This window comes from Cuculus canorus, chromosome 4 (assembly GCF_017976375.1).
Source record: "Cuculus canorus isolate bCucCan1 chromosome 4, bCucCan1.pri, whole genome shotgun sequence".
NCBI classification, from domain to species: Eukaryota; Metazoa; Chordata; class Aves; order Cuculiformes; family Cuculidae; genus Cuculus; species Cuculus canorus.
The window spans coordinates 45,782,491-45,854,579 of record NC_071404.1 but is presented as its reverse complement, the minus strand read 5'-3'; the positions used below and the strand labels follow the sequence as shown (position 1 = coordinate 45,854,579).

General features: G+C 38.5%; 1 protein-coding gene across 2 annotated transcripts; it reads right to left on the bottom strand.

Moving 5' to 3' along the window:
• Positions 1 to 24,999: 24,999 nt before the first annotated feature.
• Positions 25,000 to 47,484, bottom strand: MAP9 (microtubule associated protein 9). Of its 2 annotated transcripts, XM_054066354.1 has the most exons (11): positions 47,365 to 47,484; positions 45,629 to 45,725; positions 43,941 to 44,369; positions 40,540 to 40,706; positions 39,567 to 39,622; positions 39,150 to 39,315; positions 37,923 to 38,012; positions 37,108 to 37,269; positions 36,524 to 36,669; positions 34,882 to 35,014; positions 25,000 to 28,969 (listed from the first exon to the last, which is right to left on the bottom strand). In XM_054066354.1, the coding sequence occupies exons 1-11, from the start codon at positions 47,389 to 47,391 to the stop codon at positions 28,859 to 28,861; spliced, it is 1,584 nt and encodes a 527-aa protein (XP_053922329.1). In that variant the 5' UTR covers positions 47,392 to 47,484; the 3' UTR covers positions 25,000 to 28,858. The 2 variants fall into 2 exon arrangements, with proteins under 2 accessions (XP_053922329.1, XP_053922330.1); XM_054066355.1 differs by lacking the exon at positions 37,108 to 37,269.
• Positions 47,485 to 72,089: the final 24,605 nt, after the last annotated feature.

Here is a 72,089-nt window from a genome sequence, read left to right as displayed (position 1 = left end):
AAGACTTAAAACCACACAAGGGAAAAATACAGTGTTAAAATCACTATTTTTAAAACCAAGGGGTTAGCAGAACCAGTTCTTGAGGTTTTAATTAAAATCTAACAAATACTATAAATATTTCTAGAATGTGACTTCATGAAGGATAAGATCCATAAGCATCTGCAGTTTGGAATCTCTCAGCCTTCAGCTTCTTTTTGTATTTTTAAGAAAAATGAAATTAAATTAGTTATATCTGATTTCTCTAATGTAACTATATTTTTTATCAAAATGTGCTCAATCAAAAGAGTTAAATCACTTTCGTACATCAATTTCAGAACATGTAACTTACTGCTCTGCCGTTGTTACATTCATGCACCTATTTATGTCCACACCTGCAAAATTAAGCATTACATTCTCCCAAAACAGAAAAAGCACAGTTGACTTTCCTGTGTCGTATTGCCTCTTTAATATCTTCAAAATTTTTGAATATGTGTTATTCCTAAGTCATTAATAGCTAATGACTTCTTCTGTAGTTCCAAACAGCAGCTGACCCTGGCTGCTCTTCTCAAATGTAAATCCTGACTGTAGGAGGAAGAATAAAAGTCATGAATCACTGCTTTTAAAGGAAGAAACTTCTCCAGATAAAATACTTTATCCCACATGACCTTAGAAATGAAGCATGGAAAAATAATATGATTATGATGGAACACTGACTCAGTTGCCTCATAATCACCAAGACATTTCCCAAAGCAGATTTAAGAAAAAACATAGCTGTTAAAAAAAACAACCTAGAAATCTTGATTACTCCACTAGAAAAAAAGCTTAGCTTTTGAAATTGCTCATTGCTGTTATTGAACGTGGCAGAATAGAGTGGGGAAAAGCTAGTAAGACTCCTTCCAAAAGTTTCAGGGATTGTAGTACTGGTTGTGATTGTGTGTTTTAGTAATACTGGCAATACTGAAAGGAGGCATAGGACAACTCATTAGTGCTATCACATATCTATGAGTTTTTTATAGATACTCCTCTACTGTTAATTTTCAAAGCACAGTCAATACACCTGCCAGGTCTGACTCAATCCATTAAGGCACTTACACATTAGTAGTGGCTCTAGGAGACAACACAGTCATCCCGCAATAATCTAAACAATGGCAGACCCGTGACATTGCCAGTAATTCAACTGCCTATGCATTTTGATTTTGTAATTAAATAATATTTCCTGAAAACAGCCTATGGTTGTTTTTTTCACCTCTGACATCTTTAAAAAATGTTTGAATCACTGCCAGATACTGAAATTATCTACATGTGAGCAAGAGCTAAATATTCGGCACTGGGTTTTTCTAGGAAGATACTCAGATTTTGAAACTGTACTCTTCAGCTGAAGTCCAGCATGACATTACACTTATTTACACCAGCTAGGAATCTAACCAGATCTAGTCAATACCTACACTTTTAGTCAGAATTGTTACGCCCTAACAATTTCGCGTGCATTATAACTCAAGATTTGGCATTTGCTATATTTAAAAAAGGAAAGGAGTCTGATGAGCTAGTGTTGTTTTTTCCAGTGAGTTCTGCTATCACTCATTGCTGATGCTTTCATCAAGAAAGCAAACTCCACCGAAATATTTTTTCCACTCTAACTAGCTTTTTGGTACACTGCTGAATGTGTTTTCATGAGTACTTTTTGTGAAATGTCTCATTTGTATCAGAATTTGCTCATGACAAAACAAAGGTTTCCTTTTTTTCCTTTACAGAGGGAATTCAGTACAAACACATGGGAAAGGATAACAAATGGCACTGGGTAGCCAAAACCAACATTCAAAGAGCAGGATCAGACAGACCATGGACTCTTAGTGTCCATACAAACACAGTAAGAACACAAGGAGAGTCAGCAACAACTCCAAAGGTTAAAGTAGATGCACATGATTTACAGTGTATACCCCTTAAACTCTTGGATTACCTGAGAGCAAGTATACTGTAGATTGCTGGAAAATGGATTGTTCCAAATTTTGTTCTGTTCACTCATATACAAAAATCTCATGCTAAGATGAGTTCTTTGATTTCTTATCTAGAGTTTTGCCTTGGCTTTTATGGCTATTGCTTTTTTTTAACCCAAATTCACATAAAACAGTTGTCTGTGTGGATAAATAAAAAAATCAACAGTACACTTAATGAATATATAGATCCAGAGGACTTCAACTTAATGTTAAATCAGATAAATCTGAGCAGGAATAGGTTTCTTTCTCTTCCTCACATTAAGTTAAGAGAAAGAACCATTTTAGTAGTTTGTGACGTTTATTGATGTAGTTCAGATTTAGAGATAATATTCCTAATACTCTATTTATCAAGTTACTTTATTAACAATTTTCTATACCAATCAGTTACTGAGTGAATATATACTATATCACTTGAATGTATGACTGTACCTCTATATTACTGGTGCCATTTTTCACTCAGTAGAAATCTTCCTACTTTTTGGACTGTTTAACTCAGGCCTTCCTTGCACTCCTTAAAAATTTTTTCAGTTCTCCCAATATTTAAGGCCTACATTTAAGGCCTACATCTAAGTATTAGATACAGATAATGATAACAACAATGACAATGTCAGTAAGTTACAAACTACTTGATACTCTTATCTCCAAAACAGCACTTTGTTATGTTTTTGAAAAACTACCTGTTTATTACTAAAAAAGTAAGTTATTGTTTCACTACAATAGACATTGGGCAAAGGAGAGGATGCAGAAATGTAGCAGTTTTGAGTGAGGAGGTATTTAGTAACCTAGAGGGATTTCTTCAGTTTTGCGGAATGACCTAGTTTTTCTACAAAAGTAGAGCATACAGATTTAGTATTAGTGAGAACTGAGCAACACAAATCACCTTAAGCAAAGTATTTGAATCTTGATACAAATGTGAATATTTTGGAAAAAAAATGTTTGCTTAACTATTCAAAGTCATTCCTGCATAACAGTTGGAATCCAAGCCTTCAAGCAGACGTTGCCTGCAGTAAGGTGCTGAACTCCTACGCATTTCTAGCACTGGCTTCCTTTTTGTACTCAGCTCTTACAACCTTTTAGCTACATTTAACTCCAGCTTTTCAATGTACTTCAAGTTTGTTTCCATTTTCCAAGGGAATAAATTAGTAGAACTAGCACACAAGATGTCCACATAATTAGATAACTTTCTTACACATTTTACCACAGAAAAAGTCCCATAGGAGAGGAAATTGTAAGAGCAGAAATGAACATCACAATATCAGCTAGTCTGTCTTCCTGCCCAGGGAGACAGAACTGTCAATCCTAATATTTCTTAGGTCTGTTTTTATACTAACCCCCTCGATGAAAATATCATAATCTCATCAGTGCCCAGCCCGTATCAGAGCTAATCTAACTTTTCTGACTTTTTCTAATGACTTATCTAAGTCTGCTTGCTATCGTTTAAATGCATTACTGTTTGTCCTGCCTGCAGCACAAGGGGAATTTTATTCTGTGTATCGCACCCTTTGATGTAATCGAAGACTTAGACTTAAATCTCCTCACTTTTCTCATCATTAGATTTGAAATAAGTGTTCCCCACCCCCAACTTGTCCCCTAACCTATTTCCTGATCCCTGACTGGCCTCACTACTCTGGACCCTGACATTTGATGTACATCCCTGCTGGTCTTTAGAATTCAGTGCTGAACAGAGTACGAGACTCCTATTTCAAGACTCTGATGATGCATCTGCTACTGATGTGTCTCACTTCAACAGCATGACACCGTTGAGCCATATTTAGCTTGCAATCCTCTATAGTGCTTAAATCCTTTCCTGCAATTCTGCTGTCCAAGCATTCTTGTCCTACTGTCCCTCTGAAGTTGGCATTCATCTCAAATGAATTATTAGATACTTTCTCAAGGGTCTGAGAACCTGATCTTGTCTTCCAATATGCTTAGAGCCTTTGGAATTATTGTCATCTGCAGAGTTAAAATGTTATTCCTTTATCCAAAACACTGATGAAAATACTGAATAATACTAGACTCTAGCAAGGGTCTTTGAAGAATAATTTTTAATATGTCCTTTTGATTTGATGTTAAAAGCAATGATTTTCTACTTTTAGAATAGAATTTTCTTACCAATACTGCATTTCCTATAAGTCTCACCTACTGCATGTTTTCCTAGTTGTTAGACATGGTGAGAGAGCATAAAGATCTGTAAAAGTCAAATTATTTGACTCCTACTGCTTCTCCCTTATTCACCCTGTCAGAGAAGAAAATTAGATCAGCTTGACATTACTTGTTACTAGTACATCCTTGCTGGTTGTTACTCAAGTCCTTATCATTTTCTGGATGCATGAAAATTGCTTGTTTGAGTATATTCTGGTATTTTTCCAGGATCTAAGTTGCAATGACAGCTGTATAATTCTTTGGCTGCTCTTTTCCTCTGTCTTTTCCAATATAAGCTCAAAGTTTAGGGGAAGATTTCTTAAAAACCAGGTTTCTAGACTCCAAGATCACTACCAGCAGTTATGATGGCTGAAGCAATTTGCCTATAAAACCAAGCTTGGTTTTCACTGTGTCCAATGCAAATGGGAATATCTGGTGTGAGTCATCTTTAACCTAACCTTTCCCTATAATAAGTTCAAGTTTTATGCTTTTGTAACTATTAATGCAATGCTTTGCTGTCTTTGGTTAATGAAACTTGCAACCTTTTCTTTTTTCTACATAGTGTACACATTATATTAGACATATTATTCATAACATAGAAACTGATCTAGTAGATATATTGAATCATAGAATCATAGAATTGCTTGGTTGGAAAAGACCTTTGAGATCATTGAATCCAACTGTACCTGTCCATTACTAAATCATATCCCGAAGCACTTCATCTACCCATCTTTTAAATATCTCCAAGGCCCAGCCACCTCACTGGACAGTCTGTACCACTGCTTGATAACCCTTTCAGTGAAGAAATTTTTCCTAATGTCTAATCTGAACCTCCTCTGGCACAACTTGAGTCCATTCTCTCTTGTCCTATCACCCATCACTTGGGAGAAGAGAACAACCACTTCACTACAACCTCCTGTCAGACAGCTGTAGATGGTGACAAGGTGTCCCCTCAACCTCTTCTTCTCTAGGCTAAACAACCCCAGTTCCCCCAGCTGTTCCTCGCAAGATTTGTTCTCCAGCTCCTTCACCAGTTTTGTTGCTCTTTTCTAGACATGGTCGAGGATCTCAGTGTCTTTCTTGTAGTGAGGGGCCCAAAACTGAGGGATACAATACTGTATGCGAGGTGTGGCCTCACCAGTGCTGAGTACAAGGGCAGGATCCCTTCCCTGGTGCTGCTGGTCAAGCTGTTTCTGATACAGGCCAAGATGCTGTTGGCCTTCTTGGCCACGTAGGCACATTGCTGATTCATTCAGTCAGTGGTTTAACAACACCCTCAGGTTCTTCTCTGCCAGGTGATAAGCAATAGTCCTTGCTCTTTTCTCATTGTTCTTCCTATGTGTGCTAGCCTCAGTATTCATTTATGTGGGCTAAAGAGACTAAATCTGTAAATGAAATTATTCTGCAAAAGTTGCGGTGCCTTCAGTACCTACAAGATTTGGTGGTTTTTGGTTTTTTTTGATTTGTGTTTTTGAAAAGCATTGTCAGCTCTGACTGTTAGAATCATTCAAAACTAAAGAGTTAAGTACTTGTTAGCAGCACATATTTCCCTTTGAGAAAGCTGTGAAGCATGGTCAAACTAAATATAGTTATTACACATAGGAATAAATGTACATGCACATTCATTAATATCTTAATCATAATTTGTTTAAAGCCAAGAATGAATGACTGCATTTCATTATAGTGTCCCTCTTAACGGTCTTATACATTTCCTGCATATAGCCCTGCCTGTTGCATGCAGTCTTTTCTTAACTTGACAAATTTATTCATTTGTTAATTTGACAGTATGGTTAGCAGAAGGTATAAATAAGGCAGCCATTACTTTGTAAATACTCATTCCAAAGGGAAGATTTCTGGTCTGCTTATACTAAAAGATAGAATCAATTGAAGCATGAGGCATCACAAGAGTCAAAACTGGGTGCAAAGAGGAAACCTCTAAGCTAGTGACATGGAAGCATTAACAAATGCTTTCACTGGCATGATTCTGCTAATATTGTTTTCCAAAAGCAGTTTGAAAGTCAGTAGGAGCACCTCCTATTTTATTTTTTTTTTTTTTGCCTTCATTATTTTCCCCTGGTGGCTGACTCACAAGGAGGAGGGGGATGGACAGGAAGGGAAGGGATGACAGAAATTTCTCCTAGTGCAGCCATTCATACTCACTGAACAGGACAAGAGACACAACACGGAACACAAGTAAATCCCACCACACCAGCGCTGGCCACTCAGTCAAGAGGACAGAATCTGGCTCCAGACCAAGCCAGCCAGGCCTTGTTAGCTTAGTCATCTCAGTCACACCCTGGAAGTGATAACAATCACGGGACAGGTGTTTGTGCTGGGGAGCTGTGGCCCCAAAATGGAGCTGAGGGGAGAAGCTCTTGGGACACATCAGGGAAAAGCACAAGCTACTAAACACTGTGAATCACAAGCAGTCTCAGGCAAAGCTCATCTGCAAAATAGACATTAGTCCTGGTCTTGAGGGCAGAACCTGTTACATTTAATTTCCTTTCACGGGAGCTAACAGCTTCTCTGACTTAAAGAACTAACCATTGTGACAATTAAGGTGTGATTAAGCAGATGAAGGAGTAGATCTGAAGAAAATAATCAATTCTGTATTTCACCTCTCTCTGAGGCAGATAAACTTCTGTGCTTAGAAAGTAATAAGTATGCAGGTAATTATGCTCTAAATGTCCCCCTAGGCGGACTTTACTCTTGTTTTCCTAGTGGTCACATTCACCATATTAATATTTATTAATGCTGTCAATGACTGATTTACCTGTATTTTGTTTGCAGAAGGCAGGCATAGGAGTTTAGCTGAGAGATGCTGCAGCAGAAGGTCTTATCACAGAGGAGTTTTACAGATAACAAATGTCAGCTCTCACTGACTCCAACTTTGATATTTCTATAGCAAGACTTTTGAAATACCAACTCCAAACTACAGAACGCACTGCAGTCTTCCTACGTCTGCAAAAAAGTTAAAAACTTCCCTTTAATATTTACTGCAAGCATCTTGTTGTTACTCTGTCTTGAAGCAATTGGTCTCAAAACCACCACGTCTTTGCACAAAGGTCAGCCTTACCAATGGATTGCACAGATCTTGTCATGCTATTTGCATTTTTATTATTACCTTGTGCAACAGAGGAATGAGGCAGAAACATACATCAAATCTGCCTTATTTTCCTGACGGTGGTTGAGCACTGGATGATGAATCTGGACTGTTCCAAACATCCGACAGTTATGCTGAAGCCCTATTTGATGGAGCAACAGTCACTGTATATCTCTAGCAATGAATGTAAAATTGGAATTTTAAATGCTATTTCATACATCAAAAAACAACATTATGTTATCTGCTCCATCCAAAGCTTTAAAAGCTCTGTTGGAGGAGTTAGAAAATACATTCTATTTAATTTCATTCCTCCTATGATTACACAGCTGTGCGATATGATACCATGAAAATAACTTTTCAAGAAATGGAAACACTCCACATGTTAAAACTCAGAAAGTGGTAATAAATCTTAAGGATCCAATTTGCTATAGATGTTGGATATTACAGCAACACAGAGCACAGCTCTGAGTATAGTAAGAGAAACAGGACACATGACAAAAATGCAATTTATGGTTTTCCCAACAGCTCTGATTAGCTTTTCTAAGATGTGAAAAATCTACATCCGTCAGCTTTAGACTTGTGTTTTAATTAGTTCTAAATATTCTCCCTAGTACCTGCAAACCTTTTTTCAGATCACACTGTAGTCTTCAGTAAGTCTTACTGCTATTATAAAGCAAATGAATAACTTGGAGGGTACATTACATTCCAGTTTATCTAGCATAATCTGTCCCCTTACATCTTTCTCTGATACATCACGTACTAGCCACTATTGCAAACAAATTATAGGACCTTGGACTCAATCTACCATGAAGATTCCTAGGTTTTGTTTAAATATTTTAGGATTATCCCTTAAAACTGATTTCAGCAACCAGACAGTCCAACTGCACTCCTGTCGCAGAACATATGCTTATATTCACAGACTGTTGTTACCAACAGATAGCGATGCCTTCCCTGCATTAGCCTTCTACATTCAGGAAGTGTGATGCTGAATTTGTGTTTAAATGAAATAAAGATGTCAGGCAAGTATAAAGAATTGGTGTAAACAAACAATGGCTTGGTGGGTGAGTACCAACTCAACAGGCTGAAGGAGAATGTTTTCCTTGCACTAAGGTAATTATTTATTTATAAGCAATTAAGTGTCAAGGCATGAGCAAGCTCAGTTTTCCATCTTGAAAGAAAAAGATTCTGATTATTTTTGCCAAATAGTGTAGCATTTCCTAAAGCCATTTTATTCAGTCAGTGCTTCAGGAAGGGAAGTTAAAATTAAGGCTAGTTAAATTATGAAAATCCTGGCCAGATGGTGGACAAAAAAAAAGGCAGCGAAAAAGAAGAATTCAAGAGGCCAGATACCTAGCTCAAGTCCTTCCTTAGATAAAGCTCTATCCAGGATGGGAGTTTTGCCTAAAATACCTGGTCTTCACCATAATCTGTGTATATATCTGGATAAATGGGAACAGGAATTTCCTGGAACTGATATGAAGTATAGACAGACAGACATGCCGACACGTGTATATCCTTCTGTAAACCTAGGAAATGTGTTGCTTTAGTAGGACTGCTGAAATATCACTGAAATATCTGAAAAAGGAAGCACTTAAAAGATGTAGTTGGAAGTTGTAGCAAGGAGGCTGCTAACAAGGCTAGAACGGAGGATTGTGTGGTACATATTGGCTATGAAAGAGGTGTTGAGTGCTTGAGCCCACCTTGCCTCGACAAATATTTGTTGTTTATTCACACATGCTCAAAAAGAAACATAGCAGCTGCTATCTGTAAAGACTCCAGAGCTGACATATGAGTGGGAGCTCTCCTCTGCTTTGCTTCTCTCTTCTCCTGTGCCATATTTTTGCCTCACCCAGTCTTACTCTGCATTCTGCTCTCTTTCTGCGAGAGGCAGAAACTAGAAGGCTGTGTGGCCACATATACATAACAGAAGATTCAGTTAAGTTTCTAAAAGTGTTTTCTATTAGATGAAAGAAGATGTATCTATAATCTGGACACGCAGTCATAATAGATTGTTTTAATATACACTATTGGTCTACATGTTTTACTTTGTTACTGAAGGCTGGATGTGGAACACTCACTTAATGGTTTACAGCCAACTAAGCAACAAGTTACTTAACGGTGGCTTTAAATGATGTACATATTTTCAGTCCTAATTTCCTGGGAATCAATGTGTTTTTTCCAAATTCCTATTTAAAACTTAAAATATTTTGAATGTTATCTTCTAAAGAATAGTTCAATCTTCTCAGACTTGCACCTGTGAAATATGCCAAACTTGGCATATGACAAAATACTTGTTTACTTTGTTACCGAAAAGGCACAGTAGTAGGTATTTGAAACTACTCCTCCTGTTCATTCCTGTCTATATCCCAGAAACAAACACAACGTTAAGTTTCCTGTGAACACAGAATTCAGTAACCCATGTCCAACAATGAGTACAGAAGATAATTCATCAGTATGGAAAAAGTTCAGTCTCAGTACACAGTGTTTGAACTCTATAAAAAAAAAAAGTGATAAAACAATCCAGCCATGGAAATAAATACCCAAATGAGAATCTTGAAACCTCTCTGCAAGATAAAAGAGTGAGGAAAACAACATTCACTTCTCATATACCACTGAATGTTGCCAAAATGATGAAATATAGCTGGGAAGGATCTAGGCACCTAGAAGTTAGTCACTGCAGTATCTAATGTTCAGATTCATGATCAATACAGTAGGATTTGAAACCTGTATTAGATGCCTAGGTCCACACACAATACCTGATGGTAAGCTGGTGTCTCATCCAGCAATTCTTAAATATATACATATATATATATTTAGGCGTGATGCTGAGCAAACTGTCATCTACAGACAGGAAAATCTACAGATCCTAGGAAACAGAGGTTTTGCACCCTCTCTAATGTATTCACAGAGTACTGAAAGATTGTGTTTGCTTGTGTAACAGTAAGAAAACACAGCAGCAGTATGAGCACCTGTTAGGGAAAGCCAGGCTAGTATTCAGCCTACTCCCATCATACTCCCCAAATCCAGCACTGTTGTACTGGTGATGCCAGAGATACATCCCTGCTTATGGTTTCAGAGAACCAGCTACTTCAGCATTGCCTTCTGGAGCTGCAACTGCTAGATTTGAGCTCAGCATCCCATATGCACAGATTATTTTTTTCTCTGGAGGCATTACTTTGCTTTAACAGAGTAATCCATATTGAAAACCATCTGCCTTTTTTTTGCTCATTCAGATCTTCAAGGTCCTTCTAGAGCTGCCTGCCATTAGCACGGCATTTAACTACCCAAAAAACCCAAAAGGCTTATTAACCAGAAAGAAAGTTTAAGACAGCATAACAGAAAATTGTTGAAGCTTAGCAGTTAGGACAAGTACTAGGGTAAGACCTGGTTTCTGCCTGGAATTCATTTAAAGCCTTTGAGTATCTGGTTGAATGCAGACTGTTTCAAAACTTCAACAGAATTTGTAATAAAAACTTAGTCTTATTATGAGTGCACTGGACCATCTATTTACTCCCACACACAGGTCAGATCCACTGCAAATCAGGTTGCAAAGATCATTTAATTACTCATGAATGCATCCTAATTCTCATAAATGACCAACAGTTTCAAGTGTTTATTCAGAAGAGAAGTATTTCAGAAGGTCAGAAGGAAACCTTAATTAAAGGCTTAGAAATTACTCCTCTGTCATTTTTACATACAGAAAAATACATAGTAATTTTCAGACTTGCATCAGATTTCATTATTTGTCTGATAAAAAGTTTTTTTTTCCACAGAAAGAATAAATTCCCATTTAAATGATTCCTTAGCTAGTATATTCTTTCATATCGAATCTTGTATTGAACATAATTTTATGCAAACATGGCAGGACAATGAATAAGATTTTTTTTTTAATTTATCCTCAGATTTTGATTGGTTTTGTATAAATGCATTTTATTGCAATGTACAAAAGTTCTCCTTTGTTCCAAAACATGAGAAAGAAGGCTAAGCTCCATTAAGTTTTGAACACTCACAAGTATCACACTTTTACCCTGAACACAAAGAAAATTTATTTTTCAGCATTTTACAGTAGGAAATTTAGACTCATTCTATCTACAAGACTAAAGATCTTTCCATGTGAACAAGAAAGATGAGGCAAACATCGATCCCTTTCCTCTTCCAAGTCCATCATACCTAATGGCAAGGCAGATTCTCACAGGGTACATTGAGGAGCCATCTAAATTCCAAACAACATCAGTCACATGACATGGGATGCAGCGGCATGGGACACCAAGTCACTCTAGCAAAGGCAGATGAGGGGCAGCACTGCAGCCATAGGAAAACCCTCAAGATCCTGCCTCTCCATGATCTCCTCCTCCCACTTCCCCATCACGACTCTGCAAAGTCCTGGGAAAAATCTAAAATTCTCAGCCTGTTACAGAGGGGCTGGAGGACTCCTGGTGGAGAAGGATCAGGGCAGGAAGGTAAGTGCCATGGCTGTCCCATGTTCCAGCCCTCCCTGCAGAAGAAAATTAGACTCTACTACAGCTTAACAGAGGTTAAGCTTTGCCCAAAGGCTTCCTTCATATAGCTGGTGGGCATTGATTTTAACTTCATGATTCATTTATTGTGGTTCTCTTTTGCAACTAGAAGATGCAATACAAATGACTACAGTCTGCTCAGCAGCCAATCTCCTAGATGTGGGTGTCCTAAAAAGCTGATGCAGAGAAAGACTCCTTGGCTTGGAACACATTTTAAATCTTCCCAACCTCCCCAGGAAACATGTGTGACCTGCTTAACACACACTAGTGCAAATACAAGTCTTTCTAGTGACAAAATTCCAGATATAGATCAGTTATAATTTTCCATACCTCTGCTTTCCTACTCATAGCTTAACAAATGACGGGGGGCTGAAATCTTCTTTGCTCAGTTGAAAAAATTATTCTGAAGCCCAATAAAAACATGAATGTAAGCATTAACTATTCAGATACTTGTCATTTCTGATATCTGTCATGGCTGATAACTGAAAAAAGAATACGAACTCCTTGCAGTAAAAAAGTATTGGAAAGAGAGACAATGAAGAGGAACAAAAATGAAACAAGAGTACTAAAACCGGGACAGAAGCCATTGGGGTTCTTTCTTGAATTTGCTGTCATTCTGCATGATATAAATAATGACTAAGTCTTGAAGAGTGGGCAGTGACACAAGGCAAGACTCTACCTCAGTCTCACCGGCAGATATATCACTGCTCAGATTGGTAAAAATCTGACTCTGAAGAGAGAACTGCATATACAGGTAACGTTTCTTGGCTATGAGCTGGGATATAAACTATCACACATCATCTCCACTGAAATATTTTGCGTGACTCATGGCTGGGGGAGCAGGACCTCCAAAAATGTATGCAGGGAGTTGATAGCAAACCACATCATTGGCAACTGTGAATGCAGTTTGCATAGTTCCCATAATTGTGTGCCTCGTGACCTATACGTAAAGTCTGTGAAATCTTTGCAATGCAGCCTGCTCTATGGATTGCTTGTCAGCGCTGATCAGTACTGCTGAGTGCACACCTGCAGGTGCCAGTATATCAAATAACCTGAACCGAAGAGCTATGAGCTCTAATTCACATATAAATTTAAAGAGCCCAATTCCCTGCTGATTTAAAACAATATTCAAGAGTCTCTCAGCTCCAGATATCGGTTATTAAGAAATGGCAGGGCACGAAAACTAGGAAATATTCCTTGCATTAAGCTCAAGATCACCATTACCCCCAATCAGTCTGACGATACTGAGTAGCTTTAAATGTCCTATAGAATGACAGCTTTGCAGTAAAATGGGCATTTCCATTTGAATGAAACATACTCAACCAGATAGACTCCAGCACCTCTGATTTTGATTTATTTCCCCCCCTTCAAACAACCCTAATAATGTAGATATGATTTTGAAGGGCAGAAAATTTAAAGTTGCCCAGTAGAAAGAGCTTTCTCATTTTTTTTACATATTCTCACTCCCTCCCCTAGATTCAGAGTCTTTACTATTTCTACTAGTGCAGTTTGAACGGTTAGTCAAAACAGCTTTCCGTAAAACTAACGGCTGTGATCCCTCCCTTTAATCTTCTTTTATTTGACTGATCAGAAACAAACAGAGCATGAGCTACAAGGAAAGAACTTTTGCTCTTCATTAGCTGACAGAAGGCAAGTTATTCTCAAACTCCCAAACACAGACCTGCTGGTTTATAAATAACTTCCAGACAGTCAGACTCCTAAAATCAGATTTGAGAAAAGAGGGCAAAATTCCTGTTCTGGATCATTTAATCATTAAATTGAACAAGGAACTCAATTATTTGATTATAATGCAAAGAAATACTTTGGCAGATCTCCTCTATCAGAAAACTGGGCACAGTTATCCCTCCTGCATTTTTGTAATGTGCATGTTCTGGTAGGATCTTCTGGTAGGAATGACCACACAAATAAGTAAGACACCTGTACACCTGGAGTAAGACCATGATTGTGGTCCAGATTACTAGATTCTTGGTGTCTTTTCCTATTCCAGACTCTTGGTTTTCTCCTATTCACCCTGGTGGAAACTACTGAGTATTTTAGTCAGAAATTGCTACAGACATATGTGTTTCGAATTTCATTTGACACTAAGAGGAATAAAGTACCACTGGTTACTTTAAAGACTACAACTAAGAATGAAAGTATGGCAGATAAACAACTTTGAATATCTCATATAATCTGATCCGACCAGTGAAGCTAACACAAGCATCCGTTTGCCAGCACTTTTACATGTGTCAGGATTGTGGTTCTGTGAATGCACATATTCCAGTATTTGATATCTGTTTTAAAAATTTTATTTGTATTTGTTTTCCTTTACTAGAGTGTCATAATCAAACACTCAGAATTGTGTTGTAATGATAATGTAATTGTTGTAATACGTTGTAATAATTTGTGTTTTATTTAAAAGAATAGAACATGTTGGAACCTAGCTGTTTGACACTTCCTTCTGATGACAATATTTCCCTGGAACAACTTTTAAAAAGTGGCTATTTCCATAGCTTTGGTGCTTTTTTTAGGCATCTTTCTGGAAGTTAACTGGAACAGAGGAACACAGACAAGCCAGGCACCCCAGACTCTTCTGTGCGCTTATATATTCACTGCCTCCAATATGCCCAGATTCAAAATTCCTTTAGTATTTAACACAATACTGATACCTTTAATTTCAACAGGAAAACAAACATAAGTAGGAATGTGTCAGAAGTGTACCTTTCTGCCCTTGGACAATAACATCACATATCCACCTGTGCTGCACTGAGAATTGATATTTGTATTAATTTGTTTTCTTGCTCCTTTAACATAGATAATGCAAGGATTAAGAAGTTCTTGTGAAGCCATATTTCAATAATTACGTGTTATTTTATGTTAAGCATGGGGAACAGTGGTCGGTATGTAACTGTGTTCAGCCGGAGGCAGTAAAGATTATGACAAAGTTGAGAATGACATGAATTTAGCTGACTTGAAGACTCTGACAGAGACTAGCAGATAATTTCTTTCAGCTGCTCTAAATGAAAAGCATTGCCTAAACAGGCACCTTTAATGCCAGAAAGGGATGTGCTAAGGTGCGCTGAGTCTTTCTGCTTTCCACCTGAAACCTGGCCTGCTCACTTTTTGCCACCGAGAGCTCCAATAATATGTGAGGCAAAAGGGACAGGGGCAGCTGGAAAAGCTTGAGTACTCAATTTGGATCCCAAACACTCCAAGGCATTTTGTCTACTGTTGCTCCTACACCAAAACATCTTTATGTGGCAACACCGTGTACGTGAACTGCAAAGAGAAATCTGCCCATGCAGTTATGACTGATGTGACTGAAGTTTAAAGAATAGTGTGCAACTTCCCACTTGCTTTGAAGAGCTAAAGGATAGAGGTGAGACTGCTATAGATGTTACTGTACAGGGCTCTGCTCAGTCCTTTTCACCAATGTGGCCTCTCAGCAGCAAGGTGCATGTTGGAACTGAGACCCAGGACACATCTGCAGCAAAGATCCTGAGAGTTCCCCTTTCCTCACAGGATAATCTTACTTTGTAAGTTACCCATCAGAGTAAAAGAATCACTTCAAAAGAGAACACTGTCTCTTGAGCCATGTTTTACCAAATACTTTACACAGATGCACAAAACTTCGCCTGGCTGTGAAGAATTTCTAACCTTTCTGCTTTTAAAGCTTTCTATGAAATAACACTTCAGAAGGCGTGAATCCTACTTTCAAGTGGCAGCGTCAGTTTCCAGGGTGCTGTGCTGTAATTTAATAGTGCCGAGTACTAGCCTGAATTTTAAAGCATGCTTTTAGCAGTTTGAAGTGCATTTTCCACAGGACTATTTCACTACAGTTGCTCTGAACTTGCTGTTACGGTCAAAGAACCACACTTTTGAGAACATTTAAACACCACAATTAAATCATGACTCCGATACCATCACAGCTGGTGTGCCATGTCTAGCAAAAATATAATAGATTATGGAACATCATATGATTAGCAGAAATAATCTTAAAATAACACTGTTTCTGGAGAGTACACATAAACATTCAGAGCCACTGCCTATATCCACATAAACATTCAGAGCCACTGCCTATATCTTCTTCACCAAGCACAGGTAAGCCAAGTTTTCCCCGAGGCTTTCTGTTGTTGAGTGGATAGCTCCAACTAATCCTTCCTTAGCAGTTTTTAATCCATTTTCTGCCACCCACCTTATTAATTATAACAGCATTTTTATCTTAATCTTTTCTTCATGCTTTTGTTTAGGTACCAGAATCCAGCTTTTCTCTTATTTTTTCTATACTTTCATTTAATTAAAGCTTACTTTGTTGCTACATTTCTTTTTCTTTTTAACTTACGCATTTATGTGGCTGCTACTCCCTCTGGCAAGGCCCAGTGTGAGACTTACTTCATCATATTCCCTTCCTAACACTTCCCAGCTTTTTACCATGGATTGTCTGTCCCCTTCCCATGCTTCCTTTTTGAAATATATAGGAATTACATGGGAAGTGCACTGACTGAATAACAACAACAACAACAGCGATGATGACGACGACAATAATAATAATAATAATAATAATAATAATAATAATAATAATAATGTGTGTTCAGGGATAACACCACAGAAATCCTAGACTCATTGTCTTCTTGCAATAATACACAAACATGCATTTCCTATCAGGGAAACCTGTGCAGTAATACAAGGCTGTTGCTAACTACATTGGCCAAATATACAGCCCTAAAGCTCACAAAAGTGTCTAGTAGAAAAGAATATAAATGGGAATTAAGAGAATGGACTTGCGGCTTCCACTCCGTCCTTTTCACTGATGCTGCCTATCCCACTACTCAATAGAACCTCAGCCTCCACTTCTTATTTGTTCTATGCAGCCCTGGCATCATCCATGTTCCCTAGATGGACATCACCTATCCAGATTTCTTCCTGTTCCTGGGACTCCCATACTACCCACACCACTTGAATCAGGCAATATGCCTGTGCCCTAGGTCAGCAAAGAAAATCCAGAGAAAGGTGGTCCAGGAAAAAGCAGGTCAGGAGTGATCAGGATCCACTCCGCAACACTCCCAGCATGAAAGAAATTCGAGGTAACACTATTCCTGGACATACAAATGAAAAGTTTCTGTTCTTCCTCAGCTCCCACAGCAGGGATACTGTTCAGGGAGCTGCCTCAGCTATATCCCATCATCTGAATAAGCTTTCTAGGAACATCCTACACCCCAGGCTCTTGTCCCTCGTTTACATGTGTGAATCCTCCAGGTACTGCTGAATGCAAATGACCCTACATAGCATATCTGGGTAACCTCACTTATCTTGTCTCAATTTGTGCTCTTGCCAGAATGTAAGGGGCCCACAGACACCAGGCAGCTGGCAGAGAAACTATAAGCTTGGCCAGAATGATTCCCCAGGGTGATGCTGAGCATCAGGATGCTGACTCTCACCAGGACTTCTCAGCCTTACTCTGAATTCAGATTTAGACTTTCCAAGTGCTGCATCGTAAATCACAAATAGGTTTGGACGATGCCTTTTGTAGTCACCTTCCTCCCCTCCACCTCTGTCTGCCTTAGAGAAGCAGTTTCAACCAGCTTTGTGTTTGCTAGCATTTTAGCAAATGTACTATATGGACTAAGTTAATCTAAGAGATGATGAAATATATCACAACTTTGTTAAATACAAAAGTCAAAATTTTGGACACATAACTAGAATATTTTCAGTGTAGTAACAAAAGACTGATCTCTGTTTTCCCTAATGTTTTCATCAAGTTTCTTTGCTATAAGAGTACAGCAACAACTATTTTTCCAATTAATCAAACATGAATGAAGAAAAACAAGCAGTTCCTGCTGCCCTACATAGACTCATTAACAAATACAAACGTGCAGCTCATAAACACGAGCGAGCAAGGGATCTGTGTGGGACCACACTGGCACAAGGAGAACTTCAGGCAAAAGGTGATTCTCTGCACCCCAGGTACAGGCGTGACTGAGTGGTATCCCTGGCTCCTCTCTGGTGGAGTGGTGGTAATGGAGCATCTGTGGCCCACCCTCGCTACTGCCATCTAATGCAACCTCCCTCAGTAGCTGGCAAAGTGAACCTTGGCTAAAAATCAGCTTCCCGTGGACAGTTAAGGGAGGGCAGCAGCATTTATTCCAGGTTGTTTGCAAAAAAGAAAAAAAAAAAAAAATCAGAAATACACATTTCCAAAGCTTCCCCTCTTAGACGAAGTAAACTAAGCTATTTTCAGCGTTTCAGTCAAAACAGACATTCTCCATCCATAATTGAATGCAGGATTTGGGTTTACTGAGCTGCCCAAAGTGCTTTGTTCCTTGTCGATTGAGCATCAGCTGCCAGTAGCACTTAGTCCTGTTCAAGCAGTCGCCTGGGAAAGCTGCCGACCCCATACGCCCCGTCAGCCTGGGTCTCTGGTCACACATGGTTTTGTGTAATGGACCACATGCAATACAAGTGAAATATTTACCATAATCGTATTTACAAGGGGTCTTGCTCCCAGGAGAAACTGAAGGCCTGAACACCACATCAGAAATGAAATGAAGTGTAGTTTGTTGGTTTTTGGTCTTTTTTTACAATTGCATTCAAAAAAGTTTGCAGCCAGACAAAAACCCCTGTTTTGTTGGGGTCAGTGGCCACAACAGATACTTGAACATTTTTGGTGAAAGTCAGGAGGAAAAGTAACTTCACAAAAGCAATGCTTATCAGCAGAAGGTCTTCCTGTTTAGAGCAGTCTCTGCCAGACTTTGAGCCGCCTCTCCCTGTTGCCACCTTGTTGGCTCCATCCTCGTCCCTGAGGTACGACTGCACTGGCAGCTGTGTGCTACGGACTCAGTGAGGTAGCAGGGGGTAGTTATAAATGTATAATGAATGCTTTTACAGCTCCCCGACAGGCAGAGCGTGTGCCATTTGTGAGCTGGTGCGGTGATTTTATGTCTGGGGCAAAATGCGAGTAGCCTAATGGAGAGAGGAAAGTGCTAGGGATGGATGGGAGCAAGGTGATGGAACAGGGGACAGGCAGGAATGAGGCTGGTGGCACGGCAACAGCAGGGGATCCAGCAGCCCAAATGGCAAAAGCAGGTGGCAGCTGCAAGTTTCTGCTTCATCTGGAACTTCAACTCCACAGAAAATCTGAAACGTAATGTAAAATGTAACTTTTTTTGCTAGAACTTTTGCTCATGATGGGTGTGCAGCTCTGGAGGCAGGTTGGATGCTGGTTATGGGTGGCATCCTAGTATCCACGGTACAATGAGTGCAGTAGGGGATCGTGCTTGTCAGTTTCATGAATCACCATCTTTAAAAGGTGGTATGTTCTCATATATTTAGATGCAGGGGAAATGCAGCCTGACTCCTGATCTGTAGCTGGTGGTGAGCTGCCCAAAAACGTTTTAATGCATACTTTACTCAAGCACATAGTCAGACTCTTCAACAGTTTCCTCTGGTTATGTTCGAGTACTTTCCACTTCTTGACTTTCCCCTCAAGTCTCAGTATCTCTCCACGTAGCCAGCCTCACTGGTAACAGTCCATTGAAATGAACAGCTTCAGGTTTTCTCTATTTGCCCCATTTAAGGTTTGTCTCCAGCATTCATTTTCCATGTAAATTCCCCTGAACAGATCTTGTGAGCCTTAGCAGAACATGATACTGTTAGTGACACCTTGGCTGGCCTGATGAATTTGCCTCATACTAAGCACTAATATTCAGGCACTGAATTTTCTCCTGGAGACGGGCCGTATCGGCTACTGACGACACTTCCAGAATTTGGGTCTTGAAGCATCTTTCAGATCACACTGGAGTGGCTGCTGAGCTTTGTTCAACGCCTCTATGTAGCTCTTCCAGACCTCACAGTATAAATAGCTGAACGACAAGTTCCCATTCTTCTCAACAACCAAAGACTATGTGTGATGGGTACGGGGAATGACACAGTAAAGGTCAAACTTGAAGGCTTTATGATGATCTTTGCGCAGTTAAAACTTTGTAAGAAAACCAGCAACACCTGCAGGAGATAATGCAGCTCTGGGAATTAGAAGTCGTGTTTTCTGACCTCTGATTAGATTGCGACTTGGAGTTGAGAAACTACATTTGTCTAACGTGGGAGATAACATGTTCCCATGGGATATTGGGAGAATCTCTTCAATTATTACCTTGTGCATCGAATGTTTCACACCATCTGTGAACAGTTAGTGCTCTAATTTATTCCAGGAGTCACTGGACATGAACACAAGTGAAATCTATGGGAAGCTCAGATGTTTAACAGCTAAATATTTTGCTTTGTTTTACAGAGCTGGATTTCAAGATGTGTAAGGCAGGATGGATCTGCCCCTTGAGCTGCTGAGATTTTAAGTGTGGCTGTAACAACAATCCCTACTCCTCCCTTAATAGCATTCAAAGGCAATCTAAGCCTCATACAAGAGCAATGAAGATGTGTGTGCTAATTCTTCGCTGCCTGTTTTGCTAAACGCGAATAAGATTTATTTCCCATGGAGTATTTTACAGTGGCAACAGATTATCCATTTTTTAAGGAATAAAAGTTTAAATTGATGAAAACAGGGCCTTGCAGCCATGGCTAGAATACATCCTGCCTACAGTAAATCCTCTTCTGGCACATGTGGGCAGAAGCTTATTCAGAAGCATTTTCCCAAACTTCGGCAGGTCAGAAAGGAGACATTCAGCCTAAAATGAACAATGGAATCTGTACAAAACCCCACTGGCCAGTCTCTTTCTTACTCTGTTTTACCCCACCAGTGGAGAGACAGTGCGTGAGCTCATGATATCATTGCAGCTCTGTGTCATGGCCACTTCGGACACCTTTGTACAAACCTGATGCCAAAGGTGTGCAGAAAATGGTAGCTGGAAATTGAGTCTAGTGGCATCTGACGCAGAGGCTCTGAGTTCGAGCTGCAGGCTGGCAGACTTAATCTCTATCCCTTGCGGCAGTAATTTTAAGTAGTACAGTCTTGCCAGTTTATTTTTTTTTTGGCAATTTAGCTTTTGCATCCATGCTCATTTTGTAATTTTACTTCTGCATGTAGCACATAGACTGACAGCAAGGATTTCATATACAGGTAAAAATCTTCCTGCTTTTTCTCTCATGAATGCTTTAACCAGTGCACGTGATTATTTAAAAGAAATACCTGTGTGAGAAAAGGTAAAAGTGAATCATAAAGAAAATAGTGTAAAGGATATTCAACTTCTAACTCAGTTGATAGGCTTTGTGAAAAACTTAATGTGCACTTGCCACATTGATCCTTGAGTTATTAGTACTGTTGTTTCCACCTGTAATTGCTCTGATATTATTTTTACATAACCTCTCTTTCTAGTGATGCTTGGTAAGCCAAAAAAACGCTTGCCTTTGAAGATTAGGGGTCGTTATCTTGTGCCCTTGCTTTGGATAGGTTACAAATGCATAGCTGTTTGCAAAGAGCATTTCTCTAATGCAATGTTCCTACATTTTATTGATTCACATGAGGAATAACAACTTTAAGCTGAATGTCATTTTTGCTGCAGTGAAATATAACAGCTTGATGCACTACCATCTGTTTAAGCGAAAATAAGTATCAAACTGATGCTGGTTTAATGCTATAATAATACAAACTGTACAGCAACACTGATGGCAGATTCATTCCTTGAGTAGACTGATCTCTTTTGGAGGTGCCGTATAACAGCAAAAATGGACAGAATTATATAGTACCCTAAGCAGTACAGGATATTTGGTACATTAGAAGAAAGGAAACCAAAGGCTGCTTGACAACATAGGAAAGTCAAGGGGAAAATGAGAACATTGGTTTTGTCTGCTGAAGGCAAGACAGCAAGCAAGGACAGTAGCTGGTGTACGGTGAAATCAAACATCCAGGACCTGTTGATAGAATTGTACCACAGCTGCTGTTCTGAAACTGCCTTCCCAAGATCATCCTTATCCTCTTTGTTCTTTTGACTAAATCTCTATTACACGTTTTCAGGGATGAGGAGCCTTCTGTGGCAAGTCATCTTTCCATTTTGCCTGTGCAGTATCCAGCACTATGTTCATAACCTCTAACGTTCCTACACACGATAAATTAATAATGACAGTACTGATTGCTTTTATTCTCTAACTGATATCCTCTCTTTCACTGTGACAGTCAAAAAATGTTTAAATAAAAGTCTCAATGTCTTCATTTTGCTTCCTGAGCTTTTGTACTTTAAGTCTTTCCTGCTCCCATTTCAATCAAGGATAACATTCTCCTTCAGTGGTAGACAATCTAAGCAATAAACAGCGGTCAACAAGGGTCTACTTAGGCAAAAAGTCAAATCTGAGGAGTTTAGAAAGTTACCTGCAGCTGCTAGTTATTGGCTGAGTTAATGCTGCTTGTATTTTGCCTACAGCTGTCAGTGAAAAGATATTTCTGGTTTGGTGAGGGGAGAAAGGATAGCTTCCTGCCTGTGACAGGGAGCAGAACTTGCAAAGTCCAGGTCCCCCAGAAGCCTTTCAGTATGCAGTACGCAGTCAACTTGTCCACCTGCAGGGTTGCATGACTAGCTTGTTAGACTAGATGCTAAATTACCTCTGCACATCCTCATTATTCTTCAATATTATAAATGCTAAGAAGGGTATAGGAATTAAGGGTGGTGAAGAAAGTTTTTTCCCCAAATGTCATTTGTTCACCATGATTCTGCAGATGGTTCTTCAAGTGAAATAGATTGAGGACAACTTATTATCTTTCTCCTTTTGTTTTTCCTTAATTATTTTGTTAGAATGCAGCATATGGGAATAAGTCTCCAGTGTATTACACCATGTTAAAAGATGCAAAGGAAAATATAAGTCAACCAGAATGTTACAGTTAATACCTAATCTATATTTGGGCAGTAAAACGGTTAAAAGGTGGAACACCCTACTTCACTTGTTGAGAACTAATGGTGCTTGAAAACAATGTTACCTTCCTATCATTTATTATCATTAAGGACTGGACATCTAGCTTAGATTCATGAAAATGAATATATATTCATTCTATATTTCTATTTGTGAAAAATGACTAACCTATAATGGGAGTTCTCACTTCTTTGACCGAAGAATTAATGAAAAAACTTTCAACAGCTCTAGTCTGAACCCCAGAAATAAAAGCATCACAGAAAACAACTATTCACAGGTTAGATACTATGAAAAAAAAGAAAAATCTCTCTCAATACCAACAGCTTTTATTAGCACTTTTCTTCTAGTTTGAGTGTAGGTGCTAAAAATATGTGCTATGTTGAAAACACACCTGAATCTGCTAATATAAGCAGACTTCTCCATGCCCCAGGCTGAAAGAATGGGGTAAGAGTTTTGAAATTATTTGATTATCCATTAGGGGAAAATCTAACCAGTAAATGTTATATAAAATTTTAGAAACTGTTTTTTAAATGCCAACAGTCCAATAGAAATCCGAAGGTGGAAGCGGTGTTGACCTAAGAGGCGCTTGGAACTTGAGCTTTGTTATTGCATGGCTACAGATATGAACTAATCTTAGTTGTAAAAGCTGATATCCAGTTGGATACCATGATGCTGAGGGATTGAAGCTTGCAGTTCTGTAAGAAGCAAGTGAGATAAATAGTAGAACCACAGCCATGGCCTTCAGGAGAGAAGGTGGTACCTTGTTCAGGGATCTATTTAGCAGGATGTCATAGGGGATTGCCCTGAGGAGCAAAGGGACCCAGGAGGGTTGGTTAGCCCATTCCGATATGTGGGTAGCCAAGCAAGTGTGGTGGGCACAAACAGGGCTCTCCTGCTTGAGTTCAGACAGCTAGTGATAGAGTGTACTTACCACCCAGGAGGAATATCAAGACATTACTTGAGTGAGCGTGGAAGGATCTAGTAAAGCCAAAGCTCAGCAGGTGGTAAAGCCCTCATGGGATCTGAAGGACAATAAGTGCAGCTTCTGTATGTATATTGACAGCAACAGAAAAACATGGTCCTGTTGCTGTAGGCGGTAGGTAACTTAGTGACATAGGGCACGGAAAAGGCTGAGACATTTGATGGCACTTTTTGCCATTCGGATTTTTTTTTAATGATGAGGTCTGTCCTCAGGGAAGCACTTCAGCTAAGTGGACACAGCTAACTCTATGGAATCAAGCAGGGTGTTTGTGAGGAAGCTGGAGAAGTGGACTGATGGGAAACATGTAGCCTAACAAAGGCAAAGGAAATTCTGCATCTAGGGTGAAATAACCCTGTGTGACAGTACAGGCTGAGCACCAAAAATGATAGCAACTTTGCAGGAAAGGACCGAGGAGTACCAGAGGATAAGAAGCAGAACATAAGTCAGGCATAGGCTCTAAGAGGGAAGAATGCCAGAGGCATTGTGGGCTGTATTAGCAAGAGTGTGTTCAGTGGGTTGATGGAAGGGATTGTTCCCCTCTGTTTGGCATGTGTGAGAATGTATCTGGGTGTGAGAGTGCATCTGGAGCAACATGTTCAGTTTTGGGCTCCCCAGTTCCAGAGATATCAACTTACCTGAGCAAGCACAGCTCTGGACTTGCAGCCAAGGCTGCCATCAGCATTAACAACCCAAACTATTTCATCCCTATTGGTCAGACTCTAATGACTCACTTCAATGCAAATCGAACCATGTGAAATGTAGCAGTCCATGATATATTGCATCAGGTAAGGTGTTATGGCTTTGTATTTTGTAAATATGAAAAAGATATAATAGAGAACAGCGCACAATCTTTCTTATCTAGAACGAGAGAATTGGGACAGAAAATTATTCATCCTTTAATGTAATCCTATTGTCTCATTTAGTTTATTTATACAAATTTCCCTCTGCAGAGAGAGAGTTCCTTAGAAAGATGGGTGAAGCATTTTGTCATGTGCTCACATTGTGGTTGGACAGTACTTGGTGGATCAAGGCTTTGTTTTTTGGCAGGTCTGTATGTAGCACATAATTCATTAAAGTTTGTTTAATTGGGTCATTAACCTATCCCTTTAGTGCACCAATGCAACAACTTAATGCTTGATAGAATACTGTGGAAAAAAATAAGAGATACTGATCATCTTCTAGGTCATCACTTGGAAGCCTCCATGTTCTTTTAATTGTTTACTTGCATTGGTGTGGCAGTAAGCAAATCTGAGTGTCAGCGAGCTGCAGAACTGTAGTGCCAGAAGCTCTGACTCCAGTGGGATATAGTTCACCATCTATTTGACATATTAACAATGATGAATGAATAGCTTGTGCTTAGGGACAACATCTAGTTCGTTTACGTGCTTTAGATAAAGATCTGTATCCTAGGATCGGATGAAAACATTGAAAACGTTATACTAAAATATACTTTATTAAATACCAAAATACTTCCCCTCCAATAAATATTTACCAATAAATATATTAACAGAATTGACAGATAGATGAACATTTTATAAATGCACATAATGTTCATACTTCTCCACTCTATTTTTCCTACTATGTTTCCATCATGCTGTTACATGTCCGAGTTTTTACAATGTAAAATTAGACAAAGCTCCCAAAATTTTCCAATAAAAGTTAAACACACAGTTGTAGCAACTGTTTTTCCAGGTCTATGGATCTTCAGCATCTCTTTATCACTTAAAAGTTGTGAGTTTATGTATTATCACTCCTCTGAAAATGTCACCAACACCTTCCCACTTCAATCTTCTGTCAAAAATTTTCTATCCAATCATCTAACACATAGCATTTAAAAATGCAGCACCCAGTTTAGGTACAGGCACATGACAAACACTTTTCTAGCTCTGCCACTACTTCTGCTATCCTTCTAATTTGCATCCCTCAACTATAAACTTCTCAGTGCAGGTACCTGCCTCCCTTGCTTTGGCTGGGCACTGCAAAAATAATGATCCAGATGATTTGTTTCACACAGGCTACACCCTTTGCCTCAGACTCTCCTGATCTGATCATGACAGCCACACAGCAAACTCTGCTGTCTGCTACATATTTAATTTTCCCACGATATTACAGCTGTAATTTCTCGACATACGAAACCTGAATTCAAGGCTCCAAATGCTGGAAGCCTAGCAGGCAGATGATGTACATCACTGCTCCAGTCTAAATGCACTTGAATTAGTTCCATTATTTTTCCCCACAAAATTTTGGTATGTTAATTTTGAGTTGGCAGCTCTGTTGCACTATGTCTGTGCTCTAACTCTGCTCTCCTGCTGGTACGTGTAATTTTACTCAACCTCTTGGATTGTTGAACAAAACTGCTCCTCTCAACTTCTTGGAAATTTCTGTGGGCAGTGGATTCTGCTTTTGCATTGGAAGCTAATACTGTCATTGTGATACCACTACGGCTGGAAGAAATGCCTGACTTGCCATGAGGAAACAGCCAGAGCCAGACCCAGAGTTTATATAATCCCTGCATTCACTTGTCTGCAGTATCTCTGCTAGAGCCTGGTTTAAGCCAGGTTACAATCTGGATTTGCTGTGTCTCTCTAAAAAAACTAATGTCCAGGATCCCCTAACTGGGAACTTCTGTACTGCAACACTGCAGAGCAGGAAGCTCAGCATGGGTACGACTACGAAAACCCACATATGGCCTGAGGACACAGCCAGACTCCAGGAGCTCTGCAAGAGGAGACTGCAAGCCTCAGGGTGCTTCTGAAAGCTCCAGCCAGCACTCCACAGTCTCTCTCATGCTCCCTTACTTTCTCGATCAATGTCTTCCTCTACTGACATTAAAAACAATGAGGTTAGCATGAACCAGCCCTATCTGGAATTTCAGTATTTGTGCGATGACTCTTTGCACAAACTGAGTCTCGCAGAAGGGACAAAAATGTCACTGTTGTCATTAAGGTGCACTAGAAGACATCAAGTATGCATTACCTGCAGACTGCATATAATCAAAGGATGGGTGTAACAGAAGTCCCTTGCCTATAAACCCTTTGGTGGAACAAAAATTGTTCCAGCATAATGTTTCTGACTGAGCAGCCCCGTGACAGAAGGCTAGAAACAAATCAAAGAACAAAACCCAAGTCCAGTAAAATTGTCTTTTGAGGAAGAGACGGGACAAGCAGAGACCTCAAAAACTCCCAATACACAACAGGATTACCGTGAAAAAAGTTCCTGCAAGGCAATTGTAAATTGAGACATGCAGTGTAAAATACCAGGCAGTATACTCAGACCTATTTCTACAACACAAACACTTCATCACCTAGAAGAATCCATATAAAGTTTGCAACCGCTCCTCACACTAGATCAAATTTGCTCTGCCAGATATCTGGCTGTACAGAAATACAGCACAACTACTAATAAAACCTCATTAGTCCCAAGATTAGCAAATACTTCTTGACATTGTCAACAGATCACATGCAATAGATCATATGCAACAGAAATATTGTACATCTTACAAGCCTTCCTCTACACTTGAAATCAGGTTAACAATGGTAACTACACCATCACTTATAGTTCTAAGAAACATATTTTAAGTTTTTGCTTTCTAGCATCTGCTTCTGATTGTCATAGAACTTTGCAAAAGTTCTGAATTAGGAATTCACAGAAAAAGGGTTCATAGTAATAATAATGAACAAGATCATATTCAACAATGAAATAGAACAGATAATCTTCTGATTTCACTTTTACATATTTAACAGTGATAAATTTCATCTGTACAGAATTCTGGCAATATAGACAGCTACGGCCAAACAAAATGCCTCTAAATCCTCAGTGGCTCTCACTAAAATTTGAAAAAACAAGCAAGAAACATCAGGAAACTAAAGAAATTCATCTGGTTCCAGTCTTGCGTTTTTTCTTTCCTGAGGAGATGCCTCCATGGTACATGAAAAACAGAGTGTCTCAGTGATTTATGAACAGCACAGGACTCAAATGAAAAAGGCAAGTCTGCTTTTCAAAGGCTTCTTTGACTTTTCAAGGAGGCTGTCAGTCTAAACAGGAGCAAGATTCTCATTTGAAAAAATACATCCATAATTTAAAGACAAGGGGTTTTTTTTACTTCTTGGTTGGTGTTGTGGATTTTGATTTTGTTTTTAAGAATACACACTTGAGCAGTAAATCTGATCTGGAGTGTGTATTAAAAATTCAAATAAGAAAATACAAATATATAAACCAGCTTGAATTTAGACAGTAGGCAAATAAGAGATTTGAGGATCTCTAAAGATACGTAGACTTGACATTGTTTCCAAACTAGTAAGGCAAATAGCCACAGAAAACCCAGAAGAAATTTTAATAATTTACTACAGCAAGTACCTCATTAGCAATGATGAAAACGTACTCGGGAAGGATTTATTTGATCATGTAAAAAGAACTACAGAAGCCTTTAAATTAAGTTAAAAAATTTTCAGTGTCTAAGGTTGCCTAGTGAGAGCACCTGCTCTGTCCTTGTATTTTTTATGTATGATTTTGTGTGAACTGCAAAGCATGCCTCTAAAACTGCTGTTTCCTGTAGGAAGCAGGAAATCTGTGGAATGTATATGAAAACCTGAAATGGAATTAGCAGCTACAGTCTTAGTCCTGGATCATTTTACATTATTTGGATTCTACTTTAATTCTTTTGTGCCACTACATGGCTGACTTTTTTGCCTGCCAAAATCCTGCTTCTGCTTGATGAAGTTTTAATTTAAAAGCTATTTTTGTATTTCATAATGTAACCTAAGAATTACATTATCTTCTCTGTAGCTTGTCTCTTCATACATAAAAATGACATCCCTCTACCATACCACTTAGCCTTTGTCTTCTTTCTGTCACAGCAAGATATCAAGCATCTCCTTGCCTGTCACCACCCTCTCCCTCACAAAGCATTTCTTCCAGACTTAACTCCCCAGCATGGTGGCCTACCCACCTAAAAGTAACCATTCTGTTTCTTCTTGGGCAAAAAAAATGCCAGAGTACAGCCTTATGTATCCTGAATATACACTTTCACCAAAAAGGAATGAAGAAACACTGCATGTAGCAAAACAAAGTTAAATGTGGATTTACAAAAAATAGTACATTTTCTAAAGCAATGGAAAGGGACAACTGATCTATTTAAACTCCAAAGAGAAAACAAACCGAAAAAGAAAGGATGCAACACTTATTATGGATTCAGAAAAAACAGCTGTTATTGAAATAATGGCTATCCTTTGTCAGAATTTTGCAGATCATCTTTTCTCAATAGTATTAGTCAATAGACTGCTCAGCAATTTCTTCAATATGTGACTTTGCCAGGTGGACTCCAAGGAGAAGGTGCTTCACCCTCACAGACAGCCTGCAACTTCTTTTGGTTCTTCTCAAGCTGCTCTTTCCTCTCTTTCTTTTCCTGAAAATAAAAAGATATGTCAAAAAAACAAACAGTCAAAAAGACCCCAAATGAAAAACCCCTTATACCAACTCTACCAACAGAAAAGATACAATTACTTCGCTATACATTTCTTGTGTAAAATTAAAAGTTAACATGCAAAGGAGATTTGCCTTTTGGAGCTTAACAGATCCCTTTTAGGGATTCAGTCACACACACACTGTGTAACACACACTGCACAACACACCACAAGAGGCTGCACATTTGATGTCTGATAGGCTGCCCTTGTGCACTATCTAAATAAAAAGCCAACATAAGGCCTAGGGGATTAGAAACTATTTTTGTCTTGTATATAATTAGTCTGATCTTAATTGCTTCTTTTCTTTAAGAGGATACTTAAAACACAATGATAAATATGTTGTTCTTATTATATCAGAACATTGATTCATCTTTGTAACTTTCTGTACGTATTAATTCACACTTGCCATGCATCAGAACACCTGGAAATTAAACAACTTAATTATAAACAAATATCTATCTAACTTCTATTAGAGATACTACAAAGTTCTGATGATATTTTCTATCGTTTAAAAAGGCAATGGGCAACTAGGATTATGAAGCATAAGTGAGATACTTGCAATATTATTTTTGTGCCTGATTAAATAATGGTAAAGAGATCTATCATTCAAAAATACTTTGCAATTATTTATAATTATTTTTAAATTTTTATATTATTCTGTTCTATTTAATGTCAGCATTCTTCTTTGCAAAGAAGACTGCCATTTCACCGTCATGCAGACCAGTACCTAAGGGTGTGTCTCCTTTACCAACTTAGGACACTGGAGAGTTCTGTATAAGAGCAAATTTTCCTTGTATCATACTTGCAGGTTTGTGGTGCATGCTTGAGCATACCACTTACTGATTTACAGTAGTCTGTCTCTTAGTGGAATCAAGGTTGACATTATGGAACAGAGCATAACTTAAATAGTGGCCCACTTGACAAATGGATAAAAGGCCATTCAGCATAATCAATTGTGCTAAGTTCAACTTTGGTCCTTTCCTCTTTTGGAGCCTATCAGACAATATTTAGAAGCACCATCAAAGTTTCATATTTTCACTTGTATGAACTGCATTGCAGTCGAAGTACTGCTTGAAGATACCCATAAGATAACTGGCACTCTCGCACAACCCATGATCCTGTCCCTCTGAGATACACTGTATATCCTGCAAATTCCCAAGAGTCTAGCAGTGTTTGCCTGTTATCCATAAGTGAGAAGAGAAATAGTGAGGCAACCATGGCTAAGAGAGTAGACCAGTAAATAGGGTTGGAAAGATTGTAAAAAAAAAAAGGGAGCCTGACTGGAAGTTTTCTCACTTTACACATATGCAGCAGTGAAACTGCAGTAATGCTAGCTATACAAGTGACCCCTATAAAAATTTAGAAGACATTCCATGCACCAAAAGACCAACCTTATCAATGTGATTTTAATGTGTGCCCTTTAGGTTTTTGTTAATGTAAATCTGAAGATCCAGTTCAGTTAGGAATGTCTAGTCTGGCTAAATAAACACACAATTATTTCATGTTGCTACTAGTAAAGGTGATTAAAAGCAGGGCAAAGTTTGCATGGAGAAGTAATGCCCTTTTGCTAAAACAAATGAAATGAAAGTTCATCAAAGTTAGTATAATAAGAAATATCTCTCTATACAAACTGTATTGCTCTGGATTATATGGAATAATTGAGAAAACTGCGCTGGTAGCACTGTAAGATCCTCACTCTTCCCTGTCATCCTACACTTCTGCCTTCCACATCCTTCCATAGAGATCTTCCTCAGATGAATACAACTAGTGGGTTTGCGTCTTTAGAACAAGTTCAATATATTTTTTCAGGAATTCTTAAAGGAAACTGGTTAGTACTGTAAGGGAAAAGGAGTCTGCATTATCAACGATATTTTCAACAAAGATGACAAGATATGTGCAAGCAGTACAGACGAGCTCGGGAAGAATGTGCTCTGTAATAGAATACATATATGATTCATGTTCTTGTTTTGGAGTATTTGCACATATCCAGCCAATTTATTTTTACAAAAATGTATTTATATTTTACAAATCTGAGAATCTGAATCTCTTTGAATTTGACATTCAAAGACAAAACACGACAGGTAATTGAAAGCTTATTAAAAATAAGACTTATAGTAGAAGTATTAGCAGGTTTGGAGAAATCACATGTTATAAAGAAATGCGCATATTTTATGTTTATAAAACACTCTTTACTGAATACATATTGCACAACAGACTGATGCATGAAAAACCCAAATCAAATTAAAGCATACACCCACCCACAAAGGGAATGAAAGTTGCTTTGGATTTTTTAACCCTGTCTCAGTATTGAATGTTTGAGTTTGAAGGTCCAATTTACATGAATGAATCGCAGTGCCAGGGAAAGGATCTTGAGTTATTTTAACTGGTTTGTAAAAAAACTACATTTGACATGAAAGCTTACTGGCTTCTACCCTGCCTTCAATACACACAAAGCTTTTTATGTTTTAGTCCTAACCACAGTCCACATTCTCATGAGACACAACTGATATAAACCTTCTCTAAAATAATAAACAAGATGTTATTTGCACTAACAGGAGAAGAGTAACAGAAATAGAGAAAGATGAAATCAATAACTGTATCTTTTCATACACTACATCAACTCTACTGTAGGGCTTGATTTCTCTGTGGAAGTTTCCTGCTCGATAGCATACTAAGATGAATATATTCTTCACTTACAAAATTCTGGGAAGATCACATTCTTTAGCTGCGTGACTGTCACATAATAATTGAAATTTAGATAGCACAGAACCCTTACAACATTTAAGAGCAGTAACAACAGCCTTATTTCTTATGTGTTGCAAGGAGATTAAAATTTCAACATAGTAAGGATTTTCCGATAGAAAAATTATTAAACTACATGCAATGAATAACCCATGTCAGCAGTTTCTAACTCAGAAAAGTAACAAATCCATTATACTCATCCAGTACACCATTTCCTGATGTTTTTAAACAGCTTTAGAATGCCAAAAATAGGTGTTGAGCATAGTCAACCTCATGGTAAAATCTCAAACTTCTTCTGGGGCATTTAATTATTCTATGTTGATCTTTGAGAATTATTTGAGAGCAACCTACTTCTCATCAACTCATACTAGGATGTTTACCACATAAAATGGAGAACATAACACATCTAGGATACTTGCTTTCCTCAGGAGAAAAGAGGTATCAAGACTACTATCTCATAGATAATGTAAACTAAACTATCTGTTATAATAAACTTTCTACATGACTCTACTCTGTGATCCACTCCTCAAAACAGGTGCCTGTCAATGACAACTGCAAGACACTGGTATTATATATCAAGAAATAAATGATCATTTATCAAGCAAAACATCTACATTGGCTTGAAGAGTACTTGGTGAGTAGCAAGAGGCAAATACTATGAAAGAAACACAAAAATCAGAAGCTTAAATCTCCTCAGCAATACTGAAGTATCTCAGCTCAAGATTATCCTTTTCATGTTAGTATTTTACAAGTGTTAATAACCCTTCTCAAGAATTTATTTTCATGCTTATAAAAGTAATCTTCTCTACGCACTTACACTTTCAAACACTACCACAATGACCTCTAAAAGTGTAAGTAACAGAATTTCCATTAACATAAAAGAAGAAACCTCTTACATTTTAGAACAACTACAGGGAGATTTTTGTCTGTTTTACCCAGTCAACATCTGTTTCAGGAAAGCCAAGAATGATTTTACACATTTATTTCTATTAAATGCTAATGAAAACATATTAAAATACCTCCCATTATATTATTGCTATTTTATTTCCCTTCAAACAAAAATCCTCTTCTCTGAAATAATAGACTTCAAAGGCTTATACAATTCTGCCCTCTCAGATTCAATGCCTGTTTATCCACCTGTAGGCAGACATCATCTTGGTTCTCTTGACAATACATTAACAACTTTGCTGGCATTTCTCTACTGCAGTTGTTTACTGAAGGTGTGTGTTTTCTCTATTACTTTACAAAGTGAGATAATATTCTGGCCAAACAATGACAGAACCGTTTCCTGATATGCTTTTGCAAACAAAGGTGCATTAGCTGCAAAAAACAGCACAATTTCTAAAAGTAAAAATGTGAAGACTGGGCATGGATGCATCAGTCAACACTTGCACATAGACACTGAAAATGAGATCACTTTAGAGGTACCTCTGCCGACCAATTCAGGTATCACATCCTCCAAAATCTGCTCGTTTTTCGAATTGGTCCTCTCGTGTAGGCACACGTACATCCATTTAGATCTGGTAATTCCTCCAACTACTAAATTTTATATTAATAATCCCACTGAAGTGAAGTGATGACCATAGGAATTTATACACAGTTTGAACAGGGGAGCCTGTGCTAGGCAGCGTATTTTATTCCCCTCAAAAGAGATTATTTTTTAACTTTCATACAGAGTCCAAGACACCAAGCAAGACAAACGTACTATGAGAGGTAACATTCATGCTTTGGTACAACTATGCTAATTGAGGATAGTCTCAGTTAGCAGAGCATATCGGGATATCGGGCCAGAGAGTTAGCTACTACTCAAAGCCTAGTGCTTCCTTTCTTGGAAATCAGCAATATTGACTAAGCAAGAAATAATCTAAGACTGGACATCAATCATTAAACAAAACTGAGCTGGAAATCGCGTGACAAAAGGGACCAGAGAAAACACTCCTTACCAATGATTACAGTAATCAGAGGTATTCCAACAGGGGAACAGATCAAATAAGATCTTAAAAGATTTGAACCTAAGACTAAAATGGTTTGAAAACAGAGAGAAGGAAAAACATGCAGGCTCTTGACGTTTTATATAACTGCATATTTCCAAGTTTGCCAAGAAAAGGATGACGCTCCTTTAAAAGTCTGTTCCCCACCTGTACATTTGCCTGCCTCAGTTCTCATCTATCCCTGCCCTACACTCCACCCTCCCCAAAAAAACATAAAGCCCACTCAAGACTACATAAAACACTTTTTTAAGCTACTGACAGTACAAATTAATCCCTGTAAGGACCTTATGCCAGCTGAGTTGCAAGGTCCTGTTCTTACAAATGGCAACGGAGACTGCGTATACAGGATGCATGCCAGAAATCAGAAGGAAGAGACACCACAGAAGAAATACTCTCAAAGAAAACCTTGAAAGTCAGTATGACGAATGTTTTCACAGGATGAGGGTGAAAACCACAAGTTTTTCTTTAACTAGCAAGTCATACATCTTTGAGAAAAGAATATATGCTAAGAATATTAGTGATTTCTCTTCTCATTTGTCTTTCTCTATCCAGGAAAAAAACCCTGCCTTATTGCTGGGACTAGATTAGTTTACTGCTTAAGAAATGTTACAGAAGTACACTGTCATAGGAAAAATATAATTAGGAGCATCAGAGTTCTACCCTTACTAGTAAATGGAAATACTCTCCAACCTCATTACAAGTGCTTTTACGAATTTTAAGGTATACAGGTCTCCATTTTAAATGCTTCCTTGAATATATACACACTCACTATTGCAACTGGTGATGCTGCTTCACTTTGCGGCATTTTTCACTTTGCGGTTTTGTGCTGAGGTGAGTTGGCACTTCAGAGATGGTTGCTTTTGACATGAAATGTCAAAAATGAAGACTAACTATGAAATTCAAAACTCTATGACCAATAGGTAGGGAGAATATATTTCCCATGTATATTTTACCAAGCTTTATCATTTTACTCAAGAAGGGGACTAGCTATGTAATGCTGCCATCATCTGGCCTATCTCACCACAGCATGAAAAAACATTAGTATTGCAATACAAAAATGTTCACACTCATTACTACTAAATTAATCATTTTGGGGTTTTGCCAAGTGAAAAAAAAAATACCAGCCATCTTCCATATTCCTCTGTAGCCTTTTTATTTCTTTCTTCCATCTTTGACTGCTGTATTTCTTGCTTTCTTCTCTCCAGGATTTTTTCTGCTTTCTTCTGTTTTATATATTCTTCCTTTTTTTCATTCCTGTATAAGTGAGAGGGTAGAACAAGAAATTATAATGTAACAGACTAAATGCTGCATCTGTGACAAACTAAATGGAGTCAAAAGAGATATTTTACACATTTAATTAAAGATCAAGAAAATACACTTAAAATCTTCAAAGTCCATCTTTATATATTCTATCACCAAGGCATAAATGAACCTACTGTTCTATCTTTTATGACACCACCTGTCCTGTACTCCTTTCCCCTTTATTTGGTATCATACAAAAAATTCAGATTCAAAAATACAGATTCAAAACTACTGTGGGTAATAGTAAGTTGCACACGGTCTGTGAAAACTCTTCACTTGTAAAACTAACAAACCAGACACATCTCATTTGCTTCTGAATACATCTAGAACCATAGAATCATAAAATTATAGAATGCTCTCTGCTGGAAGGGACCCATAAGGATCACTGGGTCCAACTCCTGTCCTTGCATAGGACAGCTCCAAAATTCACACCATGAGCCTGAGGGCAATAGTCCAAATGCTTCTTGAACATTGCCAGGCTTGGTGCCATGACTGCTTCCCTGACTGCTTCCCGAGGGAGCCTCTTCCAGTGCTCCACCACCCTCTGTGAAGAAATAATCTTTTCCTAATATCCAACCTAAACCTTCCCTAGCACATTTTCCTGCCACTCCCTCAGGTCCTATCATTGGTCACCAGAGAAGAGAGATCAGTGCCTGTTCCTCCACCTTCCCTTGTGAGGAAGCTGTAGGCCGTGATGAGATCTCGGTCTACTCTTCTCCAGACTGAGCAGATCAAGTGACTTTAGCCATTCCTCATATGGCTTCCCCTCTAAACCTCCCACCAACTTTGTGGCCCTCCTCTGGACAACCTCCAGTAGCTTGATATCCTTTATATACTGTGGTACCCAATACTGCACACAGTACTCAAGGTAGGGCTGCACCAGGGCAGAGTAGAGCGGGACAATTATCTCCTTTGACCAGCTAGCAATGCTGTGCTTGATGCACTCCAGGACACGGTTGGCTGTCCTGTCTGCCAGGGCACACTGTTGGCTTGTGTTCAACTAGAACCCCCAGATGACTTTCTGCAGGGCTACTCTCCAGTTTTCACTCCCCAGTGTGTATGCACAGCCAGGGTTGCTGTCTCCCAGGTGCAAAATCTACAGTCATACTTTATATTCCACCAAACTTTAAGATAAAGATTTATCTTCCTTCCTATGGCTTAGTAATAAAGAATGAGACTAATCACATAAGATACACTACTCAATGAATCTTCTCATTTGCAGTACCTCTGCCTGGGCTTAGCATTCTTCTGGAGAGGAAAGCACTTAAGTTACTAAACTGAAAGAAGTTGTTCAGTTTGTTCTTATTGTCATATTTGTTCTCCAATGGGACTGAAGACCCTGATCCCAAGAATGCCATTGCTTCCCAATTAAAAGCACATCAAGCACTCACAGAATACCTATTGCATTTATAACCAAAGATTTGGGAAACTATGATATTCCAAAACCTAGTGGAGTAGTACCATTTTTCAACTGCTGACATGCTGTCTCTCTTTCTCTCTGCAGCCAGTTCCTCTTCTTTCTTCTTCTTGACTTTTTCAGACTCTTTTTCCTTTTTTCTTTGCTCTCTTAAATATTCAATTTTTCTTTCTTTCCATTTTTCAAATGCCTAAAGAAAGCCACAGATTCATTAGAAATCACAACCCTCGCCCTTCTGTCAATACTCCACCTGCTTATTCTGTATTATTATCTTTTGTAATTTCTACACACTGCAGTTTTGGAATATTTGTTTGTAGCATCATTCAGAAGTGGATATCACTATACCTAAAAAGAATAAATTTTTCCTAGTAAGTACTAGTTCATTGCCAATGTATTTATAAGGAGTTTATGTTACATTCAGTTAATAGAATCTGAATATGGAAAAATGCCTGTTTGTGTACAAATTGAAACATTACACACTTCCTACAGAACAGAATCTAATATGAGCTTTCTTCAAAAGTTAACCACTTTTACATTTTAGAATCTAGTTAATTTCCACCTGTTGCTAGATTAATCAAAATTATTCTTAACGATCTCCTGAACTGTATCTGAAACACATTCACGTCACCTTCTGTGCTGCTTTTGTTTTCTCTTCACTCTGTTGTGCTGCTTCCTTTTTTTTAAGTTCCTCAAGCTTCTTTTTCTCACTTAATTTCTTTGCTTCTATTCTTTTATTTTTTTTCCAGGCTTCAAAAGATGCAATTGCTTCCTCTCTTTTAACAGCTTCTTTCTAGATTGAAAATAACAGTCTACATTTAAAAGCACTTAAATGTAAAACTATAATTCAAATAGTATGATTAAAACCCATTGTCAAAGGCAGGATTAGATGGAGTACTCAGAATTAAATTTGAATTATACAGAGCATTTTTTCCTGTGCTCATTTTAAATTTAACTTAATCAAATGAAACAAACTACTCCTGTAAAATATGTACAGAAGAATATGAAATACATGTGAAATTCTTAAAAGTGAAACTTGTTAAATACTTAAAAGCCAAATCTAAATGGTGCTATTCAAAATACAGTCCTCTGTAGATATGCATCTCTCGAAATAAGGAGCAAACTCATTTTCTAACAGATGACAAATGAAAACTTAACACCTGAAGGGCTGAGCATCCCAAGGTCTTTGTAAACAAACCTGAAAACTAATCTAAGAAGCACACTTTTAACATACCCTATGTAAATGTGTAGGGAAGCATCACACTCCCTTTACAGCAAAAACACAAGTGGGACATGTAATTCACTATTTCAACTCACCTTGTGCGCTTTAGAGAAAACAGACATCTTTGTGTAGCAGAACGATATAATTAGTCAGAAAGCACAGGTAAGCATACTTCAAAGAATTACAGTTCGTCGACTTCTTTTTAAACAAGAACATAAACAAACCTTTTCAGTATCGTCCCTCAGATATTCAGCTTTCTTCTTTTCAGCTCTCTTTAGTTCCAGTAGAAATGCCCTTTTCTTTTCCAGCCAATTCTGTACGAAACATTAGAAGACTTTTATACTTGTAAAGTCTTTTTAAGGTATAAGTAAAAAAAATTTCTGCTAAAACAACCAAATATTACTAGAGCAACAGAATGACCACTAAAATTACTCTTACTTCTTCCACATGCTACTTAAATAACTATCCAATGTGGAAGACTACACTGTGATCACACAAATATTGTGATCAAAAAAAGTCTAAGGTTCTAGAATAATTGCTACAAAATATGGAAAAGCTTAAAGATAATTAAAAAAAATCTTAAAATAACGACTTAAAAATGTAAGCATTAAAAAAAAGAAAAAGAAGAATGGAACAAAGATTCTTATCACTTGATTACATTTATTGTCTCTCTTGCAAATACCTATAATTAAAGAGAATAAAATCCAGCTTCTAAGAGTGAGACTTTAGGCATCCATAAAGCGTTCTGAGACATTTGCAGGATGAGGTTTAAATTTTCAAGATTTAACTATGTATTTTGTATGCTGCTTAGAGGTACAAATATCCTAAATGAAGCCTACTTTACCTTCAAAAATTATGGAGACAATATAAATATGGATTTGAGGTTCTAAATTTTGTTCTAGAACCATAAGAAGTATTAAAAACAGATACCAATATGAATAGCATCTGTTAATGAAAGTTTTTCTCCCACAGATTTAATAGCAAAAATCTGCTGGAACCCACAAACTAATTGTTATGAAATTCTACACAAAATCCGCGCAGATTATCGATTGTCCTTCTGGACACAATAATAAGACTGATTTTCACTTTTTCTGAATGCCAACTTAATAGAATGTATCAGGGAAAGAAACTTTAAGATATATATACACTTATGTTAAGGAAGAATTAAAAATAAAGAAAAACATTATACGTGCCTTAAAATAGCCTGACACAATAAATTATGAACCGAAGTACATCCCTCTCACTCAGCTTTTTAGCTCATAATTCGAGGAAAAATCATAGCCAACAGAACAAAAGGATTATTACACCTGTAAGCATATGTAAGGAATATACCCAGAAATACTGACCTTAAGAAAATAAGAAGTGTTGACTCCTATAAAAGGACCTTTACAGGCAGAGCTTCATTTGTTGGTTGTTCTCTTAATTTTTTATTTGCTATTCTTAACACCTACCTGGAAAACAGCTGCTCGTAAACTATCTGCTTTGTCAGACTGTGTACTGTTCTTCTGCTCGTGTTTATCCTCCAACACCTTTAATGTTCCCAGATACTGAGATGAAACAGCTTTAGCTGATGGAACAGCTTTTTTCTTTTTCTTTAAGTGCACAGAAGACAGATAACTATAAAAATACCAAGACATACACACATCAATGATCTTTCCATTTATTGTAGCTGATACCAAGTAGAGTTCTTCTTCTTACAGTGTTTACTGTAAGCAAGGAGGTTATATTATTATCATTATAATAATATGACACACTGACTAAATTGTTTTCCATATATGGTCAGAGGTTGTCAGCAGTGTCAGCATTGTCAGGGCACTTGCATGCATCTAACACTATGCAGACTGGCATACATGGTGTCTTTCTCTTACCTGTCAGATGAAACTTTGCCGTTTTGTAGAACTTTCTCTTTCATTTCACTTGGTTTCTAAGACACAAAGAACAAAAGTAAAATTACAAGGTCTCTCAAACAACAGAAGTAGATCAGCATGAAACATTTTTAACAAGCCCACAAGGATGCTGGGAATTGGGCTTGATGATCCTTATAGAGTCCTTCCAACTTGAGCTACTTTATGATTCTATGATGTGAGAAAGATATGCAAGAAAGCCACTCTAACATAGAAATTGCACAGTGCAGGGTGAGAAAGTGAAAAAAACCCTAACGAAACAAAGAAGTAAACTTTCAGAATGCCTTTATCTTTTTGAAGTGGGACCTAGAAACATTTCTTCGTATTATGTAAACACACAGTCTATAGTTTAGAAATACAAAGGAAGGGGCAGTGGGTTTACCTGCTATTATATCAACACTCTTTTAACTGTTTTTAATATTTAGCTTTAACGATTTTGGATATATATACACACACACATATGTATTTTCTTTCTTATGATAAAACATAAAATGCTTTGGATCTTATTCAGTCATACCATGGATTCAATCTTCCGCCAACCTACACTGTTTATTCAGCTAACCTTACAATAGAGATCTGTCATTTTCACTCCAATGAGGATACATCCTTAAGAATTGGAAAATGCACCTTTCAATACCTTTATCCAGTTTAAATTATTATGCAGAAGGTATTCCCTATAACTTCCATAAAACCACATAGAATTTGTATAAGCCTCAGCTCTAGAAGCCAGAGATAAACTGCAAGCTTTACAGAGTTCTATACATTTAAGGTACCAACAGCAAGTTCACAGAAATTTTCACTGTACTTCTATGACATTGTTGTAAAGAATGGTAAAACCACACATGAATAATACCTTGAAATATTTCTTTGAATTGTTCTTTGCATTTTCATGCTCAGAATGATCATTGACAGATACCTCCTGTATTGTATCACTTACTATTTGGCCTTCCGCTATGCCCACTGTTTCATTTGAACTGTCATCTGTTGACTTCTCTAATTTCGTTGTTTTCTCATATACTGTAGCCATCATTACTTCAATCACAGAAGGGGATTTTCTACCATTGTCCTCCAGTTTCAAGTCACTGGTGCTAATCTTCTTCTGACCTTGATAGAACAGGAGAAAAAAAGATTGAGAGGACACATCAACAAGAATTTTATTTTTTCTGAGTATTGTTATTTCTGTACTAAAACCATCTGTTTATGAAACATATTACTAAATTTAATAAAATGTACTGTATTTTCTGCAGACTTCCTTCTAAGTACTATATGACCTAATAAGAAGATTATTCACTTGCATTTTATTTAAATGTAAAACTGGAGTAGCAACTGAAGTTTTAATAAGTGCTACAGAATGTGAGGGTGTGACAAAGGCGAACCTTCCCATATTACACCCAAACATGGCTCTAGCGCAGAAATCAAAAGCCAGAGCCATTGTAATCATAGCAAGAGTTTTTCTGACAGCTATCAAACTACTAATGAAGTCTGTACAATAATTTGAGTAACAAAAACTACTTTCATTGTGTTTTTCATGGGTGTGAGACATAAGAAAATAACAGAAAGATTCTGCAGTAGGGATTTAAACTTAAATGTACACCTAAGCAGTGACACTGCCGTTAGTGAAACATTTTTATTAATATTACTTAAACAACACTTTTATCAGATCAGAACTGCATTAATGCACAGATCTAAACCTGTAAATCAATTCAGATACAAAACAAAAAAGGCCATAGTAAATTCCAAATTACAGTCTTCCATAATTTTCTCATGGAAGCATTAAAAAAACAACTTGTGGATGAGAAATTAACTCCAAATGAGCAGAAGAAAGGAATATCAGAGCTGACAATCTAAGAAAATTAACTCAGATCTACAGTGATGAAGGTAAGTTCAAGCTGACAAGAATTCTGAATTTATATAAACCATTTTCTCTCCTCTGTTGATACGTAAACTTTCACTTCACACTTATGACAATACAACTGTACATAAACCATAGGCATGAGAAACTGTACAACTGTAATTAAGTGGCAGCACCTACTGCACAAGGCACTGGCAACAGCACATTCACTACTGGCTGAGAGCATTTTGCACTGTGAACTTCACAGAACTTCACCTGCAAGTCACTCTGGCCTGTTTGCAAAATGGATACAAAACGCAAGCCTTCCCATGCTTATCTCAGAAATGCCATGTGAAATCCTTAAGTTTCTTTCTTGACAGTTCAAACTATAAAAGTTTGATCAGTTTTCTTGGAAATCTTACACCTGCCCCCTTCATTGTCATATTTAAACAACCTTTTTCAATTTTTTTTACTTCACTTTTGTTGAAGACTCCATATTTTTATTGTTTCTATGTCTTCCTTTGTCCCAACACCACCACCTTTATTAGTCTCTTCCTCTTATGCTGCCCCTGCACTTGGAGAATCTACCCATTCCAGCACACTGCTGCTCACATTCTTTTCTCCACACAAACTTTGTTTCATTAATCATGCTAAAACCCACCAAGCTATACCAAACACATTTCCTAATCCATGGAATCAGCAGAATATCAAAAAGAACTGAAACGAAACACAGTTCTAAGCATATTTGTCATTTACAACTCAGAACATTGCCTGAGTTTTCAATTTTTATTTGCCTTTCTACACTAAATTCAAGCCAAGTCCTATCTTTCATCTCATATGACAGCATATAGACATTACATAGGCCACAGAGTCAGCATTCTTCTTGCTGCATCAGACAGTTTATGTTACCTACCTGTTACAGTACTGCACACAGCAAATTACCCCCTTGCATGATTTCCTTAGCAAATTAAAAAAAGGTGTCTAACAATTTCTTCCAATGGTTTGATATTTCTTAAAGGGTCTGCATATCCCTTAAGAACTGTTAGGATTCACATATCCAAAAAAAAACCAGAAAAGTGCTACTTAGTTTGTATTATACTTTGCAAAAAATGTGCAGGATGAAATGAAAGATTTACCCTGGTCATACTGATTGCATAAGAGGAAATAAAATTAAAATTATTTAAGTCTAAAAGATGCTTAGACAATGATGCATACACATGACACAAGTCAAAGTACAAAAACTGATTTCTCAAACTTTTAATCTCTTACTTTCCACTCCTTGAATGGCCCCCATAGGGTCATCAATATTCCACAAGCGCACAGACACTTTTTCCATGCAGTAAATCACCAAAAAAATCAAAGGAACTGAATAAGCCAATTAATCTTTGCACAGTCACCTATGCTGTTAGACAGGGACCAACTTATCTAATAGAAGAGAGTTTACAATGCTGGATTGCTGAAGACAATATGCTAGTACCACCATACTACTTAGATTCATGTGAAGAAAAGGAGTATGTCAACTTTTTTTCTGCCAGTCTAATCCTACACAGGTACACTGGCCAGGAAAAAGGAAGGCATCTGGAGTGCCCATTTGTGCATTCCAATACCTAGCACTTTGGTGCCATCACGTGGAGAGAAAAAAAAAAAGGAGCTGATAGTACTAATGCTCTACGAAGTTCAAAGTTATTTTCCATCACAGGTAATGGCCAGCCATAAATTTCTCCTGACATCAAACATGACAAATCCTTCTCATAGCAGAAAATAGATAAAAAAATATTAAGTCTTTTGACATTTGAAATTTGCAAAAGCACACAGAGTCAATTAGCACAATTCCAAGTTCTGCTTTGTATATTAAAATTGAATTAGATCTTCCTATAATGAAACATTAAAGTTCTTTTTTATGTGTTTGCCTCTTCATCCAAAGTGGCTCAGTATGTTCAAAGTAAGAAATCGTTCAAAGTTTGAACTTTGTGATGATGAGAAATCTACCACTCATATATGTTTTGGCATAGCTCATTTTCTGACATTCTATTACATTACAGCATCATGATGTCTCAGCATTATGGCTTCAGCATTGTATTTGTGAACACTGTGGTCCAACCTCCCTGGTCACAGAGGACAGGTGCCTCATTAAGGTTGCAGGGATGCTGTGGACACTGTGTGATTATAGCTTTCTGTGCTATACACATAGAGGAGGCAAATCTGTAGCCCTCCCACACCTTCCACGGATATGCACTGATAGAGTGCTGGACTTTAAGCACCCAAACAACATTTTTTTTTCATCTCCTGAAGGGAAAAGATAAATAGGATCCTCCTGCCACTTGGCCTACACAGTTTACCCCCTAGATGCTGGAGGTTATCTACACATGTATTTTCAGAAGAATATTGAATATTCTTCTGCTGCAAGATAAAGCAGCTGATACTTAACACAGAAAACAACCCAAATTACAACACTTTAAAATACTGTCATTTGGCTAAGCAAGTAGGAGCAACAACATTCTTTTCACCTGATACTGAAGCATTTCTTGTTTTGCGCACCCGTGGCTTTGGTATTGGTTTGTTTTGCTCTTGGTTGCTTTTTTTCCATAGTTCAGGCATAGGCAAGTCGTTATGGTGGTCACTTTCACTATTATCACACAGTACTTCTTCAGCAGCTGAACACTCTTCATTATTTTTGCTGTCATCATCCTCATTTTGATTTTCTAAACATTCTTCTTCACCATCTTTTCTGTCGTCCTGTACGTTTTCACTTTCTGAAAGCATTATTTGCTGAAGCTTCCTTTCATGAAAGGATAAAGTCAAGTCATCAGCAGCTTCATCTTCCAAATCTTCTGCTTTTTGTGAAGCATCATCATCTGAGAAAGGACTCTCAACAGCAACTGATTTCTTAGTGCTTTCAGCATTTGAATTGCTTTCATTAAGTTCTTCCCCAGTCCCTGAAAATAGCACATTATCAACTTCCATTTGAGACAAGTGGAAAAAAATGGGTCACAGAAACTGTATCTTCTATAATTTAAAGGTATTTTTCATATAACAGTTTCCTGACTAAAGTCTCTGAGCATTTCTCTTTCTGCAGCTCTGATCTCCAGAAAGCCACCAAACTAGAACCTTCTCCTACTTCCTTCCCTGTCATCTGTTTCTACAGACACAATTCAAAGATAATCCTTCAAATGTTCCCTGGTTAATTCTTATCTGCCATGCAATTTAAATTGTTTCTAAAAACACGTCTCAAACACCATAAGAAGTGAAAGCAAGTAAACAACAATAAAGCTAGGCACATTTGTTTACCAGAATCCATCCTCCTCCTCTATTCTCTTCACTTCTGTCCCATGTGAAATCTACTAGAAGATACTCAAAGGAGATATCTGCTCCAATTTCAATACTTAACACAAATTTTTTTTTTATCTTTTTGTAGCCTGTTATTTCTAACTTACTTTATTTCATATTTCAAATGCTTGAGGAGCACAGCAAAAAAACTGTTGTGATAGTTGAACGATATATTTAACGCAGCAGGAGCTTTTTTATAAATATTGTCAAGAGAAATGAAATTATCCCACGAACTTTTAAGACATGATTTCGATGTGAATGCAAAACAAGACACAGAGGAATTCCTTTTAAAAATACGTTATGATATTTAAGATGCATATTTCGCTTAACATGCAGCACCGTATCAGGAGGAAGAAGAGACATTTGGCCAATCTTGTTAGAATAAACATAAACATTACTAACACCAAATGCATCTTGGCCCAAGAAAGACCACCAGATTAAACCTATTAGTCCTTTGTGTGGACTGCCAGGCCAGCATGCTCTCCAGCGTGTCCCAAAGCCCTTACTTGCTGACTGTCCTGACTGGGAAAACGGTAACACAAGACCACGGCTTTCTCTCTGCCCATGTCCAGTGTCACCCACAGTACTGTGTGCTACCATCTCATCCAGGTATACGGTAAAAAACATGGCTACGAAGTAACGGTGCGCACCACAACTCTAGGAGACAGCATGGGCTGTGCCTCGTTGGCACCACCACTGATTTCACTGGGAATTCTACTCCTAACTTGGAAGAAGAGAACTAAGCAATTCATAAGTTGTTGAAATATGATAACTTCATAAGCTGTTAACATATGAAATCTCACAAAGATTCTCTGTGATCTAGTAATGAGTTAAGAAAGGGAAGAACACCAAGAAATATTTGTCTTACCATTTAATATGCTATCTTCGTCACTCTCAAAGTCATCTGAGTACTCAACTGTCTGATTTCTTACAGTGTGAGCAGAAATTGCCCGTTGTAGCTCATCCTGAAAGGGTTTAGCAAATTAACTTTTACATAGAAGGGAAGATTTGCTTCTTCAAGTTCAGCACTAATTCCCCCTACTACACATATATAAGTAAAACTAAGCAGGAAATTTACCTGTTTAACTGAAAATGACTATGAAGAATAAGTAAAATACATTGTTTTCACTCTTATCATCATTCCCTCAACTTTTCTGTGTTATAAAAAACTCTCGATGTATTAATTTCTATTTGTTTTTCATAAAATACACGTCTTACAGGATCCTCTTCCATTTTTGGCAACAATGACATTGTATCATCACATTTTTCCCCTTTTGTATGTTTTGATCAGCAAAAGCACAACAAAAAGGTCTGTACAGGCAGATCTGACAGAGATGGTGAGCAGGGATGTTCTCTTCACCAAGTGCTGCAGAACAAGAACCTGAGGCAGGTGGCAGGTCCAAAATGATGTCAGAACATCATGTAAGCCACCACTGATATTCTGGACAACACGGACACACCACGTTTCCATGGGTTCTGAAAGCAACTGGCCTTACTTATAGGTTAAAAATACATTATGGAATGCAGTCATTTCTCTAGATTGGAAGACCGCAAGCCACAAACCCCTGAAGGCTTGAGCAGGTTGTCAGACGTGGGTCTCTGTGAGGGGAGGCTGAGGGAAATAGGGTTGTTTTGTTTGAAGAACAGAGGCTGAGGGGAGAACTTATCACCCTCTGACCTGAGTTTGTAGCAAGTCGGGTGCTGGTCTGTTTTCCCAAATAACAAGTGATATGATGAGACGGAATGGTCTCAAGTTGTGCCAGGGAAGGTTTAGCCTGGATATTGTGAAAAAAACCCTCCTGCCAAGGCACTGCCTGTTGGCCAATGCTGGTCCTTTGGCCAGAGCCATTTTTGTAGGACCATCAGGAAGAGGGAAATTAGGCTGCTCACACTGTTTCCCAGGTCACGGCAGGGAAACGGCTTCTGGTGCCCACACAGAAGGAAACCCATGTTTCAATCTGACAGCAAACCATTCAGGTTGTATGTACTGTCTTTGTCATACAAGGGAGGTGATTCTGACCCTCTGTTCCTGTCCTGTGAGACCTCATCTAGAGTATTGTGTCCAGTTCTGGAATCCTCAACATAAGGAGATGGAGCTGTTGGAACAGGTCCAGAGGAGGGTTACAAGGATGATCAGAGGGCTGGAGCACGTTCCATACGAGGACAGGCTGAGAGAGTTGGGGTTGTTCAGCCTGCAGAAGGCTCCAAGGAGACTTTACAGGGACCTTCCAGTAACTGAAGGGGCTACAAGAAAACCGGGGAGGGACTTTTTACAGAGACTTGTGGTGATATGATGAGGGGGAGTAGCTTTAAACTGGAGAGGTGCAGATTTAGACTAGGCATAAGGAGGAATTTCTTCACTATGACAGTGATGAGGCACTGGCACAGGCTGCCCAGGGAAGTTGTGGCTGCCCCATCCCTGGAGGTGTTCAAGGCCAGGTTGGATGGGGTCTTGGGCAGCCTGGTCTGGTGGGAGGTGTCCCTGCCCATGGCTGGGGGGTCGGACCTGGATGATCTTTAAGTTCCCTTCCAACCCAACCCACTTCATGATTCTATCATTCTATGACTCTACAATAACGCAGACCCCCCCTCTACCCCGCTCACCTGCCGGGAGGCCCCTTTCGCCGACATGAGGCCGCCCTCGCCCAGCGCCACCGCCCCGGGCCCGCCCGTCGCCTGGCAACGGCGCCGCGCGGCACCGAGGGAAGGATCGGGCTCCGCCTGCGCGCGCGGCGCGGGAGGGGCGAACCCCGCCCTCGGGCTGAGCGCGCGGAGTTCGGGGAAGCGCGGGTGGGCCTCGGAGCTGGATGGGGGACTCGTAGCGTCATAGGGTTGTAGAGTCATAGAATAGTTTGGGTTGAAAGGGACCTTAAAGATCATCCAGTTCCAACCCCCTTGCCATGGGCAGGGACACCTCCCACTGGATCAGGCTGCCCAAGGCCCCATCCAACCTGGCCTTAAACACCTCCAGGGATGGGGCAGCCGCAGCTTCCCTGGGCAACCTGTGCCAGAGCCTCACCACCGTCATCGTGAAGAAATTCTTCCATATGTCTAGTCTAAATCTGTCTCTCTTCAATTTAAAGCCATCCCCCCTCATCCTGTCACCACAAGCCTCTGTAAAAAGTCCCTCCCCAGTTTTCTTGCAGCCCCTTCAGTTACTGAAAGGTCCCTGTAAAGTCTCCTTGGAGCCTTCTGCAGGCTGAACAACCCCAACTCTCTCAGCCTGTCCTCGTATGGAACGTGCTCCAGCCCTCTGATCATCCTTGTAACCCTCCTCTGGACCCGTTCCAACAGCTCCATCTCCTTCTTATGTTGAGGATTCCAGAACTGGACACAATACTCCAGATGAGGTCTCACAAGAGAGGAGCAGAGGGGCAGAATCCCCTCCCTTGTATGATGAAGACGCAACCTGAATGGTTTGCTGTCAGATTGAAACCCGAGTTTCCTTCTGTGTGGGCATCAGAAGCTGCTCCCTCTGGCCAAAAGACCAGCAGTGGCTAACAGCCAGTGCCTTGGCAAGAGTTTTTTGCCTAATATCCAGGCTAAACCTTCCCTGGTGCAATTTGAGGCCATTCCCTTTCATCATATCGGTTGTTACTTGTTCCATATCCTTCTTATGTTGGGGATTCCAGAACTGGACACAATGCTCCAGTGGGGTCTCACAATAGCAAAACAGAGGGGCAAAATCACCCCCCTCGCCCGGCTGGCCACGCTTCTTTTGATGCAGCCCAGGACACAGTTGACCTTCTGGGCTGTGAGAGCACATTGCCAGCTCATGTCGAGCTTCTCATCAACCAGCACTCTGAAGTTTTTCTGTGCAGGGCAGCTCTCAATCACATCAACCCCCATCCTGTATTGAAACCAGGGATTGCCCCCACCCAGGTGGAGGACCTTGAACTTGGTCCTTGATTTGTTATAAGTTGCTAACCTATTATATGTTTGAATAATTCTATATAGATTTTGTGATTTTAGAACTGAAAGGTAGGATTTGATTGAATAATAACTTTTAGCTACCCTGTGCCTGTATACTTACACTTAAGTAAGGACTTGTAGTAAGGTTGTGGTTAGAAAGAATGTGAAAAGAATGTGACTGTATCTAATTAAGCCAGATAACAGGGACTAGGACCAGAAGCAACCTTGAAGAGGAGCCTTAGGAGTCTAAGAGGGTGCTCAAGAAGGGGACTTGAAAAGTTCATCTGTGAGGAAGACCTACGGCCTTCATCCAGAGACCCCTGAGGCAGACCCCCAGAGGGCAGAGTGTGTGGGCCAAGGGGAGGAAACACGTGTAAATATATTTTGAGGAGTGATTATAATAGACACACCTATTCCAGGAAAAATAATGAATATGTAACGTTTCCCGGAATGTATATGAATATGTATATCTAGCCAGTATAAAAATCATGTAACCAGCCTCAATAATTGCACACATATTAGGTGTAGTGGTCCCTTGTGTGCCCAGCGTTGCACAACAAAGAATACCGGCTTAATAATGAAATTGGCAGTGATTATTGAGTTTGGCTTTTCCCAGCAGCAAAACTGGGGCCTCCTGTCAGCACTGAGCAACTCTCTCACCTGGGCCGTGTTCAGACTTTGCCCGTGCTTTGCCGATGCCAGCTGGATCTGACAGGATTTATTATTTATGCCCACATCCTACATATAACCTGCCTATCTGTTACCACAACATACACACATATACGTATGTGCAAAGAAGAGCAACGGTGCTGGTGAAGGGTTTAGAACACAAGTCTTATGAAGAGAGACTGAGGGAAATGGGATTGTTTAGTGTGGCAAAGAAGAGGCTGAGGGGAGACCTTATCAACCATCTACAACTACCTGAAATGAGGCTGTAGCAAGGTGGGTGTTGGTCTCCCAAGTAACAAGTGATAGGATGAGAGGGAATGGCCTCAGGTTGCACCATGGGAGGTTTAGACTGGATATTACAGAAATATTCTTCACCACAATGGTTGTCGTGTGTCAGAATAGGCTGCCCATGGAAGTGACTGAGCCACTGTCCCTGTAGGTATTTAAGAGATGCATAGGCCTGGTGTTTAGGGACATGGTTTACTGGTGGACTTGGGAGTATTAGGTTTGCAATTGGACTCAGTGATCTTAAGGGTCATCTTTTCCATCCTAAATGATTCTGTGATTGTATGTATGCCAGTCAGGGCATGTCATTACAGCAGAAGACACAAGTTCATCAACCGCACCCTTACAGTCATGTAATTCAAGTGCTCTCATAGCCCTTTCCATAAGGAACAAACTCATTTTAGTGCTTTCTGGGAAAAAAAAAAACATCGCACTCGTGTGTTAATCTGGATGAAATTGTAGTGGTAAAGGAATAGCAGCATAGAAATAAATCACCTGGTGCTTGCATCTTCTAATTTTTATTTCCCCGTAGGGTGGTTATGCAACGCTTCTGGCAAGCACCAATCCACATTTGCCAAGCAGCACACGTCCCCACAGAGGACACCCCTGGAGGTCATCTGTCCACTGTATGAGCAGCGATAGAGACAACCAAACTCCAAGATGCTCTGGGAATATTTATCTTGTGCCTCAAAATAAAACTGTCAGCTTCAGGACTGTGTTCAGATACAGTTCTATTCTTCCTCCAGTTTAAATGCTTGTGATTGCTCATTTTCTAAAATAAGAATAGCACTCCTGTTGTCTTAGTGATAATAAAGAACTTCTGACATGATCGCTGTACTTGTGTTATATTTGCATATATTAATCTTCCCCAAAATGCATTACATTTTCAGATGTTGTGCAGAAGAAAATCTCTCTGACAGAAACGGGGAGAAAATATGTAGGGCAGAGCACAAAGCCGTAGGCCTTGTTTGTCTCTTGTTTATTTATGTAGAATTACATTTTAAAAGCAGTGCAGTTAATGCAAAGACCACAACACACCTGGGAGAAAGAGGCCCCAAATTCTGAGGAGCAACTTTGGATATAAAACTAATAATTAATTATGAATGATTAATTGATATTTATGTATCACCTGTGAGCAGCTCCGTTCTTTGTTTACCTATATTGATGACCAAATAATGCTTCACCTGCTGATTATTCATACCATTTGTTGACAGTTTTGCTCGACAGCATATTTCCCCACCTCTATTTTATTCACATATAAAACCCTATTTCATCTTTTTATGGAAGATGATATTGAACATGCCTGTTTAGAATTTTAAAAGTAATAAGGAAGAAATGCATATATTTTTTTCTCTGTAATAATGTTAGCAATTACTTTTGAGGGCTCAATTATGTCAATTCTACCAATGCCTGTTTTATTAAATTCCAGAAGGTGGCAGCAAAATATTTTAAAATTAAAAGTTTAGTTCAATTTTTAAACGTCCACTTTATTCTATCTTCTTTCACACTGTTGCTGATGTATATGGGATTTTTTGAAAGGCATTGTATTCATTTAGATCAATTTTGCGACCTTGCATGCAGTATGCTGATGGAAGAAGATTTGGTTTCAATTACTACGTTATTTACATGAGTCAGACAACGGGTCCTAATATCACCTGTATTATTAAATATTCAGTGTATTGAGATGGTAGGATGTGAGGGGAGAAAAAAAACAGTGAGAAATACTGTCAGTACTGAAGAACTCAAAATGTGTGAAGATGTTTTTGTCAAAACGCATGAACATCAGGTCTGCATCTTCTAGTCTTACCTCAGGCAAAAATCCCATTGAAACCCATTGAGGTGAATGGGATTTATGCCTAAAAATGGATGCAAGGCTCTGGGTATAAATATAAAAGTTTTAAGAGTCCTGCTTAAACAAAAAAATCTGAAACCTTATTATGAACAAAAGCCAGATGATTTTATGACTCGAAAATGAGCATTAATATCTGATTTAATTAATAACTGGTGGATTATCATAAATATGAATTGGACAAAGAAATTAACTTCAGAAGGTGAAGTTGCTCTTTGAGAAAAATACTCTAAAAAAGACCAGTAATTATATTAATTTGGCTAAAGTAAACTTAGAAGTAGCTTTTAATTCTAGTGGCCACAAAGGTATGTTAATTTCTGACATTGCCCAGAAGCTTTAATAATAAAGCTTTTTAAAGCAGACAAAAAAAGATACAGTGACAAGCATAATAATGCGATGCAATTCTAATCTGCATGAAGGACATTGCATTCAGAAAGCGGTCAGGTATGATGAGTTTTTCGCATGGCTAGCTCATAAGCATATAAACAACTTCCAGAAGTGGTTTATTTTATTCATGTAGCTAGAGTTTGTTAAGATTGGATTCAGATTTTCCTCTGAACAATGACAAATTCTAACGTTGTATACTGTAAGCCACCTTGAGTCAAACTGTATAAAACTGCTTCCTGGTGAGAAATGATATTCCGCTTGCTTTGGAATTCCTTCTCAAAGAAAAGAGTTGTACTTGAAAGGAGAGTTAGTGACATGACAAAATCCCCAAGTTGATGCACATTCCTGTAGAAAGTGATTTTTGGAGTTGGTTATGAGAGTATTTACTCATAAATGACTATTCCTGTTCTTGACATTGGTGGGAATTAGACATCTAGCTAGGAGTACATCTGGGTCTTGGATTTGGCATACCCATTGGTTTAACAAAGTAACATCATCAGTGGGTCAAGTAACTTCTTCAATTTTAATCAACATTGAGATCTTATACCTGTGGGTCACTCTGCCAGACATTTTTAAACACAAACATTAAAAATCACTCTTCTCACTTTTTCCTCTCAGTTCATGTAAAATAATCTATTACAATGTGTCATATTTTACAGGGCTATGCCAATTCTCACCAAATATACTGTTCTTTCTTTGCTTCTCTGGAAATAAAACCAGAAATATAATCAACTTTATACCTTTAGGGCTAGATATGCTGGGAAAGTCACATGCCTTCACTGCAAGTCACCCAGTATAGATATGTCAGAGCTAGCTTTGACCTTTGTAATCTCAGACAGTGAGAGCAGTGTCACTGTGTTGGGAAAACGTTCGGCACAGTCAAAGCACAGAAAAAGCTGGGTGTGTTTCTTGGTGAGTCTATAGCTCGCAATGCATGCTGTCTCACCTCAGCCATTTAGAAGCCCAAAGGTGCCCAAATCAGGTTAAAATTGCTCTGGAATAACTGCAAAAATAGCCACCCACCACTGGATAGAAATACACATTTGTACTTCAGCCTTTTGTTCTCCTCATCTATATTATTTTGAGTAAATGTCATTCTTTCTCAGAGAACAATCTGTTCAAACCATGACGTTGCCAGTCTAACTAGGAAGGATCTGACAACTCACCTTAATTCACGTAATTCATATTTGCAGTCCACAACCAGTATCCCTGGGTTATTCTACAGCTGTTCCTGCAAGAGCTGAAGGATTTGTACTACTCCTTCTAAAAATATCTTTTTGCACCTCTCAGTCACTTCTGGAAAGCCAGATTTCAGTATATTTCTTGACCATCTGATATTTTTTTTTTCTGAAAGAGAAAAACTGGTTAAACTAGGTGTCTCAGTTTAAATATTTATGAACTTTATTTACATGGCAAAACCTCTTTTCGCGATAAAAATATGAATTTATTCTTTTTATTTTTCTTAAAAGAAACTGTCATTAGTGACTAACACTGCAACTGGGTCCCCACTACATGGAGAAAAGGGGTTATATTCCTACACATTACAAAATAACTGTGTTTTTAAACACATCTGGGACCACAAGAAAGAACTATCAGATTGAAACATCAGCTTAAAGTTTAGCTTGACCTTTTCTTCAGCATTTATTCTTATTTCTTATTTTACTGGAACTGTTTTCAGTGGTTTCTTACTATGTTTCCAGAAGTGAGCAGCAAAGTTTGGAATTTTGCATTCTTAATGAACATAATAATATCCATAAAATGTGCTGTTGTGGAAATCAGATAGAAATCCACATTGTCATCAAATTCATTGTCTCACTTTTACATCTTGATTCTGCTTGGTAAGTAGTTAAAGAAGATGCTGTCAGGATAAGAAGGCATGCAAGCGTCACTTAGGAGATTGTTGCTCTCAGGCATATTACCAGGGAACTGGAATTTGATAAATTTAATGTGCGCAGGAGTAAACATATATGTTGCAGGAACAGACTACAAAACTGAGGCAAAAGAAGGGTGGGGTGATTAAGATGAATAAATTCACGATGACTTAATTTATATAGCAGTTTATGAAGAATACGTGTATTCTTGGCTGGTTAATCTATTCCTGAGTGTTCGACTTAGAAGCAGCAGGTGGAGGTAGATATCCAAAAAGAAAAAGAAAAAAAAGAAGGGAAAAAAACTCTCTCCCTTATTTTTAGAAGTTACTTTAAGCTTTATTTTTTAATCTGCCTTTTTTGTTAATATTAACGTGATTTTAAGGAAAAACACTGGAACGCACAGGAATGATACACAGCTGTCTGGTGTTTTGCTTGGTCATAGTAACAGACAATGAACTTTTCAAAGAGACAAAGCTTGTATGTGTTGGTGACAGCAGATTAGACTTCCTGTAAGGAGAGTCAGAAAATGCAAACCTTTTCACATCAAGTGGAGTAATTTTGTGTGCAAATGACTCAGGCTACTACTATCTTTTGTATACAGACAAATTTGTCTTTTACGGTCTTGCAGATGTGAGCTCTGGTTGAATAAACACCTTTGATAGAAGACTCACAGACCTGCAGTTTCATTAAACATCTCTCCCCATCGAAACATCTCTATGTCTAACATTGTATTAATGCTGTCAGGAAAAGCTAACAGCTGTTAAGTGCTGAGCAGTCACTAAGGCCTTTAATGTTATATTTCACAGAGAGAGGAAGAACGCTTGTCAGATTATCACCTGCACGTTTGAGAAGTGTCAGGACTCCAGCTGCTTCCATCTGCAGGATCACCAGAGAGTCGGATGCAGGAGCTTGGGTTAAAGACTTGGCCCCAAGGGACAAGAAGTCTGACATTAAAATTAACCAGAGAAAATGGATGCAGTAAAAGGCAAAATTAAATTGCTTTATGGTCAGAAGAATTGACTGGCTAATTCTAAATGACAATAATAATGTCTGCTCCTGCTCTTTACATCTGTATTCCTCTCTTGTCTCCTTTTAATTTTCAGTGCTATTCTAGTTACACTAGGGCAGGAAAATTTAAAGGAAAATAGAGCTGCCAGGTCTGATTTTGCTACCAATGTCCTAATGAAGATAGAACTTGATGGTGCAAGTAGCTTCAGCAAATAAAGATATATGTTTACTTTACTTGGGTAAGTGTAGCAAAATTGAGGCCGATTGGAAGCACACTGACTGTATTGCTTAATTGTTTTGAATTTATAATTGACCATATAAGATAATGTTTTTTATAGCTTTTGAATATATTGACTTGCCTATAGATTAACCTGCATACAAAAACCTCAGTGCTGAGATATCTGAGGACTTCCTAGTCTTCAAGGGATTAATCATTTTTCCATGCTACACTGCTGAGAGAGGGAATTATTTTCTTTTTCTATATGAAGAGATAAGACACAGGAACTGTGATATTGACCCAAAGGCATGCAAAATAATTATTTTCACTAATTTATGCCCTTTACCAGTGAAGAAAATTGAGATGTCCTAAGTGAGAGCTTGTACCCATCAGAGGCAGCATTTCAGGAGAAAGATCTGAGGAACATCCATGGTATTGCAGTCTTGTTAGAAAGTTAAAGCACTTGCTAACAGCTGCCCTTTGTGATTTTTTTTCAGTAAAAGAGCTGATGAATGGTGTTTTTTCTGCATACGCTACAGACAGGATATGCAATTATGATGTAATGATTATATAATACATTATGATGTAGAGAAAGCTACAATATAAACCCCATTCCTGAAGAAATATGTACACGACTGTAGCATCTACCTTTCTGTTTAGCGTATAAATGGATAGATCACTGAATATCTTGTAATCTGGAGTCCTGGTTTCCTTAGCTTCAAATGCATTGTACTCAGCTGCTCTTTAAAAGAAAGGTGTTTTAAGGGAGGATATTGACACACCTTTTTCCCTTCACTTCACAGAATCACAGAATCACAGAATCACAAGGTTGGAAAGGACCCATTGGATCATCGAGTCCAACCATTCCTAACACTCCCTAAACCATGTCCCTCAGCACTTCATCCACCTGTTCCTTAAACACCTCCAGGGAAGGCGACTCGACCACCTCCCTGGGCAGCCTGTTCCAGTGCCCAATGACTCTTACTGTGAAGAATTTTTTTCTGATATCCAACCTGAACCTCCCCTGACGGAGCTTCAGGGCATTCCCCCTTGTCCTGTCCCCTGTCACTTGGGAGAAGAGGCCAGCTCCCTCCTCTCCACAACCTCCTTTCAGGTAGTTGTAGAGAGTAATAAGGTCTCCCCTCAGCCTCCTCTTCTCCAGGCTAAACAACCCCAGCTCTCTCAGCCGCTCCTCGTAAGACTTGTTCTCCAGCCCCCTCACCAGCTTTGTTGCTCTTCTCTGGACACGCTCCAGAGCCTCAACATCCTTCTTGTGGTGAGGGGTCCAGAACTGAACACAGTATTCAAGGTGCGGTCTCACCAGTGCCGAGTACAGAGGGAGAATAACCTCCCTGGACCTGCTGGTGACCCCATTTCTGATACAAGCCAAGATGCTGTTGGCCTTCTTGGCCACCTGGGCACACTGCTGGCTCATGTTCAGTCGGCTGTCAACCAGCACCCCCAGGTCCTTCTCTTCCGTGCAGCAATTGTCGCTTCAAGGGCTGCAGGCTGAGCTCCACAATGGTAACACCAGGGAGACCTGCAAAATAGAAACTCCACATTTGGTGCAGTTCTGGTGGAGGCCATGCTACTTTATGATATTTTTCTGGTGGCTTAAGGATTATATTGGCTTTCGCTGTTATTGTGTACTTGTATGTCATCTCTACAAGGGCTATGGGAAGAATGTTTCATTCAGACTCATTAAGGGAAACTCCAGTATTTGGAATAAAATAATCCAAGTTAGTAATCTGGAACGTCAAACTCTGTATTTGCAAAAGAAGTTTAACAGTCCATCTTTTCTTGTTCTCTGTGCTTCCTTCCTTCCAACTTTTGACTTAGTTTATAGCCCCTGTAACTGGTTTCAAATTTTGCAGCTGCTAAAATTACTTTGCTTCTGTTTTGCAGCAAATTTCATCAGCCCAAATCTCTGCTTTCTTTCCATTTACTATTTCTTTTTAAAATTGGTTAGTCATCAGTTTAGGGTATTATCAAAATCTGCCCTAAGACGGGTTCTCTGTGCCAGGGTTTTTCAGCCTGTTTTGTCAAAGGAAAATCCCAGACTCTAATGGGCTTTCAGGAAACACATGGAGAGCAGAAGAGGATCTGAGTGCCAAACCTTTCTCAAGAAGGGCTCTTGCAGAGCACAGAAGGGAATAAGGGAGAGAGAAGCAGTGTCTCGGTGCAGAAGGGAGCTGGGCTAGATGCACTGGGGGGAAACAACACAGGGAGGTGGAAGGCGGTAACTGAGCTCCTTGCGTCAGAATATTTTTGGCTATGTACTCCTCAGGAAAGAGATTGTGCCTCCTCTAAGTAGATTTTCATGCATGCATAGATTCAGCTTAGCTAATGGAAATTGCATTCAGTTATATAGGTCTGCCCAGGCTGTTTAGGGAAGTGCGAAGGAGAAATATTTAGCTTCAATACTGTAGGATCATGCTAATAGCCGTGCTGTTGCATTTCTGAAGAAAATTCAGTCACTAGTGACATTTTTTTGCCAGCAATCCCTTATGCCGTAAATATGTGTTCTAAATGTCAGTGGTGCATGCAAATATTTCTAGGTACAAACCCAACACACAAACATTACAAACAATACTAACAAATATATTTTAAAACTGTATCTCGATGAGCATTTGTAACATGAACTATCATCAACAATTTTAATTTTTTTTTCTTAGTTTCAGTAGTGATACCTTTGAGGGGACTGGCTGATGCTGAAGCAATTCTTCCCTAAGGTTAAAACTTATTTAAAATAAGTGGCTTAAAAACTACTTGAAATCTGGCAATAATCTGGCAATATACATACAAATACATTTATACTGCACTATCTAAGCACCTACTGGCCTACCTGTCTGCTTAGTTATTGGGCTTTCCATGTTGCAAACATATCCTGGTGTACTTCATACGAGCAACCAGCACGATCCTTCTCATTTGTTACCTATGAATTATCCATAGTGTAACAACTGTACTTTCCACCAATGGTATTTTCTGAATCTTTATAGTTCTATAATATTGGCAAGCTTTAGATGCAAAATCAACAAGCAGTATCAACAAAGCAGAATGTATTTACTCGACTGCTGAGAAATTTTTCTTGATAGTACAGCTGTGAGCTATGAAAGCCATTTCATGACAAAATACAGCTGGGAACTGCATTTTGTCTTGGAACAAAACATTTTTGTTCCTGTAGAAGAATAATGGAAAGCAGATCAAGATGAGGTAGTGATCACATGCTGATCTCTTTATGCAATGTTTCAGAGTTGAAATGTTTCATACAAACTTTTAGCTAATGATGCGAGACCCTTTTACGCTGCAGTAAATTGCTAAATGGATTGTGCAGTGTTTTTCTTAGACAAGATTGTTGCCTCTTTTTCACTTTTGTTTGTTTTTTTTCCAAACACACGGTTATCTACCTCATAATTCAAATAAAATACGCTAAGTGTCATTCCAGATCATCTAGGGAAATGCCATGCAAATCAGGCACTGCTAATAAGAAGTACAGTTCACTTCACATTGTCCTTTGAGCAGTGGCAACACTAACAGATGCTGATGGCTTCCTGCACAAGAGTACCTATTACAGATCTAAAGCAATTTTCTCTAGTACTATCTGTTTGCTTTTTAGTTCTCATTTTCTCTCCAAAATGACAAAGGGATTCTTGGAAATCAATGAGGATCTACGAAAACCAATTTCCTTCTAGCTTCTTGTTCTAATTTGTGTGGCCAGCTGCTGAAATTAGGCTGTTAGAAAAGTCCTGATGTTTTTACTCTTTTACATACAATCCAGTCAGAATCTAGCTAATTCAAAGAAAGAGGAACATCTCCGGCAATACTATGTCTATTATACATGTTTAAGCAATCTGGGTTCAGTGCAATAAGAGGCAGTGGCTTTCATATATGCTTATCTGTGCATTTGAGATATTTAAAAGAGTTTAGTGATACCTTAATTCTGCACTACTGGTTTTAGCAGCCCGACTATAGTGTTCTATGAAAGGGCAGAGCTTTTTGTAATTTGTAATAAAGAGAGTTTTTTGTAATTCTTTTCTGCTGTATTAATCTCAGCAAGAACATCAGCTATAGAGTTCCTGTCTTTTATCTGTGGCTTGGTGCTGTATAATATATGACTTTAGCCTCATTTGGATTTAGCACAGCAAAGCTGTTAAGGGACTGCCACTGCTGAGTCAAATGGTGCCCTTACACAATTCAGCACCTCCTCTGCTAGCTGTTTTAGGTAGTGTTAATCTTGCCTAATACAGATTAAAAAAACTAATGGAATCAGGACTACAGAGGCTTCCTTCCCTACATGTCAGCTCTGTATATGTATTTAGCAGCCGACCTCTGCTATGCTAGAAGCTACACTAGCTAGAGACAGCTATCCTGGGCTGCCGTCAAATGCAACATGTAGAAAAAAAACAAACCCAGAAATGTATTTAGATGTTTAAATCAATGGAGTGAAACATCTGAGTGTGATTTCAAGTGTCAGGGTGGGGTGGATTTGTTTTGCTCTTTTATCTTGGGGCTAAATGCATTGGTTTGAAGAAAAACCGGAGTAATCCCGCTATGTCTTGTAATGAGAATTATCCCTCAAAGTTATGATGCCACCTAACTTATTCTTGAGAGATTAGAGCTAAGTAGGCAGACACAAAGGTAAAGAACAAAAATAGGGAAAGTTAAAATTGTATGTGAGCTCCAGTTCTACAAAGTGGGGAGAGAAAAAGTAACTGGCACAATTTTATTTTAAGGTGATACCTTTCCCTCCCTGTAATAACACTGGTGACATAGAAGTTTTCACATGTTAAAAGTGTGGTGTTGCCATTAATAATTGTTATGAACAATGAAGTGAATTAGCAGCAAGTGTTAGCTGCCTTTTAAATTAGGGAAAATGAACCTTACTGCACAGTCCTGCAATGAAAATTAAACTATATAGAGCACAGCATAGTACTTATTCTCAAAACCAGTCTCCACAAAGATTTGGATGTTTTTTACTGCCTGAAATTTCTTACTGCTAGCAAAGAGAAAAAAAAAATTACTTTGACATCAGTTTTGCAAGTGGATAAACCATGCAAGCTAGTGTCCAATGGAGTTTCTTAAACTATCATTCAGTTTGAATATTCAAATAGTCTGCTAATCAACCTGCCTTCCACATATGGAGATGCCTGTACCATTTCTATAGCACAGGTGTGTGCAATGGGTGTATAGGCTTTTTTCATAGTTTCAGTTATATGGAAATTTTAGTGTTATCTTCTGGGGAAGTTTCTGTTTGGAAGATTATTTGCATGTTTCCCCCCACTCCCGTCTCTCTTTCTCTGCCTCTCTTATACATGTGTACGCACACACGTAATGATATGTGTACTTATGTATTATTTTTTGTATAAACCCAATGTATACAGATTACTGAATGCAAATTATAGTACGTGTATGATATACAGGATATAATAATGTCAGCCTTAGTATTTGAGATTATATTTTAGTGCTAAGATCGTATGCTGTGTACACCGGTTATACACAGATACTGTGAGTGGCCTTTTCCAGTGTTTTATACTAAGCTAATGCTATTCTAATGCACACTTGATGGTGGTGCTTTAGCCCACAGCTATGAATTCTTGTGAAGTGGATAATTCCTTTTGGATTACATCTTCTTAACCTAAGATAAGCAACTATACTTATTTGGTATCGTTTTCTTGTAACAGAAAAGTCTACACTAACAGACCCGTAGTTGTTAATTTGCAGATGTGAGAATTCAGCAGTGCAAAGCTTGATTTATTTGCTTGCCCGGTGCTATGTTCTATAATTAGCTTTGGCTTCCTTTCACATGGGACAAAAAACATAACATGTTCCAGGGGGAATCATCCAAGTGTGTTGAACTCGGATGTAGTACTTAAATCCCTTTTAATTTAATTTTTCTCCTAAACTCTTAATTACTTTGTAGTTCTCTCTTGCTTCAAAAGATTTTCAATGCTGTAATATATTTTTGAAGGGTAGAGATTTGTACTTAGAAACTAAGTTTCAGATATCCAGATGATTTGGCCTTTCTTTTAATGGAGTGAGAAAAGATATAATGATGTGCTAAAGGTTCTTGTGATGCCTACAGTCTCTAAAGTTATATTGAGGCAATGATGTACAGCCTATTAAAGAGGACTAGTAGGATATACACACTTCGGAGATTCAAGTTTTTGGCAGACATTAATGTTGTCAGAGGCTGAGGAGAATCAAGTTTAAATTATATGGATTCTGTTATCTTTTGTTTTATGACAAATGCCTAGGTAAATATTCTGCCAGCATGAAGTCCTTGAATAAAGTATAATACTTTTGTTTTCTGGTTTAGAGGTGGTAATCAGATTAATAAAGGAACTACATTTTAAAACCCTGAAAGGGACCACTTAGTGTTGTACAACTGCTACAAAAACATACTCAGGGTCTATGCAAGCATTCCTTTGTTCATTAACTGTGACAACAGTGTTTCCAAAGTTATTTCCAAAGTTATTTTCAGAAAGCAGAGATCCCAGTTACTGGATGAACCTCTAACCACTGAATGGTGCTTTAGCACTTTTCTGTGAGATATAGTGAAGACTTTCATAAGAAAATGAAGTTTTGGAAGTGGTGAGCACTTAAAACAAAATTGAGAGATCTTTTAATGATTTATTCAAATAACCTGTAATAAAGGAAGATGCTGACAGGTACATCCACTCTGCTGACTATCACATTGCTGATAGCTGGCAGTGGTCCACAGACAAGCCACGTTTATGCAAGTCATAATTGGTTCAGTGTTTTCTGTTTTAAATAGGGACTGTAGATCAGATCTGCATTCCTTCTGAAAGATGAGATGCAGTTGATGCAGAGGAACTCTTCCTGCAATAAATAAGATGACTGTTCTTTCTAATCAACAAAGTCCAGAAATGTGTTGTCTTACTGCATTTTGGCAAGTTGAGGTGTCTGCTCCTACAGCACAGGATGTCAGAGTGTATTACTGAGATCACATGAACCTAAGAACAGAGCATTTACTTTTACAAACAAGTCTTTCCACAGTTGCCTTGTTCTTCCACGTGGGGGTTTAGGTCTTTCAGCAAGCCATATCCTTCCCAAGACTTTTTTTTTTTTAAAAAACAAAGATTTCATGATAAGTCCTTGCTTGATAAGTCTCTCAGAATTGACCATCAGAGAGAGGTTGAAGAGGTCACGCCTTCATAGAATTAATTATAGACATTTTACTAGATGCTGGTGCCTTTCCCAATTCATAATAAGTTTTTAACTTGTATTTTGTCTTAAAAATCAAATCCCTCAACAATCTTTATAGCTCTTCCATTAATGAAATACACACAAAAAAACCCCTTCTCAAATCTTAAAGGTAAACATTTTTGGTAATTGACTTTCTGTTCACCTGTCACACAAGGTAGCCAACATGCTGTATATTTGTAACCTGTATTTCTCTCCAGAATGTTCTTCTTGAAAATACAGGCTAGACTTTAAAAACATTAAACCAACTAACTTTCTGTATTTAGAGTGTGAGAAGTTGAACCACTTGTTCAATCACTTTTAATGACGTGAGTTTTGTTTAATTCCAGTTATTTAGACAGGCAAAAAAGAATATTGGATCTTGGCCTGATTTTCAGTTTTGGTCTTTACAGCGGACTCGTGTGTGGTAACAAACACAAACTTCACTTGTTATCTAGGTACTCTTGTCAATTCTAGTATTTCACTAGTTGCACACCTTTCATCGCTGTCCATGCAATTCGGTGCAGTTGAGGTAATAAAACTGTATGAATGTCAGATTATGTCAAAGGTCCATCTATTTCAACAACCTGTCAGTCACTAATAGTACCAAGAGAACACGGCAAGTAGATAGTGGTATTTCCTCAGAAATTTTTCTCTGTATGTAGCTGTGCGTAGCCCAGAAGGTTTGTGAGTTATGGGTAATGGCTTTCTATATTTATTTAATAATCCACATAGATTATTCTTTTAATGATTTGTGAAATGACTCTAGCCCTACACCTCCTCACCAGTCTTTTGAATGTTGCTTTTTACACAGAGTCTATCCTAGGAATGGAGGAAGCCATGATGTACAATTTAGGAGAGCAGCATCACTTCTTGCTGACCCCAAACAGGGAACAAGGGGAAGTTTAGTCCTTAAAATTGTTACTAAAACCACTGAGATTTAGGTACATTGTCCATAAATGTACCTGCTACCTCAGGAAGTTAATTCTACTATTTCCATTTTAAAAATGGATAGTTGAACTTCAACAGCCCTCCAACAAACTGGTTGCAAACAGAAATCAGAGGCCCAAGACAAGCCTGAAAGCTCAGGACATAAAAATCAGTGCCTTTCTTTTTGAAATCTGTTTGAAACGTTTCCTGCAAGGGGTTTTTACTGTAATGTGACCACAAACAGAACTACAATGTAAGATTGCATACGGACACGAGAAATAGAAATGTTTCTCTTTCCAGATGTAAAATCTTGTATTTACTCCAGATATAGGAAATTGCATATTTCTTTTCCTCAGTTGTAATTTATCCTTATGTATTTTGCTTTAATCTGAGAATAATAGCATCTAAACCATCTCACATGGAATATGGGGAGATGAAGCTGTAATAGCTGTGAGATCCTTACTGAGCATTTCTAATCCCTGATCAGAAGCATAGCACTAAATCACAGTAATGACAAATGCTGATATTTTATTTTTGCTCACTGGAAATTCTTATGCCATTAACATATATATTTTTTTCATGCTATAAACACGCAAATATTTTGTATACCCTGAATGCCAAAGAATTAAAGATGCACATCTGAGTTTTGCTCTCTCATTCAGTCTCGTGAAACAACCTTCGAAACTTCATGTGATCAGGAAGGTTGTCATCCAACCCCAAGACCTTCTCTAGGAGCTAAATGCTATCCCTTACCAACCCAGTCAGTCACACAGATTTTTACTGATCTGTTTGGAATTAAGCAATAGCAATCAGTAATGAGTTGCTGTACTATCCCCAAAGCAGTCTGGGAAGACTCTTCCTGCCTTTTAGTGGATCCAGAAAAGCCTACCTGCTGGACTATACCTCTCCTATGAGTTATCGACCTACCTCTGAGGGACTGCTGGAAGAAAAATGCTCCCTTGTGTCAGTTTAAAGTTCTTTCAGCTCCTCCTGTCCATCTGTGTGGAAGGTCTGCAGCAACCATGCAGAGCCCTTTTCCCCGGTGTGCAGGAAACAACTGCATATGTGGTGGGTAAGGCAGTAATCCCTCTGTGGTCTAATCTGTTAATTAGAATCATTAATTGTAGGGCTACTGATTAATTACATTAGAGTGAACTAGCTCAGCAGAATTCAGTCTCCATTTTGTATTTTTTGGCAGAGATTCTGATTTATGAAAGTAAAACAGTCTCACTTGTAATTTATAAGGCATCAATTCAGTTAATAAAATATGTATAAACTGAGAATATAAATGCAAATATAAACTATCTAGTGTCTGCATAACCGTTTAAAAATTTTATATTATTAATTTTTTTCTTATTAGTGGTTTAATTAACAGTCATTCTGGGTCATTCATACTATTGTTGTGATCCCTTCTTTATTATCTGACGTGTTTTGCTGAAGCTTACTAATCTCTAGATTTCCAACTTTCTTATGAGTCCTACAATAAAAATATCTCTAATCAGCACTAGTCTCAGGCTGCTACTACTAAGATAATGCTACATTTGCACAGTGAAGATCTCTGTTTATTTTTATTTTCATTAGACTCAACATTTTAGTTTTTACTCCTGAAATACTTATAACTCTCTAGGATTTTTAAAGAACATCAAGCCTGAAAGCTCAGTGTTAAAAGTCCAAGACATTGCCCTAGTATTTACTCTTATCTTTTAGCCCTTTTCTTGTATTCGTCAGTGCTCTTGTTAGGCTGCTTGGCTTTGTCCATACTGAAGCCCACATTCCACAGTCAAATTTTGGGGTTTTAAAGTGCTAAAGTTGAGAACCAAGATTAAATGTAATTTCTCCTCCATGCGAAGTGCCAATGATTAATCAGTCTTAACAAAACATTCACGTAAAGTCTTATGTACTGTCAATGTATTTGGAAGAGTGTTTAGTAATTGATGTAACTTTAAGGTACCAGAGGACAATCATGATTGTGGTCACCAGGTTATTTTCTGTTTTAACCTGATCTAACATCAATCCGGCCTAACTTTGAAGTTGGATCCTGTTTTGAGCAAGCATTTGGACTGTATGACCTCTGGAAGTCCCTTCTAATCTAAATTACTGTATGATACTAGATGTTTTGATTTTGCATTAATATGATGGTATTAAATGCATTAAGGCTTTTTGTGATGCAGAGTGGTGTGAACTCAGTCAAAGTCAGAAGCAAGTATTATTACTATAACAAAAGATGGCTCCTTTTCCACTAACTCTTTCATTCTGCTAAAAAATAATGGCATTTCGGTTGTCTGTTCACTTTGAAGGTGATCCCATGGATGTGAGCAGAAAATATTAGGAAGAAATGAACACTGACATAAGCAAAACTGGCAGTGGAATCTAGCCCAACAGCTTTTCGAAATTGTAGGTCTTTTTTGTGTATAATATGTGCAAATTAATTCGGTTTTCTACATGGGTAACCATTATTCATAAGTATTTGCTGAATAAATTTTTCAGAAAAATTCAGATTGTAGATGGCTAGCAAACTATTCATACCAGATGCTCACTATTTATAGCATATGAACAGTCACTCAAATAAGAGGGGGCAGATTCTGCTCCCCCCAAGAATGCACCTGTATTTTCTCTTGTATGGTAGCTAATGGTGGAGGTTAAGTGTTAAAAAGTAACTAAATGCTTCCAGTATTAACATCACCCTGATACTACATTAGAAATCTGAGTGTGTGTAACATCTTCTGAAATATTTCACCAGCTGACAAAAAATAATATTGTGCTCCCCACTGATGGCAAATTGATCTCTTAGTTGGCATTTACAGACTACTTCTTGATTACTTTTTTATTTATATAGCCAGGTCTTTTAAGCATTCCTAATAGCATTTCAGAGAAAATAAATTCGACACTTCCTTGTGCATTTATCATAGGCCTGTGAGGTCAACAACTGGAACTCTTTATAGTAAAATTATTTAATATCATTGTCCTCCAAAAAGATACACAATTCATGCCGTGGCTGCAACAGGTGTCCATACTATAATCTTATTCTTGGGTTTATAGTTCACATAGAGTAATGGACGAACATAAGCATGTCAGGCAAGAAGGGTTTATGAGAAACACCACCGTTAAGAATGTTACACTCACTTCAGAGAACTTAAAAAAAAAAATCCAGTATACTGTTAATGTAATTGCAAATAGAAATGTTTAAAGCACATTCACATTGCATTAAAGCAATAGAAGAAAAGAAAATCTATTTGTTTCCAATAAAGAAAATGAGAGCACAGGTGTGTAATGGCTGGTTTCACTGCAAAAGTATCAGTTTCACTGCATTTGTTTCAGCTTAAGTGAAAACGTGCCAGCTGGAAAAAATTAAATCAGCATGAATCATACATCCAAAAGGTCACCGATCTAAAAATATACAGCCCAAGAAAAGATAAAATTGATGTATGCAAACTAAAATTGCCAAGTAAAAATTAAAATCCTTCTAAACATTCTAAACTTAGGACATTCATTAATTTGAAAGTAATGTGGAAAGAGGCAAAAAGCCACCCTGCGATGTCAGTTATCATTATATGGAACACAGCTAAGGAGATAAAAGTCGATCAAGCAGAGACCAGGAGAAGATTAAGTCTCTTTATCTCCCTGTGGGAGGAGGAGAACATGTATACAGGTAGTATTTTGTGTATGGAGAGGAGGAAGGAATTCCAAATGACTGAGCTTTGATGTGCATTTCTATCATGTAAGTGTACTCATGCATAACAGGAGATATACATGTGAGTGTGGGGGATCATAAAGTTACCCCAGTTGTCAGTCAGAATTACAGAGCTAACAAGTAAAACCAAGTCCCTCTTCCAAAAAAAGTTCCAGATATAAATTTTGAAAGAAACTACACCAAGCTCTGTTGGATGCTGTACTTCTTGTCACAGCCTAATGGTTAACAAGAATGAAAATATAAAGCAGTAGGATGTGATAGGAATGAAAATAGAGTGCAGATAATCCTGAAGTCATAGCCTTATTAGTAAAGCCTGGAGATGTTTTGAACCAAAAGTAGATTGTACAATGCTTTGTCAAAAATTGGTTTGTATGTGTGCATGCCAGAAATTTCAAAGGGGTGCTAATTAGCCTTTCTTTTTCCTGTTATCAAATCTCATTACAACATCACGCACTGGCAGAAGCACCTTTGCAAAGACTGACATGCCACTTGCTGTCCAAACACAGGCTGGATGGACATATAGCACACAGGGAAATGACACCTGTGTTGTCCCATATGACTTCTCCTAGAAAATATGGGTCAGGTTTAATTTTATCAGTAAACAGCCCCCTTATTCTTTTCTTAGCCATAGATTACAGCAAAACTGGCAGATGAGCTCACACTAAGTTGTTGTAAATAATATAGTTCAACTAAATTCAAGATTATAAGTCTGATTTGCACTGGTACCTGTATAAGGCCCAGAAAATTTACAGGAAGCTTTGAAGTATTATAGTGTAGGGGAACCTTTTGTGTAAAATCACTTCTTAATTACACAGTTCTGAATGGGCTTAATGTCTGTCCCTTCTTTCTTGAAGTATCGTTTTCTGCTTGAAGTCAAGTGGTATCATTCTTTTTCTGGTAAGTTTATTGACTTCTTTATTTTGCTTGTATGTATATCTCTACAAGATTTTTTTCAAAGAGTGGTAGGAGGGAACATAGAATGAAGAACCATTGCCATAAAACCTCTTTGGGATGACAAGACAAGAAGGCGATTCCTGCCTGACCCACCCAGTGGCTTTCTATGATAGGGTGACTGCATCAGTGAACACAGGAAAAGCAATGGATGTAGTCTACCTGGATATCTGTAAAGCCTTTGACATGGTCCCCCACAACATCCTTCTCTCTAAATTTTAGGGATATGGATTTGATGGGTGGACTGTTTGGTGGATAAGGAATTGGTTGGATGCTTGCATCCAGAAAGTAGTTTCAATGGCTCAATGTCCAGATGAAGATCCATGACAAGTGGTGTCCCTCAGTGGTCCGTACTGGGACCAGTGATGTTTAATATTTTCATTTATGATATAGATGCAACATTGAGTACTCCCTCTATAAGTTTGCAGATGACACCAAGCTGAGTGGTGCAGTTGTCCTACCAGAAGGACAGGATGTCATACAGAGGGACCTGGACAAGCTGGAGAAGTGGGCCTGTCTGAACATCATGAGGTTCAACAAGGCCAAGTGCAAGGTCCTACATCTGGGTCTGAGCAATTGGCAGTTTCAGTACAGATTGGGGGACAACACAATTGAGAGCAGCCCTGTGGAGAAGGACTTGGGGGTTCTTATTGGTAAGAAGCTCAACATGAACTGGCAATGTGCACTTGAAGCCCAGAAAGCCAACTGTATCCTGGGCTGCATCAAAAGAAGCATGGCCAGCAAGTTGAGGAAGGTGATTTGACCCCTCTCTTCTGCTCTTGTGAGACGTCACCTCAAGTATTGTGTCCAGTTCTAGAATCACCAACATGAGAAGGATATGCAACTGTTAGAATGGGTCCAAAGGAGGGCTACAAAGATGATCAGAGGGCTGGATCACCTCTGCTATGAGGACAGGCTGAGAGAGTTGGAATTGTTCAGCCTGGAGAAGATTCTAGGGAGACCTGATACCAACATTCCAGTACCTGAAGGGGGCCTACAGGAAAGCTGAGGAGAGACTTTGTACAAGGGCATGTAGTGACAGAATGAGAGGGAATGGCTTTAAATTGGAAGGGGGAAGATTTAGATTAGGCAGTAGGAAGAAATTTTTCATTATGAGAGTGGTGAGGCACAGGTTGCCCAGGGAAGCTGGGGATGCCCCATTCCTGGAAGTGTTCAAGGCCAGGTTGGATGGGGACTTAATAAGCCTGGCCTAGTGAGATGTGTCCCTGCCTATGGCAGGGGGGTGGAACTGGGTGATCTTTAAAATCCTTTCCAACCCGAACCATTCTATGATTTTATGATTCTATGATAGAGATTAAGAGACTTTGCACCATTTTCTAAAGATGGATAATTTCCAAGTTTGTTTTATTTCCCCTGGTAGTCCTTTTCTCTGCCTCATCTTCTTGACTGTGGGTATCTCACACACTTGTAAAGCACAGATTAGACCAGGTGGTGAATCACTGCATCAGGAGGCAGAAAGCTGAATAGAAGCAGAAGGCCAAGCAGTGGATCATTGCGTTAGAAAGAGGCAGGAAGGAGTGGAGTGCACCAGGAAGCTGAATGGAGGAACTATAGGAGAGCAAAAGCTGAGAAAAGTAGTACTTAGAAATTATCTAGGGCTCAGTTCAGCAGCTACTTCACAGAGGTTGTGGTAGACACTTACACATTTGGTGAAGATTGAGAGATATATTCAGATTAACAAGGGTTGAGTAATTTAAGGTAGTGTGAATGTTTAGCCTGTTAATTAATCCATAAGAACAAACCTGTGTTTTAAGAGATAAAGCCAATTATCCTAACTATGTATAAGCATATGTGTTGTTGTTACTGATTGTTGGTACAGCTATCATTAGCAGTATTCCTCCCTCAGGTGTGTTTCTGAACATTCCCAAATTGGTGCATGCTGTTGTGGGCATCATCATGTAGAACGAATAAAAAATGTTCATTCACAAATTGTTTACAGTATTTACTGCATATTTCTAGACCATGGGAGACCAATGTTGATGTGATTGTTTTTCTATTATAGCTAATTCTCACAAAAATCAGGATACACTTGAAATGTCCAAGTCTTCATAACTCAAAATGTCCTTCTAATACAATCCACAGCATAAGAAAATCAGCCTTGATATGCAGCACGGTAAATAATTTCATTTTGCACTTGTACTTTAGGACTGATTTTCTTGCAGTAATAACAATTTCTCAAACTTGGCTTGCACTGTAGAGCTTTTGGCTAAAATTCTTGGTTAAATCAGCTTTCCATCTCCAAAGTAAAATTATCTCTGCAAGCAGCATAATATTTTAGCGAGCAAGGACAAGAAACATTAGCTGTTTTAGTTGCAGTATTAGATGAAGAAAGGCAAAGGGTAATCTGGTGCTTTTCTCCAAAATTTAACATTTCTGACTACCAGAAAATTACAGCCATGTTTGTATCCTCACTGCCACCAGTGAGAGAGGACACTCTTGCCAGAAGGCAGGATTACTGGCAGCACCCCCTAATGTTAAATTTATTCAGGAGAGGGAGGGGGACATTAACCCTTCAGATAACTAGGAGAACTTCAAAACATAGCTAGATCTGGGCTGGACAATGCTGCACAGAATCCATGGCAAGGACCCGTGTAATGAATAGTGTAACTACAGGCAGCAGTTAGTGCTCTTCTCCACTGCATTTGTTTTAGCAGTCTGGTGCCACAGTGTCTCCAGTGACCCTGGGGGATCCTTTCTCTTGCCACAAACACCTCACATGAAGGCTCTTGGGAGTACCTTTGTGTTTGCGATAGCTTGAATTGTTGAACAGCCCTGAAGCAAATCTAACCCTTTTTAAATTTTCACCAAGGTGTTTTTATTTTTCCTCACTTGACATTTTACTCAATGTGCATGTTTGCCTTTTTTCACAGAGCACTCTACTAATTGACCTTTATTAGGAAAAGATAATCAGAAAAAGCATGGCAGCTTATATTCCCAGTGCTTGTCACGTGTAGTCGTAGGGCTCAGTGGGAATGCATGGTACAACGGCTCAGCATGCTAGAGCATGCTTCAGAGTCCAAGGAGAAAGACAAAGGATTAATGCACAAGTCTGAAGAAAAGCAGGAAATAGAAAACAAATATTAAAAGAAGAGTGGAAGCTGCAGGAGGTCTAGGAAGTGTGTAAAAGGACAAATAGCTAGATGTACACTGGACCGTGGGAAAAAAACACAGGATATGTCAGAAAACACTTCATACACATCTTAGCATGCTGAAGTTTTAAAAACCAGTATTAGTGTTCAAGTTCATAAGCTCTGAAGTCTGTTGCTATTTGCACATTGTTTATCACATTGTTTACTTATTATAACTTTGTTGTCAAATCATTACCTAGCTAATGAGTGTGACATTCCTATTTATACATATTTACAGGCTCCAACATCTCCTCTGCCCTAGTCATAACAGGTATTTACAAGGTATGAAAAATCCAAGCCAGCTATGCAAACAACTAGAGAAAAGCAGCATGCTGTGCCATTCTGACTGCCTGTTGAAGGGATATCTACAGCCCTGTTGAGCTCTTCTAATTGTGACAGGTTATTCAAAATCAGCAGTCCTTACAGTTCATTCCTCCAACCAGCTAATTTTCTCTCCACAAATATTATGGAAAACATAACATACAGTAGCAACAATAAGAATACTTTCTCATTACAGTTCAGGCTAGCCAAGAGTCACTGCCAGGGTTTTTCAGTCTGCTTAGTACACATTCAACAGCTTTGTTGTCCCTGTTCAGAAAAAAGGCAAAAGGTTCTCTATTACTAATCAGTAGAGACCAAGGACACAAAAGGCTATCTAAGATCAGCACTGGCTCTTTAAATCCAAAAATATAGGTCCCAGAATTGTATACGTATCAGTTCTATTGAAAAAGATTTTATATTTATAGGAGTGCAGCATCACACGCCTTCCCCACCTAGTGAATGCTGTTCATGAAGCATTCACATTACATAAGCCTGGGTAGAAGACTATGAGGTACCACATGGCTATGAAACAGTAAATGGTGAGCGATTTGTTGCTGTCACTCTGAATATAAATTATAATGAGCATTAGGTTAAATTAGTTACCTGTTCAAAGCAAAATCATTAATCTATTTCCATAGGCAACTTCCCGAAAATTTTAGCACATCTTACCAGAGCTTGTTGTGGATACTAAAATTTTACAGGATTTCAAAAAGCAACAACATAAATTACTGGAAAAGGAATTTGTCAAAGACTATGAAATATTATGCAGTGTGAAAACCTCTGACCTAGGAAGCCCTGAGGCTGGGAGAGTGTTATGGAGAACTGCCACCACTTGCTTGGTCTCCTCTTTACTCTTCTGTCAGCATCTGTTTCTGGCCACTGTCAG

Excerpts from the sequence above, each read along its gene's own strand:
- MAP9 (XM_054066354.1), bottom strand. The coding sequence starts at position 47,391 with ATGTCGGCGAAAGGGGCCTCCCGGCAG. Across the intron at positions 39,316-39,566 it reads GGCAAAGTTTCATCTGACAG|TTATCTGTCTTCTGTGCACT; the intron begins GTAAGAGAAAGA and ends GTATTTTTATAG. Across the intron at positions 36,670-37,107 it reads AAACAAAAGCAGCACAGAAG|GCATTTGAAAAATGGAAAGA; the intron begins GTGACGTGAATG and ends GGCTTTCTTTAG.